Source organism: Lepus europaeus, chromosome 6 (assembly GCF_033115175.1).
Source record: "Lepus europaeus isolate LE1 chromosome 6, mLepTim1.pri, whole genome shotgun sequence".
Taxonomy (NCBI): Eukaryota; Metazoa; Chordata; class Mammalia; order Lagomorpha; family Leporidae; genus Lepus; species Lepus europaeus.
Window position 1 is genome coordinate 86,737,112 of NC_084832.1, and position 71,401 is coordinate 86,808,512.

Sequence of the window (71,401 nt, forward strand, 5' to 3'; positions counted from 1 at the left end):
CTACAGTATATTCTTAAACATCTGAGAGTAAATCGGATTTCTAGAAATATGCCAATGCCACATCAGGGTAGAAGTCTGAAAGTTTAAATGTTCATGTCAAAAACCAAAATGGTTATAATACAAGGATCATACTTTTCCTGGGTATTCCAAAAATTGTTCTATGCACTGACATCATCAGTGTGTAAGCCCACTAAATATGTACCTTGCCACTCTGTCAACAGGAAAACACTTGGAAGGAAACACGTCCATATATATATATATATATATATATATATATATACACACACACACAATAATTTAATGTATGATAAAATTGGCATCACAAATCAGAAATAAGAAAGCATTAAATACATAGTGATGGGGATACTAATTGATAATCTATTATATAATTATTATATATATTATATATATAAGCAATTTCTCAAATTTCAAGCATGTAGTTTCCTTTTATTGTAAGGGAAAAGGGGAGGAAATAAAAAAAAATCCACAATACCTGAAGGTTCACTTAATACATTTTTTTTATTTTAATATTTCTTATATTTGTACAAACATAAAATTAGGTATATACTCTTTATGGCTGTAGTTCTCATATAATAAAAGCTAAAACCTTTATAAATTAAAACAAAAATATAAAAGCAAGAAAGGCAAATTAACTACCTTAGTTAGTATTAACAAATGATGCTCTTTTGCACAAAAGAATAAATCTCAAGTATTTGGTTTCACAGCAAAAATCTGTATATTTGGATCCCATTTCTGTTCTTAAACTGCTTTCATTTTAGTGACAATGTTGAAAATGCTTGTTTACTTAAGTATCTTATTCGGGACGGACTTTCTTTCTTTCAAAGTAATCAGAAAGAGTATTAATCAAGCCTGCCAAGTGGCAGTTTTTAAATGCTAATTTTTCAAAAGTGCGGGGCAGACACTGTGGCACAGTGGGTTAAGATGCTGCTTGGATGCCTATATCCTATAACAGAGTGCTGGATTAAGGTCCCAGCACCTCTGCTTCCAATCCAGCTCCCTGCTAATGCATCCTGGGAGGCAGCAAAGGGTACTTGGGCTCCTGTCACCCTCATGGGACACCTAGATGGAGATCCAGGCTCCTAGCTTCAGCCTGGCCAAGCCCTGGCTATTGCAGGCACTGGGGGAGTGAACAAGCACCTGGAAGATCACTCTCTTTCTGTCTCTGCCTATCAAGTAGATGAAAATAAACATTTTCTTTTTTTTTAAATAAAAAGGTGAGAAGTGATATAGAATATTTTAAGTTCCCTTTGTTAAATATGCGGTAATGACCAAGTCCAGTTAATTTTAGATTTGGAACATTATTTACTAATTACTTGTTTTTATATATTTGTTAATGAACTATTGCAAGTTATTCTGTATAGAAGCCTCACAACATTTATTATCTGCCGCCACAAAGATCTTTTCCGAATGTCAGACCCTGTTTGTCACATCAAAAACCAAATCAATTATGTTATGTATACAACAGCAGCACACCACCCTTTGTTTCATCTCCACATAATTGGTATTCTTTAGCTTCAACAGTTTTATTTCTTTTCAAATCAGATTTTAATTTTGAATACTTAAGACTATTGTTGATGTGCATTTCACTTTCTTCATGTTTACTAAGAATATGTGATAAATGCTGCCAATCCTTGCATCCATTTTCATTTTTCAGTTGATTTTTTCCTTCCCCAAGGAGTTTGCAATATAGACAAAATACAGAATCTTTTGAGGTTGAATAAAGTAGCCAGGATCTGGTGGTTTTTTCACCATTTGGAAGAATTCGTGTATAATAAGTTTCTGAAAACTTCCTCCCTGTATTGTCTTTTGGAAAGTTAAAATTTCTTACTTGAGGTGGATCATTTTCAACAAGAGTGTCTCGCTGTTTAACACTCAGAGCTCTAGGCCATGTACCTGGGTCTGCAGAAAGCAAAACTGGTGTAACTGAATTTTCTGATTTTTTCTCTTCCAGTTGCTCTTGAAATTTATCAGTTTTGGTTGATATAGAAGATGAATTCACATTCTGTGTGATCAGTAATATACCTGTGCTACACTCAGCTGAAAGCGGTGGCTCTGAAGTCTTTTCCTTTTTTTCTGGTATTCCCTCTATTTTCTCCAAAAGTGTATTTGAAGATCCATATGAATTTCCTTCATTTTTTTCTCTAACAGCATTCCTTTTCCTGTTTTCTGATGCTGATAATGGTTTCATATCCTGGGGAGAAGATAGATAGATTATGGTTTTATTTTGTGGTCATTAAAAAATCAGCATGGGATGGTTGTTTGGCATAGTGGTTAAGCTGCCAGATGGGATGCCCCCATCCCTTGTTCCCAAGTTTCAACTTCCTGCTAATGAACACCCTGGAAAGCAACAAATGATGGCTCAAGTACTTGGGTCCCTGACACCCATGTGGGTGATCTAATGATTTTAAAGACATGATGTTTATTTTATTTGAAAGGCAGAGTTACTGAGAAAGATGGAGAGAGAGATATAGAGAGATAGAGAAAGAGAGATCGATCTTCCATCTGCTGGTTCATTCCCCAAATCCCCACAAAGATCAGGGCTGGACCCTGCCACCCACCCAGGGTCCCTGCCACCCACCTGGAGATTAGATTCTTGGCTTGTGATTTTAGTCTGGCCCAGCCCTGGCTGTTGTAAGCATTTGGGAAGTAAATTCAGGGATGGAAGATCTTTCTCTGTTTCTGTCACTCTGCATCTCAAGTAAATACATTTTGAAAAACAGATGCCAATCCAAACAATGGCCCTATAATCCCATTCCAAGGTATATATTCAACAGAAATTAAAATATGTTCACACAGGGGCTGGCACTATGGTTTAGTGCCACATTTGGGGTGAACCAGCACCTGCAGTGCTGGCAACCCATATGGGCGCCAGGTTGAGTCCCAGCTGCTCCACTTTTGATTGAGCTCTCTGCTATGGCCTAGGAAGGCAGTGGAGGAAGACAGTGGAAGGCCCCTGTAGGAGACCTGGTGGAGGCTCCTGGCTCCTGATCGGCTCAGTCAGAGCTGCAGTTATTTGGGGAGTGAACCTGTGGATGGAGGACCTCTCTCTCTCTCTGTCTCTACCTGTCTCTGTAACTGTTTCAAATAGACAAAATAAATCTTAAAAAAAAAATTACTCTAGTAACTTGAGCAAAGAGCAAACATTTACAACAAACTTCTTTACAACAATTGAAACATTTCAAAACTTTTGAGATGAGACAGCTCAATTACACAATGACAAAATGTAACTAAATAAGGTCCTAAGATAAATCTTGTTCATGAATATTAACAGGGTAAAGCTATTTTATACTCAATCATTTAGAGCTCATTAAAAAGAATTACCTGTTGGTATTCATTAAAACAACTTTGGCAGCAAAATCTTTGCTGCTGACCTCCAATAGTCTGGATGCTGATTCCTGTGGTTTTATCAGGCATATACACTCCACACTGCTCACAGCAGTTCATTATTAAACCATTAGCCAATCTGTACTTTTTAAAGCAATGGTTACTGCATAGTTTATGTGTTACATTATTAACGCTGACTTCATGGCGAATCTAGAAGAAAAACCAGAATTTACTAAGTGAACCAGATTAGTAAAGTAGGCAAAGAGATAACTAGTTTCTGCAACAGAGGCAAAGACTCCCCAATGGCATTTCAATAGAAAAATACTTAGGAAAAACATTAAAAAGGACATTTAATTAATCCTTTATTTTTTCCTTGGATTTCCTTTTAAAATCATTCTTTGATTTTACATCAGGAAAAATAAGAATGGAAAGAAATAAATTCAGTAGTAATATTCTTAAAAACATTTAAGAACAAGAGAAAATGAATTGGTAATTCTGTTATGAACTGCTTAAAAGAAATGGATCAGGAATTTGTAGTTCACTGCCTGGGGCTGGTGTAGTGTTAAGCTGCTGAGATACCAGCGATTTCATATGAGAGCAAATTCAATTTCTGACTGTTCCATTTCTATTCCAGTTCCTGTTAATGCACCTGGGAAGCAGAGAGAGATGGGCCAAGTGCTTGGGCCCCTGCTACCCACGTGAGAGACTCAGATGGAATTCCAGGCTTTGGCTTCAGTCTAGCCCAGCCCTGGTCATAGCGGCCATCTGGAGAGTGAATCAGTGGATGAAAGATCTCCCTCTCTAACTCTGCCTTTCAAATAAATAAACTTACTGCCACATAATATTTGTGGGAGTCTAAGGAAGTCAATATTATCCATATGCAGGATGGAGTCTGTGTATCCATAATAAAAGTGATTCTAGGCCGGCGCCATGGCTTAACAGGCTAATCCTCCACCTTGTGGCGCCAGCACACCGGGTTCTAGTCCCGGTTGGGGCACTGGATTCTATCCTGGTTGCCCCTCTTCCAGGCCAGCTCTCTGCTATGGCCCGGGAAGGCAGTGGAGGATGGCCCAAGTGCTTGGGCCCTGCACTCCATGGGAGACCAGGAGAAGCACCTGGCTCCTGGCTTCGGATCAGCGAGATGCGCTGGCCGCAGCGGCCATTACAGGGTGAACCAACAGCAAAAAGGAAGACCTTTCTCTCTGTCTCTCTCACTATCCACTCTGTCAAAAAAAAAAAAAAAAGTTAAAAAAGAAAAAAGTGATTCTAAATGTAACTAAGACAAAATTATGACTTTGATTTGCAAGGCTCTGGGGTAACCAATATCAAATTCAGATAACAAGGACTATGGAAAGTGAGGACTATCTATATTAATGGCTCTCTCTCTTCCAGCAATTGGAAAGATTGTAATACCACTTAATTAAGCAAATAGCACACATTCACTCACTCTACTTTTCCTATACATTCTCATATCAGGACCTGTTGTTTCCTTTATGTCCTGAAACCACACTTTGCTTATAAGAACCAAACATACCTTAAAACTATTTCCATATTTATGAGTACAACCAGTTTCATAGAAATAGGTATGTATTTTCCATACTACGCAAATGTTAACTATAAAATATATAAAATGTTAACTTTAAATCCATCCTCAACACATGCTAGATTCAGTCAGTTTAACTTAGAAGTTAAAATTATTCATTAGCACAAATAATAATGCAGGTACAAATCCAGACCTCTGTTAATTTACAGCAGATTGTACATCTTGACTTATTAAAAATTCCTTTTCTAAGATCCTTGTTGTCTTCAGGGGGAGACAAATAAGATGGACTACAAAATTCTTGGAAGCATTTGCTTGACTCTACTATGGGAACAGCAGCAGCCTTCTTGGGAGGTTCATCTCTGAAACATAAGGGATAAACACAGTATTTTAAAACAATTGAATTTTAAGCCAAATACATGAACAATAACTGACATTTTTCATGTTCTTCAGATTCAATTCTAGTTATCAACTATAATTTTTGGATGTAGCAAAATTCACTTTTGGCATCACTGCCAACAGTTCCCACAAAATACATGAAGAAATCAAAATATTTTGTAGCACGAGAATTCTACCATGGTTCTCAAGATCTTTTTTGAAAGTATTCAAAAACGCTGATAGTAAGATATAAGAAGGGAAAGGTTGTGGAGGTTTAATAGTAGTATCACAGTGGAGGTAATTGACTTTCATGCCTATCATCCATTTTCCTGTTATGACTGAGAACGATATCAATGAGTCAACAGCTCTTACTCTATAACTTAAATTCAATGTATTTGAAGACATCCCTCCAACAATTCTAGCCATGAATCTTTCAAGCTCTCAGTTACATTTTTAGAACATTTATTTTTACTTCTATAATCACATGCAGAAATGTTGAAAGGTACTGCTTACTTTTTATATAATATGTTTCGTATCTTTTGAGTACATTTATGAGGGAAGGATGAAAGGCAGGTGGTAGAACAAAAGAGGTGAGCTGATCCTTTTCGTTGATAAGCTGTCTGTCCCTTCTGTAAAGCATTTTTGCAGTTTGCACAAGTAATTTTAGTTGGTTTATTAAGTTGTTGTTGGGCTGACAGCTGGAAATTCTGTTTAGGAAGTAAGGCCACTGGTGATAAAGAATCCACCCCTGGCTGTTTCTGATTACGGGGAAATGAAGCTGACTGGGAGATCCAAGAATCTTAAAAATGAAACACACAAGAAAAAGTCATGAAACAAATAAAAACACATCAGACAAAATATTTTAAATTTTCATTTAAGAGTTTAAGAGCCTAGTAAGGCAGTTAGCAAGCATAGTTAAGGTCAGACAGTTTTGATGCACAATCACAGGTACATTTTAAGTGAATGATCATGCCATTATAGTAACAAGATGGCAGCCCCTGAAACTGTGCAAAGCCATGGCCATCAACTATTAAGTCAGACTCACCAGGTTCAAAATGTGTCTCCAAGTTTACTAGACAGTGCAAGTATATTAAGTTCCATATCCTGTTTTTCTCAGGTACAAACTGGGCAACTATACCTAACTTATCAGTGTTAAGAGGAATAAATGAGATAAAATATATAGTAAAGCACTGTCTGGTACACATAAAACACTAAAACAGTATTAGCCACTTTTCATCCCTAAGGAAAAAAACATTTATAGAATAAAGCAAATGATACGTAAAAATAAATAGCTATAGTAAAAGCTTAGCTATCAACAGCATGGTAGTTCATATATAATACTCATTCTCCTTACAGACCACCCCCATATTATAAAGTCAAGCATATGGAAAAGTTGAAAGAATGTCAAACATACATACATATACTTTATTTTAAAAGGCAGAGTTAGAGAGAGAAGGAGGAATGGAGTGATGGATCTGTTTCACTTCCCAAATGGTCGCTACCCCAGCCAGGTGGAACACAGGATCTCAGAATTCATTTGGGTCTCCCACATGGGTGGCAAGGGTCCAAATACTAGGGCCATCCTCCACTGGTTTTCTTAGGCCATCAGCAGAGAGTAGGATTGGAAGTGGAGTGGCCAGAACTTGAATCGGTGCCTGTATGGGATACCAGCATTACAGGCAGCAGCTTAACCAGATAAGCCACATGACAGCTCTTCAATTCACAATTTTCACGTACTTTTATTTTAAAAAAAATTATAGACAATTACTTCAAGAAAATTTAATGGCTACACTTTAATCCAAATCTTTTTTTTTTTTTTTTGGACAGGCAGAGTGGACAGTGAGAGAGAGACAGAGAGAAAGGTCTTCCTTTTGCTGTTGGTTCACCCTCCAAAGGCCGCCGCGGTAGGCGCGCTGCAGCCGGCACACCGCGCCGATCCGATGGCAGGAGCCAGGTGCTTCTCCTGGTCTCCCATGGGGTGCAGGGCCCAAGCACTTGGGCCATCCTCCACTGCACTCCCTGGCCACAGCAGAGAGCTGTACTGGAAGAGGGGCAACCGGGACAGGATCGGTGCCCCGACCGGGACTAGAACCCGGTGTGCCGGCGCCGCAAGGCAGAGGATTAGCCTGTTGAGCCACGGCGCTGGCCTAATCCAAATCTTTCTATAATTATTTCCCAGTGAGCTAAAATTTAGTGTTACAGACACTGATCTAAAAGTTGTACTACTCAGGAAAGATATGGCATACAAACCTTACAGAGACTACTGTATCATATACTCTTAGCTCAAAATGGAACAAACAGTACTATATATAGGTTAAGTGCTTGTTAAATTTTAAAGTGCATATGAGATCACAAAGGAATTTTGTTTAAATGGAGATTTTATCAAGGGTCTGAGGAAGAATCTCAGATTCTGCATTTCTAACCAAGTCTTGGGATGGTAGGACTTTGAGAAACAAGGTCAAAAGTAAATAATTGGCCGCCACCATGGCTCAAGAGGCTAATCCTCCACCTGCGGCACCGGCACACCGGGTTCTAGTCCCGGTCGGGGCAAGGGGTTCTAGTCCCAGTTGCTCCTCTTCCAGACCAGCTCTCTGCTATGGCCCAGGAGTGCAGTGGAGGATGGCCCAGGTCCTTGGGCCCTGCACCCACATTGGAGACCAGGAGAAGGCACCTGGCTCCTGGCTTTGGATCAGCGCGGCGTGCCGTCTGCAGTGCACCGGCCGCGGTGGCCATTGGGGAGTGAACCAACAGAAAAGGAAGACCTTTCTCTCTTTCTCACTGTCCACTCTGCCTATCAAAAAAAATGTAAATAATTATTTTGTCATCTCTCTTTAATAACTTTTGTCTTTAGCAAGAGCAATCGCTCCATTTCTCAATTATCCAAAGCGGAAGCTTAACCTGTTCCACCACAACGCTGGTCTCTAGGTTTTGACTTATTTTCAATTTCATATACATGAAATCATTTATGTAATCTTTCATATTTAGTCTCTTTAACTAAACACTGTCTGCAGCGTTCACCCACAATACATGTAGAGCACCCCATTTCACTGTTGTTGAGTACTTCATCGTGGCTAATTCTCAGACATTTGGATTGTTTCTAATTATTGACTGATTTCTGAACAGATCTTTGGTTTCTTTTGATTAGGATTTGTAAATACTTTTTTTTTTTTTTGGTATGAGGTAATAGAATGTACATATCCATTGGTTCATAACCCTATATAGCTGGCACTGAAAAATCAGCTGAAGCCTAAAGCCTGGAACTCAATCCAGCTCTCCAATTGGGTGACAAGAATCCAATTACTTGAACTATTACTGCTGCCTCCCCAGGGTCTGCTTTAGCAGGAAGCTGAAGTTAGGAGCCAGAGCTGGTATCGAACCAAGGTACACAGATATGGGATATGGTGGGCTTCTTAACTCCTGGGCTAAAAACATGGCCTGAAAAGGTTCTTGAATTTGTAGGTTGTTTTTTCTCCATTTTAGAAAACTATCAGTTGTGCCTCTTCTGCTCCATTTCTCTCCTATGTTTTTCTAGGACATTAATTAGATATTCTTTTCATCCACTGTCTCCAAGTCCTATACTTTGTTTTGTATCCTCCACCCTTTTGGCTTTCTATGATTCAGTCTGGATAATTTTCTGTAATATATCTTCCAGTTCATTCATGCTTTCTTTAGCTGTCCCATCTACAGTTCAAATGTACAGGTTCTTAAAATTTGTGTCAGTTAGCCCTAACAACTTGAACCTTGGTACATCAGTTTTACTCTAGGGTTTTCCTCTTGATATTGTCATGGCATGGCATGTTTCATGTCTTTGGCGGCTTTGTTTTTTTATATGAAAAACTGTAAAGGAAAAAAGTCTTGGGCTCTAGATGATGTTAACATTGATATCCAAGGTTTGGAAGTAGGCCCCTGAGTTTATTGTTTAGCTTCTCAGTCTTTTTTTATGGGATGCAGGCATCCCAAACATCTTTTTTTTTTTTTTTTTTTTAACATTTATTTTGAAAGTCAGAGCTACAGAGGGAGAGGGACAGAGATCTTCCATGGGCTGGTTCATTTCCCAGAAGGCTGCAATCAATGGCCAGGGCTGGGCCAGCAGAGGCCAAGAGCTTCATCTGGGTTTCCATCTGAGTGGCAAGATCCCAAGCACTTGGTGCATCTTCTGCTGCTTTCCCAGGCCATTAGAAGGGAGTTTGATCGGAAGTGAAACAGCAGGGATGTGAACAGGTGCCCACATGTGACACTGGCATCACAGGTAATAGTTTTACCCGAAATGCCACAATATCAATGCCCCCTGCCAAGAATCTTAACCAGTGTACCAAATATGTGCTCCTTAAGCCTTTATTATGTTTTTCCCTGTATTTGTAGCTTCATGTCTTTCAACAGGTATTTTATATACTTTGTCATTTTCTCAGCAGGAGGGAATAGAGATAACCTAGTTATTAGAAGCATGACTCCACAGAATCAGTATTATGGCCAAAAACAACTAAGATACAATAAAAATGGTCAGCACTGTGGCACAGTGGGTTGAGCATCCACCTATGGCATCAGTACCTCATATGGGGACTGGTTCGAGTCTAGGCTGCTCCACTTTCAATCCAGCTCCCTTCTGATGGCCTGGGAAAGCAGTGGAAGATACCCCAAGTGCTTGGGCCCCTGCACTCGCGTGGGAGACTGAGAAGAAGCTCCTGGCTCCTGGCTTCGGATTGGCCCACCTTTGGCCATTGCAGCCATTTGGGGGTTGAACCAGCTAAGACCTCTCTGTCACTCCCTCTCTGTACAATTTTGCCTCTCAAGTAAATATAGATTCAAGACCAATTTTTAAGTTTAGATATTCTGTAACAATTTTTAAAATTTAAAATTGATAAAAAGTATGCTATAAGCAGAAAATAATTCGTTCAGTTTATCCCAAGGGTTAATCAAAGAATTAAATGACTCAAAGGGCCATTCTAACAAAAACAATCCTGCTTTCATACATTATAATGCATCCCTTATGTGTACTTTATGCTAAACCACAATTTTACTTGATGACATTTGCTCTTATAAGGCATATATATATATATGTATATATATGTGTGTGTGTGTGTATATATATATATATAACTCACCTCCAGAAATCCTTGCCTTTTTGGGGGTACTAGACAATCTCCAATTTATATCAAAGCACTTCACTTTTGTAAGAAATAGTAAAAGCCATTTGGTCCATTTCTAAAGAACTGAAGGTCTGGGGATTTAACTATGTCAAAGCAATCTTTCTTTTTTTTTTACATTATTAAATGAATAAAAACAAATGCTGTTGAAAGTTTTAAGATTAGCACAAATGAAAGAGTCACCAGGAACAAAATCATGATTTTTTGTAAATGGGTGCATAATAGCCTCCTGTTAAAACTTTTTAAAATTTTTTATGATTATCGGTACAACAATAAATTTATTTATTTATTTATTTATTTGACAGGTAAAGTTATAGACAATGAGAGAGAGAGACAGACAGAAAGGTCTTCCTTCCATTGGTTCACCCCTCAAATGGCTGCTACAGCCGGCACTGCGCTGATCCGAAGCCAGGAGCCAGGTGCTTCCTCCTGGTCTCCCACGCGGGTGCAGGGGCCCAAGCACTTGGGCCATCCTCCATTGCCTTCCCAGGCCACAGCAGAGAGCTGGACTGGAAGAGGAGCAACTGGGACCAGAACTCGGCGCCTATATGGGATGCTGGCGCCGCAGACGGAGGATTAACCAAGTGCGCCACGGCGCTGGCCCCATGCTCTTAAATTCTATCATCTAATAATTTTGATTAAGAAGCTAAAAGCAGCCTAAACAATTATACAAGTAACTCAATGCATTTGCCCTTACAATAGACATTAAGGCTGGCTGCTGCTTCACACAAGTTACAAGAAACTATTTACTACTTTTTCATACATAAAGCCCCTGACCTTCAGGAAAGCATAGGGGAAAAAATTGTTTAATCCCTTTCCTCAAAGAAATGTGTTTTTCTCTACTAGATCTAAGATAGAAAAAATCAACAACTGACATATATGTTGCTTGAACTAAAAGGCAGAAGAAAACACATGATATATACTTAATAAAGGTCTCTAAGGGGGCTGGCACTGTGGCCTCGCGGATAAAGCTGCTGCCTGCAGTGCTAGCATCCCATATGGGCGCCAGTTCGAGTTCTGACTGCTCCACTTCTGATCCAGTTCTCTGCTATGGCCTGGGAAAACAGTAGAAGATGGCCCAAGTCCTTGGGCCCCTGAACCTGTGTGGGAGACCTGGAAGAAGCTCCTGGCTCCTGGTTTCAGATTAGCGAAGCTCTGGCCATTGCAGCCACCTGGGGAGTGAACCAGCGGATGGAAGTCCTCTCTCTGTCTCTACCTTTCTCTGTAATTCTTTCAAATAAATAAAATAAATCTTTAAAAATAAATAAATATCTCTAAGAAATATGAAGTGAAAAGATGAACTCTTTGGATAAGTACAAAGTCTGTACAAAGAAGCTAACAGGTGAAGGGTCCTCCTATGAAACACACAGAAATAACTTAATGCCTTTTCATGAGGGCAGAGCGTGAGCTTTGCTGAAGCTTCATTCTCCATGGGAGAATCTAAAACACCCACCCATGGGACAAGTGCAACTTTCTTCTATATAAGGCCAAGGTTACCCAAGACTTCATCCTTGTTCTGCTGGAAGTAGGTCTCGAGGATGGTCATCTTCTCCTGGGTCTTCATCTCTACTTCACTGCTGCAACTGCCATGGCATCCCAGCGCTGCAGCTTCGTTGGCCTTGAACTCTTTCTTCCTCTGCAGGTTTGTACTGTTCAATTTTAGCCTCTGGTTCTTTGGCTTGTGGACCCCCGACACCTTCTCTGCCACCCACTTCTTGGTGGATCCCCTGCAGCTGCTGGATCCCCTGCAACTGACTGGCCATGGCAACTGGCACTCTGGAAACCCATAGAAGTAGCCTAAACTGACTCCACAACTCCTCAGGTCACCTGACCCACCCACCCAGCAAACTGCATCTGTGCCTCCACTAAAACTCTTACAAGTGCCTTTGTTTAATCAGAGAAATAAATGACCAGGAGCATTGTCATAGTGGAGATAGACTCTTTGATGATGCTTTCTCAAGCATTTGTGTTAAAATAAAAGCTTTGGCTAACTTTCTCAAGATACTCTCAGAATAATCAGATGCTATCATGCTCTGCTGTCATGATCTCTGCCCTTGACTGGACCTCCTTATCTTGCTGGCTATTGCTTTGTCTTCAGGATCATACTGTCATCTCTTTTTCCAATTCTTCAAATTCTTCAGGATCTTGATTGTATTCATTTAAAATTTCCATTGAAAGTGATGCTCCTGTCTGCAGCTGATCAAGGCACAATTTTGGTATCAAGCATCAAGTTGGCTCATATTGAGTTGTCTACAGTATTTACTACTGTTTCTGATGTTAGTCAATTAGGGCATAAACAACATTAAATTTTTCCTTACAAATTGATGTGGGTAGTCTTTCTTGCATGGCTTTATCTTCAGGATTGCCCCATTCCATCATAGCATGAGTTGTTTTCATGATAAATCAATAAACTGCTAATTTCTTTGGGGCATTATCCCCATAAACTTCTCAGAAATCATCAATGATTTCACTGTTATTCCACCCAAGATTCACCATAAACTTCATGCTTGCTCTTGCTTCAATTTTAGCAGAATTCATATTGCTTTGATGAGGGTTTGTCTCAAACTAACCTCTTATGTTTTTTAGTGTTTCAAACTGGATCCTGTTATGACATATTAGTACAAGTTCGTTGGTGCAAAACATTGAAATTCATGTATAGTTTTCTCATAATATGCATTTTTCATAAACTTCCTAAAGACATTTTATATAAATGGGAAGCACACAGCAACTAATGTAAGCTACTCTGGGGAAGCTAAGACTTTAATTATAACACAACAAAATAGCTGCCACCATATTCTAGAAGTTTCCTAGTAAGAACTGATTAATTTTACATGTTAACAGCACATGAAAACAAAATCTAGGGTTATAATAAGACTACTTTTACTATGATATTTTCAAGTTAAAGAGAAAAAAAATAATAATAGGGGCTGGGAATGTGGCATAGTGGGCTGAGCCTCTGCCTGTGGTGCTGCATCCCCCGTGGGTGCTTGTTCCAGTCCTCACTGCTCCTCTTCCGATCCAGCTCTCCGCTGATGGCCTCAGAAAGTAGTGGAGATGGCCTGAGTGCTTGGGCCCCTGTACCCACATGGGAGACCCAGAGGAAGCTTCTGACTCCTGATTGGCCTGGCTCCGGCCATTGTGGCCATCTGGGGAGTGAAAGGTGGAAGCAAGACCTTTCTGTCTCTCCGTCTTTCTGTAGTTCTGCCTCTCAAATAAAATCTTACACACATACAGGCTTAAAAAAGGAAAAAAAAAAAAGACTATTCTTTCAACATGTTACTTAATCTTAAAAAAAGAAACCTCGAATATATCTTTGTGATCACCCTTCACATTAAGTTCTGTTCTCTTTAGAACCCTAGTTACATCTTTTGTCCACCAAAACAGACCTTTGGAGAATGCTGTAAATTCACTCATATTTCACACATTATAGAAATTAATTGCTACATATCATAAACATAATTAAAATGTTCTGCATCATTTAGTGCTTTTGATCTGTAACTTTTTTTTTTAAAGGTTTATTTATTTATTTGAAAGTTGGAGTTGCACAGAGAAAGGAGAGGCAGAGAGGGAGAGGTCTTTCTTCTGCTGGTTTACTCCCCAGATGGCCACAATAGCCCGAGCTGTGCCGATCTGAAGCCAGGAGCTTCTTCTGGGTCCCCCTCGCCGGTGCAGGGGCCCAAGGACTTGGGCCATCTTCTACTGCTTTCTCAGGCCATAGTAGAGAGCTGGATCGGAAGCAGAGCAGCTGGGTCTCAAACCGGTGCCCATATGGGATGCCGGCACTTCAGGCCAGGGCGTTAACCCGCTGCACCACAGCGCAGGATGGAAGACCTCTCTCTCTCTCTGCATCTCCTCTCTTGGTGTAACTCTGACTTTCGAATAAATAAATCTTTAAAAATAAATAAATAAATAAATAAATCCAGGGCCGGTGCTGTGGCGCAGGTTAAATCTCTGTATGTAGTGCTGGCATCCTATATGGGTGCCACTTTGAGTCTTGGCTGCTCTACTTTCAATCCCTGGTAAAGTGCCTAGGAAAGCAGCAGCAGATTGTACAGGTGCTTGGACCCCTCTAGTCACATAGAAGACCCAGAAGAAGCTCCTGACGTTGGCCTGGCCTAGCCCTGGCCATTACACCATTTGGGGAGTGACCCAGTGCATGAAGATCTCTCTATGCGTCTGACAGAACAGTACCTAACGACCGAATAGTTTTTATAGTTTATCTATCTACACTATATTTTCATATGGAAAAGCATCTATTCAGGGGGTAGGTGTTTAGCATGGCAGTTAAGATACCCAGGTCCCTTATCAGAGTACATGGGCTTGATACTCAGCTGCAGCTTCCTGCTAATGAAGACCCTGGGAGGCAGCTGTGATGGCTCAAGGAATCAGACTCCTGCAACCATCGGGAGACCGGGATTGAGTTCCTGGCTTCTGGTCTCAGATCTGGTCCAGTCCTGGCTATTGCAGGTATTTGTGGAGCAAATCAGTAGATACGAGCTCTCTAATAATTTTTTAAGATTTATTTATTTATTTGAAAGGCAGAGTTACAGAAAGGCAGAGGCAGAGGCAGGGGCAGGGGCAGGGGCAGAGAGAGAGAGAGAGAGAGTCTTCCATCTGCTGGTTTACTCCCCAAATGGCTACAACAGGTGGAGCTGAGCTGATCCGAAGCCAGGAGTTTCTTCCGGGTCACTCAAGCGGTTATAGGAGTCCAAGGACTTGGGACATTTTCCACTGCTTTCCCAGGCTGTAGCAGAGAGCTGGATCAGAAGTGGAGCAGCCAGGACTCTAAATGGTGCCCAAATGGGATTCCGGCACTGCAGGTGGCGACTTTACCCGCTATGCCACAGCACCAGCCACTCTAATAATTTTTAAAATCTGTTTATCCTTATCAACCACTAAATGCACATCAATTCATTCTGGAAGGTGAAAAATGGTTTTGAAAACTGAAGTGTAAAAGAAATATATGGCAAAGCTTCTAGTTTTAATTCCATTTAATAAAGGTTACATTGCTTGATTAGCTACATGCTATATAAATGTCTTTAAATCACACTGTATCCCATAAATAGGTACAACTGTATCACAATAAAATGTATAAATTCTTGGTGGAATATAAAAAAGTTTCAAAAATAAAGAACTCAAAAATTCATGCTTATGTAAACAACTTACATAAGCAAATATGAAAAACTTAAAATAAACAACAAGTATCTAAAACTCGGGAAATAATTACAAAACAGAGTAAAAGAAACAAACTTTTTAATCTTCATTTGAGACACAGAGAGAAACAGAGACTGAGTGCTCCTTTCCACTGGATCATTCCTCAGATGCTCACAATGACTGAAAATGAGACAGGATTGTGGCTGAAGCAGAAACTTAATCCATGTCTCCCATATGGGTGGCAGGGACACTACTACATAAATCACTATCCTTTGCCTCCCTGGGTCTATACTAGCAGGGATCCAGACTCAGGTGCTGGAGTTGGGTATGGAACCCAAGCACTCCAAGCTGGGATATAGGCATCATTTTAACTGCACCAAAGATGATTTTCAATGGACATTATTTCAAAGTATTCAACACCTTCATTGCTTTTAAGTTGGATATATTTTGCAATATAGAGATCACAAGTTTTTTTTATGTTATTTCTCAGGATGAACCCTCAATAAATAAACAATATTCAGAGTAATAAATGGATGACAGACATGAATTTGAAAAAAAATTAATTTAAAAGCTGCAGATGTATTTTTGAAAGGTCAACGATACCCAGAAATTAAGAGGATAACATCCTTAGCAAACCTTAAATACTCCTAGCCGTGAGTGGAACTTACAATATGAAAAAAGATCCCTTAAAATGTAAAGAAACTAACTTTTTAATATTAAAAATTTTTTTGCATTAACCATCTAATGCTTTCAAAATAGTAGTTTTGATTGCAAAAATTACTAGCAACTTTTCAAGATAACTGTCAAACAGAGATGTCCACGAGAAATTTTATTTACATTTGGAAAGAACAGAAACAACCTTAAAAAACAATTAAGTCAATCAGAAGCACAAAAAGATAATATTTGTCATATGCATATATGCTCAGTGCTCCCTTGAGATGGAGAATAAGTTAAGGTTTTATACTCTTACCACTTTTAGAAAAGAGAATGTACAAAGCCAAACTATTCCCATAATAATATCAAGATTTATTTGCCCTTTTCCTATTATACCCATTTTCACTAATGCTGTAAGAGCAAAACTGTTGTTAGTGGAACCAAACTGTACTAGTCAATAAAGGTCACTATCATGACACTTGCAAAAAAAATGAATTATAACCTTCCCTTATGGATGTTATTCCAATACCAACAAAAGTAGCAGCCAAGCGTTCACCAATCAAGTGTCTATATTGGGTTTCCTTCTCTCTCTCACTCTCTCCCCATTCTTTCCTTTCTCTATTTCTTTTTAATACACTGGGTTTCTTCCTTTTCTTTTTTTTAGACTTATTTATTTACTTAAAAGTCAGAGTTACACAAGGAGAGGATAGGCAGAGACAGAGGTCTTCCATTTGCTGGTTCATTCCCCAATAGGCCGCAAAAACCAGAGCTGCACCGATCAGAAGCCAGGAGCCCGGAGCTTCTTCTGGGTCTCCCATGTGGGTGCAGGGGCCCAAGGACTTGGGCCATCTTCTACTGCTTTCCCAGGCCATAGCAGAGAGCTGGATTGGAAATGGAGCAGCCGAGACTCGAACTGGCGCCAATATGGGATGCTACCACTGCAGGCAGCAGCTTTACCTTTTACGTCACAATGTCCCCCCCCCCCCATTAAAGATTTATTTATTTGAAAGGCAGAGTTACAGAGAGGAAGAGGCAGAGAAAGAAACAGAGAGGTCTTCCATCTGTTGGTTCACTCAAAGGTCAGAGCTGGGCCAATCTGAAGTCAGGAGCCAGAAGCTTCATCTGGGTCCCCAGAATGGGTGCAGGGGCCCAAGTGTCTGGGCCATCTTCTGCTTTCCTAGGCCCTAGCAGAGAGCTAGATAGGAAGTGGAGCAACCGAGACTCGAACCGACATCCATATGGAATGCCGACATTGCAGGCAGCGGCTTTACCTGCTATGCTACAGCACTGGCCACAATACACTGAATTTCAACATTCAGATTTTAACTAGGGTCTTAACAATAATCATGACCCATCAAATCACTGGCCATATGACTGACTGAACACGATCTACAGCCACCTTCTTTCCTAGAGTTTGGGTGGTTTCAAAGTTCCAACTCTCTGATGACATGCTTTATCCTTCTGGCAACTTATTCCCCATTCTGGGTCATTACTTTTTTTTTTTTTTTTTTAAGATTTATTTATTTATTTGAGAGGTAGAGTTACAGACAGTGAGAGGGAGAAAGAGAGAGAAAGGTCTTCCATCTGTTGGTTCACTCCCCAATGGCTACAACAGTCAGAGCTGCGCAGATCCAAAGCCAGGAGCCAGGAGCTTCTTCCTGGTATTCCATGTGGGTTCAGGGGCCCAAGGATTTGGGCCATCCTCTGCTGCTTTCCCAGGCCATAGCAGAAAGCTGGATCGGAAATGGAGTAGCCAGGACTAGAACCGGCGCCCATATGGTATGCAGGCGCTGCTGGCGGAAGATTAACCAACCCCCTGTGCCACAGCGCCAGCCCCTTTGTCATGACTTTCTTTTTTTACCATAAATTTAAGTATGAGCTGAGAGGCTATGAAATAACAAGGGCATTTTTTAAAAAAAAGATTTATTTATTTATTTGAAAGTCAGAGTTACACAGAGAGAGGAGAGGCAGAGAGAGAGAGAGGTCTTCCATCCATTGGTTCACTCCCCAATTGGCCGCAACGGCCGGAGCTGTGCTGATCTGAAGCCAGGAGCTTCTTCCGGTTCTCCCAAGCAGCTGCAAGGGCCCAAGGACTTGGGCCGTATTCTACTGCTTTCCCAGGACATAGAAGAAAGCTGGATTGGAAGTACAGCATCCAGGTCTTGAACCGGCACCCATTTGGGATACTTGCACTTCAGGCTAGAGTGTTAATCCATTGTGCCACAGCGCCAGCCTCACAAGGGCATTTTTAATACTCAGGAAACTCTAAGGATTTAAGTCTCCATCACAGGGCAAAAGACAATCAAATCATTTTGATTTATGACATCTGAGTATATCATAATTTTGTATAATAAACTAGAAGCCATTGGTAAAGAAACTGTTTCATGCAAAGTACTAGGGTTATCTTATGGAAAAGTAGAAAAAGCACTTACACAAATTATTGCATTGTAAGCTGCATTACTGCATAGCTGTTTTTCATGAAATACCACTTTTATTGGATAAAATGATGAACTATAGCTATTGGGACACATTTTCTTGAAAATAAACTAAAAGAACCCATCACTTTAAGAAAATTAACAGTATTTTTTTCATGAGAAAATTTGAGCTTTACAGTAAAAATTAAATTTTTGAAAACTTGCATCTACTATTGTTTCACAGTTCCCCCTTTTTTTTAAAAAAATTTTTTTTATTTGACACTGAGTTATAGACAGTGAGAGAGAGAGACAGAGAGAAAGGTCTTCCTTCTGTTGGTTTACTCCCCAAATGGCTGCTACGGCCAGCGCTGCGCCGATCCCAAGCCAGGAGCCAGGTATTTTTCCCTGGTCTCCCAAGCAGGTGCAGGGGCCCAAACACTTGGGCCATCCTCCACTGCCCTCCCAGACCACAACAGAGAGCTGGACTGGAAGAAGAGCAACCAGGACTAGAACCTGGCACCCGTATGGGATGCCAGCGCCGCAGGCAGAGGATTAGCCAAGTAAGCCAGGGCGCCGGCCCCTCTCAGTTCCGTTAAAGTATCAACATTTAAAAGGTCTACAGAACTCAGTGAAACAGTACATACAAAGGGTTTTAATAGCCTACGAAAAGTTCATTAAGCAGTTTCAGATCCCACATTTAAAAGACTTTTAAACACTGTCTAATTGGTGATGTTCAAAACAAAACTACCCATAACTATTTAAACAGGGGGCAGGTGCTGTTGCATGATGAGTGAACACGCTGCCTGCCGCCAACTGGTATATGTGCCAGTTGGAGTCTTGGCTGTTCCACTTGCAATCAACTCTCTGCTATGGCCCGGGAAAGCAGAAGATGGTCCAAAAATCCTTGGGCCCCTGCATCCACTTGGGAGACCCAGAAGAAGCTCCCGGCTCCTGGCTTCAGATCAGCGCAGCTGCAGCCACTGCTGCCATTTGGGGAGCGAACCAGCAGATTGAAGACCTCTCTCTCTCTCTCTCTCTCTCTCTCTCTCTGCCTTTCAAATGAATAAATCTTTAAAAAACAAACAAACAAACAAAAAAAATCTAAACCAAATTCATGGTAGAAAGTTGGAGGGGCTAGAGTTGTGTCTTTGCTGGCCACAACTTAAGCCACCACCTGTGACACCAGCATCTCACATGGGCACTGGTTGGAGTTCTGGCCTTTCCACTTCCAATCCAGCTCCCTGCTAATGTGCCTGGGAAAGCAGCAGGAGATGGACTAAGTACTTGGGTTCCTGTACCACCAGCATCTCACATGGGCACTGGTTGGAGTTCCGGCCTTTCCACTTCCAATCCAGCTCCCTGCTAATGTGCCTGGGAAAGCAGCAGGAGATGGACTAAGTACTTGGGTTCCTGTACCAATGTGGAAGACCCAGATGAAGCTTCTGGTTCCTGGCTTTGGCCTGGCCCAGAATGGCTATTGTGGCCATTTAGGGAGTTAACCAATGGAGGGAAGATCTCTCTATCTCTCTTTCTCTCTCTGTAACTCTGACTTTCAAATAAAATAAATTTTTTAAAAATCTCAAAAATGAAAAACAAAGTAAATTAATATTTTAACAGTAGTCACTTCTAATTACTAGAGTGACAATATTATTTTCTTATTTCTAATGAATCATATAGTATTACCATAACCAAAGGAAAAGATTAATTTGAAAGTAAAAAAAAAAATCATCATTTTATATAAGCCATAACAGTGATTAGGTTCTTAGAAGAGGGAAAGAGAGATCCTTCATCTGCTGGTTCACTCCCCAAATGCCCACAATAGCAGCCAGGGCAGGTCCAAGCTGAAGCCAGGAGCCAGAAACTTTACTTGGCTCTCCAATGTGGGTATCAGGAATCCAAGTACTTGGGCCATCATCTGCTGCCTCCCAGGTACTGTGCTACGGGATGTGGGGGTCTCAAGCAGCAGCTTAACATACTATACCACAATGCCCACTCAGTTCTATCACTTAATGCTTTAAAAAAAAAAAAAAAAAAAAGGATCACACATAAGTCATGAAAAAGCTGCAAGGAACTGCTAATCCTTAACTTGTTATACTCTAATTTTATCAGAACAAGACTACCAATAAGTTTTAAAATAAAGTTCTTGGGCCTGGCGCCTTGGCGTAGTAGGTTAATCCTCTGCCTGTGGCGCTGGCATCCCATATGTGCGCTGGTTCCAGTCCCGGCTGCTCCTCTTCCAATCCAGCTCTCTGCTATGGCCTGAGAAAGCAGAAAATGGCCCAGGTCCTTGGGCCCCTACACCCATTTGGGAGACCGGGAAGAAGCACCTGGCTCCTGGTTTTGAATCAGTGCAGCTCCAGGCATTTGGAGAATGAACCAATGGAAGGATGACCTTTCTCTCTGTCTCTTCCTCTCATTGTCTGTAACTCTACCTCTCAAATAAATAAATATATAAAATCTTTAAAAAAAGAAGCTAGGGGCTTCTTCCGGGTCTCCCAAGCGGGTGCAGGGGCCCAAGGATTTGGACCATCTTCTGCTTTTCCAGGCAGTAGCAGAGAGCTGGAGGGGAAGTGGAGCAGCTGGGACTTGAACCAGCACCCATATGGGATGCCAGCACTGCAGATGACAGCTTTACCTGCTACAAGATTCATCTTTTAACTCTACAATTTTAATATTAAGATAAACGACACTTTCAAGGGTACTGATAGCAGTTCAGAGTTTTCAATTAAAAACTTTAGATGTAAATCACGTTGGGTAAAATAAATTTCCAAAATTTCGGAGATGAAGTAGACTACACAGTTTTATTAAGAAAAATATTCTATCTTAATAGGAATATCAAGAGAAATAAAACATTTTGTATATAAATAAAATTGATGAGTACTAAAAAGAATACTTGAAAGTTTATTGTCTTGACACAGAAGAAAAATGGTATCACTTACTGCTTACCAGGGTTATGATGAGTTGCAAATCCTCCACTCTGAAATACACCTCCTGCCACATTCATTCTACCAGGATTAAAAGGTCCTACTCCAGTCTTGGTCTGTGAAGTTAAAGACGGGGTGTATGTTTGTATATTAACACCAAAACTACTTGACTGAAGTCCTTTAGCGACATCTCCCAAGTTGGTATTCTAGAGTGATGTTATATGTGTAATCATTAAGTTCACATCTCGCCCAGCATTCACAGACCTTATGCCTGTTTCTAAGGTAGTAACATTAGTAAGAGGTATTTCAGAGTTGCTTCTGTAGTGATAACACTATTACCCATTCCTGCATTTACCTTACTTCTTGAAAGTCTGGAAGTGGAGAAATTCAAATCTTTGTTTTTAGTTCCAAGAAGTCCCCATTCAATAAAATTGGAAGACCTTTTCTCCTCCCCTCCAGGTGTTTCTAGTATGTCCTCTTCATCATCAATAACAATTGTCTCACATGTATTTCCCTTTTGAGAGGCCAAATCTCTTGAGGAGGGAAGAATTAGAGAATAATTTCCTTGTGGCTTTTCATTTTTTGATGATGTAAATGTAACGGTTCTTTTGTCAGCTACTACTGAAGCAGAAACTGAAGGAGGTTGTATAGATTCAACAAATACAACATCATCATCATTATCTTCCACTGATGAGCATCTACTAATTAAAGGATTAGCTCGGTCACCAAATACATTTCCTGTGTCCAGGAGACTAGATGCCATGGCTGTATTCCCTAATAAAGCAAGAGTCTGTTCAGTCAATTTTAATCCTCCCACCAAGGATTTATCCATGCCAAAGAAAACCTGTAAGAGACAGAGAAAAGAAAACAAAGTTCTAGTACATTGTCTTTGGAACAATAAACTTTTTTTTTTTTTTTTGAAGATTTTACTAACTTATTTGAGAGGCAGAGTTACAGACAGAGGGAGAGACAGAGATAATGGACTTCCATCCACTGGTACACTTCCCAAATGGCCACCAAGGCTGGATCTGGGCTGATCCGAAGCCAGGAGCCAGAAGCTTCTTCTGGGTCTCTCACACAGGTGCAGGGGCCCAAGCACTTGGGCCATCTTGTACTGCTTTCCAGGCTATAAGCAGAGTTAGATTGGGAGAAAAGCATCCAGGACACGAACCAGCACCCATATGGGATGCCAGAGCTGCAGGAAGAGGCTTAGCCTACTACACCACAGCACTGGCCTTCCAAATAAACTTTTAAAGTCTCTCTACTGATACTCATCCTTTCTTCTCTCTTATTAATCATTTAAGGTTTACTTCTATGAAGTTTGATGGAAATATTTATTCAATTTTTGGTAGTACTAAAAAAACAAAAACAAACAAAAAAAACCACCCTGGGCCCAGAGCTGTGGCATAGCAGGTAAAGCCACCACCTGAGGTGCTGGCATCCCATATGGATGCCGGTTCAAGTCCTGGATGCTCCATTTCCAATCCAGCTCCCTGCTAAGGTGCTTAGGAAAAGCACTGGAAGATGACCCAAGAGCTTGGGCCCCTCTACCCACGGTGAAGACCCAGAAGAAGCTCATGCAGCTGTTTGGGAAGTGAACCAGCGGATGAAGATTCAGTCTCTCTCTCTCTCATTCTGTAACTCTGCCTTTCAAATAAATAAGCAATTTTTTTAAAAAATTTTCATTTTAATTGATAATAGCTATAGCCATGTAATTTATTTTAAAACTTCTTATTTATATATTTGAGAGGTAGAGTTACAGAAAGAGGGAGGGAGAGATAGCGAGAAGGGTCTTTCATCTGCTGGTTCACTCCCCAAATGGCCGCAAAGGCTGGGGCTGGGCAGATCTGAAGCCAGGAGCTTCTTCCAGGTCTCATATGTGGGTGCAGGGGCCTAAGGATTTGGACCATCTTCTACTGCCTTCCCAGGCCATAGCAGAGAACTGGATAGGAAGTGGAGCAGCCAGGACTAGAACCAGTGCCCATATGGGATGTCGGCGCTGCAGGCAGAGGCTTAGCCTACTACACCACAGTGCTGGTCCTGTAATTTATTAACATGTGCTATGCCATTAATTATTTTAACTACTTCAATAAGGCAGGAACTATTATTTTTCCATTTTATCAGTGAGAATATTAAGAATCTGAAGGAAATAAATGTGCTTGTCTCCATTGCTAGCAACCATAGTCAATTCAAATCCAAGAAATCTAACTCCAGAACATATTTTAATTACTATGCTTTATGCAATTAATGTGGAAAACAAATTTAAACTTCTATATCCCTTATTAACATGAGCCAAATCATTAAAACAATAAAATCAACATTCAACCAAAACTATTTTTTCCTTTCTTTTTTTTTTTTCTTTTTCTTTCTGTTTTTTTTTTTTTTTTTTTAACCAAAACTATTTTTAAAGATTAGGAAACAAAGAATCTAAGGACCACTTTAAAAGAAGGTCTGAAAAAGAAACATTAAAAATTGGGATCATATCCAGCTCTCTGCTATGGCCTGGGAAAGCAGTAGAAGATGGCCCAAGTGCTTGGGCCCCTGCACCCACATGGGAGTCACGGAGGAAGCTCCTGGCTCCTGGCTTCAGATCGGCACAGCTCTGGCTATTGCAGCCAATTGAGGAGTGAGCCATCGGATGGAAGACCTCTTTCTCTCTCTCTGCCTCTCCTCTCCCTGTGTAACTCTGACTTTCAAATAAATAACTCTTTAAAAAAAATTGGGATCATAGTTAATATTCATTATGCTTATCAGATTGATTTTCAAAGGAACAAGGAAATAATTCAATCTAAATAAAATGAGTAATAAAACATAAGGGAGTCATTATATTGTAGTGGATTAAACCACTGCTTGGGATACCCATGCCCACCTCCAATCCAGCTCATGTGCATGGGAAATAGATGGTAGTTCACATACTTGCTATTCTGGTACCCACCATGGCAGACCCAGATGGAATTTGTGGTTCCTGGCTTTGACCTGGCCTCACCCCCACATGCTTCAGGAATTTTAAGAGTGAACCAGTGGATGGGAGCTCTCTCTGGCTCTCTAATAATTAATTAAAAATACATAAGGGGGACAGTGCTGTGGCACAGAGGGTTAAGCTGCTATCTGCAGAGCTGGCACCCCATATGGGTGTAGGTTCAAGTGCAGACTGCTTCACTCTGTGCTAATGCACCTCGGCAAGCAGTGGAGGGTGGCCCAAGTCCTTGGGCCCTTGCACCCACAATGGAGACCAAGAGGAAGCTCCTAGCTCCTGGATCCTGACTTCAGCCTGGCCCAGCCCCGTCCATTATGACCATTTGGGGAATGGACCAGCAGATAGAAGATCTCTCTCTCTTTCTCTAACTCTGCTTTTCAAATAAATAAATAAACCTTATATATATATACACACACACACACACATATATTTGTGTGTATACATATATATATATATCATAGGGGTGTTTTCTAATAATTTCAAGAAAAGAGCTACAACTGACCCCAGAATATCCTCTTATGACCACTAATGTCCTATTTTAGTCCTCAACAGAAAGGGTATTTTAAAAAAATGCATAGCTTTACTGAGACATAATTCACAAATTATATAACTTATCCATTTAAAGTGTACAATCCAATGGTTTTTAGTATATTCAGAGTTGTGTAACCATTACAACATTCCATTTTAAAGCATTTTTATCCTCAAGAAAGAAAACGCTATAATCATTACCAATTATTCCCAATCTCTCTCTTCCCCCTTTACCACCCCACCCTCTGCCACACTCACTTACCTACTGTCTCATGTATTTGCCTACTAGAAAGAGCATTATCTTATACACTAAGTTCACTGAAGTCATGTACCTCTGAAAGATGTATTCACTTTTTTTAAATCCCAGATTATAAACAATTCCTAAAAAAAATCAGTTTCTGATTTAACCACTTTCTAAATTCCATAAACCCAAGACAACAACTTTAGATTATTTCTATAATTTTGCAAAACAAGAAAAGTTAGTGTTGAGCCAACTAACTGGCACGAGGAAAACTACTTCACCTCTTTCAGTTTTATTTATTTATTTATTTTTGACAGGCAGAGTTAGTGAGAGAGAGAGAGACAGAGACAGAGAGAAAGGTCTTCCTTCCATTGGTTCATTCCCCAAATGGCTGCTATGGCGGATGCACTGTGCTGATCCGAAGCCAGGAGCCAGGTGCTTATCCTGGTCTCCCATGTGGGTGCAGGGCCCAAGGACCTGGGCCATCCTCCACTGCCTTCCCGGGCACATCAGAGAGCTGGACTGGAAGAGGAGCAACCAGGACAGAATCCAGCGCCCCAACTGGGACTAAAACCCGAGGTGCCGGCGCCGCAGGTGGAGGATTAGCCAAGTGAGCCATGGCGCCAGCCTCAGTTTTACTTTTCTAAACTATAAACTATTAACTAAGGATACTGTACGACTCTGAAGAGTGGGCATTTTGGCCTAGTGCTTAAGCCACCAGATAGGATGCTATGTCCCACATCTTTCCACTCTGGCTCCTAACTCCAGCTTCCTGCAAATGCAGACTTTGGGAAGTGGTGACGGCTCAAGTGATTGAGTCCCTGCCACTCACACGGGAAACCTAGACTAAATTCCAGCTCCTGGCTTTGGCATCCCTCCTGGCTTTGCAATATTTGGGGAGTGAAGAACCAGGGTACGGTAGCTTGTCTTTTAATATACATATATATGGTTTTTTAAAAAAGATTTATTTATTTATTCGAAAGTCAGAGTTACACAGAGAGAGAGAGAGAGAGAGAGATCTTCCATCCACCAGTTCACTGCCCAGTTGGCTGCAACAGCTGGAGCTGTGCAGATCTGAAGCCAGGAGCCAGGAGCTTCCTCTGGGTCTCCCGCAAGGGTGCAGGGGCCCAAAGACTTAGGCCATCCTCCACTGCCTTCCTGGGCCACAGCAGAAAGCTGGACTGGAAGAGGAGCAACAGGGACTAGAACCCGGCGCCCATATGGGATGCCAGCGCCACAGGTGGAGGATTAATCAATTGAGCCACGGTGCCGACCCCTTGGGCCATCTTGTATTACTTTCCCAGGCCACAGCAGTATCGGAAGTGGAGTCCATATGGGATGCTGGCACTGCGGGTGGTGGCTTTACCAGCTACACCACAGCGCTGGCTCCATATATATGCTTTTTTTTTTTTTTTTTTTGACAGGCAGAGTGGACAGTGAGAGAGAGAGACAGAGAGGAAGGTCTTTCTTTTTGCCGTTGGTTCACCCTCCAATGGCCGCCACGGTAGTGCGCTGCGGCCAGCGCACCGCGCTGATCCGATGGCGGGAGCCAGGTGCTTCTCCTGGTCTCCCATGGGGTGCAGGGCCCAAGCACTTGGGCCATCCTCCACTGCATTCCCTAGCCACAGCAGAGAGCTGGCCTGGAAGAGGGGCAACCGGGACAGGATCGGTGCCCCGACCGGGACTAGAACCCGGTGTGCCGGCGCCGCAAGGCGGAGGATTAGCCTAGTGAGCCGCGGCGCCGGCCCATATATATGCTTTTTTAAAATAAGTACCTTCAGGAAGATCACTTAAAAAAAAAAAAAAAGACTTATTTGAAAGGCATAGTTACAGAGAGAGAGGGACAGAGACAGAGATCTTCCATCCACCGGTTCACTCTCCAAATGGCTACAACAGCCAAGGCTGAGCCAGGCTGAAACCAGGAGCCCAATAACTTCATCCACATTTCCTCCGTAGGTGGCAGGGGCCCAAGTACTCAGGCCACCCTCCACTACCTTGCCAAGTGCCTTAGCAGGAAGCTGGATCATAAAGAGAGCAGCCAGGACTCAAACTGGCACCCTGTATGGGATGCTGGCATTGCAGGTGGCAGCCTAACCTGCTGTATCAGAAGGCGGGCCCCCTCTAATAGTTTTTGAAATCTAAAACATATACGTACTTTAAAAATACACATACAACTCAGGGCTTATTAATTTTCCTTTCTAAAACTTAATTTTTCTTTTTAATTTGAGATGCAAAGAAGGAAAATAGCAAGCTCCCACCTGCTGGTTCATACACCAAATGTCCACAATAGTCCCCAGCTGTGGCTGCAGGTAGGCGCCAGGAACTTAATTACCTGAACCATTACTGTCACCTTCCTAGGGTATGCATCAGCAGAAAACTGGAATCAGAAACCAGAGGTAAGTACCAAACCTAGGCACTCTGATATGGGGTGCAGGCATCAAGTGGCAGCTTAAACATAGTCCAAATGCCCACTCCTTTAAGCTTTTATCTAGTCTTCTTGTGGTATCTTATTTATTCACACATTGTAACTATTTAATGTTTAACTGAAAATCTGCACCTAGGCCAGTACATAATTATGTTACCATTATACAAAAAGTTAGCTTGAAATCCAAGAGACAGTTAAATACAAATCATCTCCAGGGAATAAGTAACAACCTTGTAAAGTTAAAGGGACATTTAATTAGGGATGAAGAGTTAACTCTAAAACAATATAAAGGTACTTTGCCCTATTGTCTTTAACTCTCTTCTGGTAGACTACTTTCCAGTAACACCTCATAGTTGTTTTTTTCTCCTGAAGATAGTTCCGTGTTCTATGGCATCTGGACTTACACAACCCAGAACTAAAATTTTTATTAATATACTATCAGCATTCCCCTTTAAGTTCAATGCTATCATTCTGAAGGTACTAACAAACACAATAAAACAGGAGAAACAATCATCTGAACTACCACCACAAATAGCAAGACAAACACTGTAGTGCTTAGGTACAAAATTACTCTCTAGAAATCTACTGCCTGATATAGATTAAGATGGTAGACTGATCACACATAGAAGTTTCACTCCTTTCTAATCTCCCTTAAATAGTAAAGACCCTACCCACAGAGAGTAAGAAATAAAAGCAACAAAATGCTGTAAGTGGAAGATGAAGGAGTAGTTAACCAACTCAACTGACCTGAGATAGCCAAGCTCTATGGAAATGATGGAACAAGCTGAAAAATACCCTGATATGCACTGCAGAATCCTCAAGACTCAGGAACCTGTAGCATCAGATATCCTTGAAACAGATCATGTAGTTGGCTACATGATAAATGGTTGCTACTGGGTTATATATTTGCTATACTATGCTTTTTATGGTAATTTTAGTGTACTACTTCAACTTCTAGAAAAAAACATTAACAGAATGCTATGTTATGCCAGCAGTGGTCACAAGACTCATGTTTATGTTACCTCCTGATTGCACCAACAGCGTAAAATGAGTGATTGGCTTACTTCATCTAAGTTTGTTTAACTGCACTCTGCGATGTTAGCACAACAATGAGACTGCCTAATGACACATTTCTCATAGCACATCTTTGTCATTAATCAAGGACTGAATGTTTGTCTTGGGTTCACCAAGCACCAATACCACACAAATTAAATGTGTCCTCTCCTATTTCATTTCCAGAATTGGCATCTGGACCCTTATCTTCTAGGCAACAGAATCTTCCGTAGAAGAGTTCCTTCTCAGAAACTGAATTCTGGAACTAACAACCAGAAAAAGGAAAGATCTAAAGATAATGAACAAATCACCTTATAGAAAAAGAATCTGCTTTCTACTCACCAATTCCTCTTTTTAAAATTATTTTTAAAGATTTTTATTTATTTATTTGAGAGGTAGAGTTACAGACAGCGAGAGGGAGAAAGGTCTCCCTTCTGTTGGTTCACTCCCCAAATGGCCGCAACAGCTGGAACTGAGCTGATCTGAAGCCAGGAGCCAGGTGCTTCTTCCTGGTCTCCCATGCAGGTGCCCAAGGACTTGGGCCATCTTCTACTGCTTTCCCAGGCACAGCAGAGAGCTGGACTGGAAGAGGAGCAGCCAGGACTAGAACTGGTACCCATAAGGGATGCCAGCCCATAGAACCGGCGCCCATATGGGATGCCAGGGCCACAGGCAGAGGATTAACCTACTGCACCATGGCGCCGGCCCCCACCAATTCTTTTTTTTTTAAACATCTATTTATTTACTTTGAAAGTCAGAGTTACTGAGAGATCTTCCATCTGCTGGTTTACTAACCAGATGTCCCCAACAGCCAGCACTGAGCCAGATTGAAGCCAGGAGCCAGGAGCTTCATCTAGGTCTCCCACGTGGGTGGCAGGGGCCCAAACACTTGGGCCACCTTCTGCTGATTTTTCTAGGCCATTAGTAGGGAGCTGGATCAGAAGTGGAGCAGCTGGGTCACTAACTGGCACCCATATGGAATGCCAACATCACAGACAACGGCTTTACCACCTACACCACAATGCTGGCCCCTAGCCACCAATTCTTAATCTTAAGTGACTAGTCTACAACTGAGTAATATCTAAAAAAAGACTTTCATATGAAAAAGAGGGAAAAAATAAAGTTAAGATACAATGTGGGGCCAGCACTGTGGCTTAGTGGGTGAAGCTGCAGCCTGCAGTGCTGGCATCCCATATGGGTGCTGGTTAGAGTCCCAGCTGCTCCACTTCCAATCCAGCTCTCTGTTATGGACTGGAAAAGCAGTGGAAGATGGCCCAAGTCCTTGGGTCCCTGCATCCACGTGGGAAGCCTGAAAGAAGCTCCTGGCTCCTGTTATAGCCAACTGGAGAGTGTACCAGCGGATGGAAGACTTTCTCTCTCTCTCTCCTCTTTTTGTGTAACTCTGAATTTCAAGTAAAATAAAATAAATCTTAAATATATATATATATATATAATGCAAGGAAAAAGTGAAAAATCACAAAATTATCATTGGTACTCTAGATGGGTGATAGAAATGGGAAACTCAGTAAAGGGTTGAACAATAAAGCTGAGGCAGGGCAGGCATTCGGCCTAACAGCTGACAAACTCATCAAATGCCCAGCTCAGCTCCTAACTCCAGCTTCTGACTAATGTAGACCCTGCAGGGAACTGGTATGGCTCAAGTGACTGTGTTCCTGGCTTCACCCAACCCCTGGGTAAAGGGGATGTATGGCAGGGATTTGGAGAATGAACCAGTGTTCTCTCTCTACCTCTCAAATGGATAAAAAAACTGCTTTTAAAAAGTAGAAACAGGGGCTGGCTCTGTGCCATAGCTGGTGGAGTCACTGCCTGCAGTGCCAGCATGCCATGTGGGTGCCAATGTGAGTCCCAGATGCTCCATTTCTGATCCAGCTCTCTACTGTGGCCTGGAAGGGCAGTGGAGGATGGCTCAGGTCCTTGAGCACCTGTACCCACGTGGGACCCCCGGTGGCGGGGGAGGCTCCTGGCTCCTGGCTTCGGATGGCCATCGAGGCTGTCTGGGGATGGAAGACCTCTCTCTCTCTCTCTCTCTCTCTCTACTTCTGCCTCTTCGTGACTCTGTGAGGTAAGGCTAGCTAAGGGACTTTCAGATTACATAAACAAATCTTCCTCAAAAGTAAGACAAACACACACACACACAAAAAAGCCCTCTCTTCCTCAACCTTTAAATATATTACCTATCAATTTTTTTCATTGGGGGGGGGGAGGATAGTAATTATCCTCTGGGAATAAAAAGTTATATACAAAGCATTTAAAATGGAGCTAATGTGAAGTCCTGCCAGCACCCTTTCCCAGTGACTTCCTAGGAATTACTTTGACTTGGTTCTGGGGACAGAGGCCCTCAAGTCATTACTCTTCAAGATACTGGAAAAGCAAATCCCACAACCACAACACTCTCCTACTGCACTGAGTGCACTACACAGAAAGCAGAGTACAATCACTCACAACGGAGATGTTTTCGTTCTGATTTCTGCCAAGGTTTCACCAGGTTGGTCTGAAGGAGATTCGTGGTTCCAGAGCAAGAGATGAAAAACGATTTAGTTACAGCCAACCTGGATGCAGCACCGACTCCTCCACGCCAGAGGGAGGAGGCAAAAGGATAAGAGGTCAAGGAGTCTCCGAGCTCTGCTGTCCTCCCCCCACGCCAATTCTGGGGGAAAACCAAGGTTAAAAATAAAAAATAAAATAAAATAGGAACTGTCACGCAGAGACAAAGCCAAATCTTTTTCTTTCAACTACAGGATGGGGGCTGGGGGTGAGCTGAACCTGAGCAGGGAGGGGGAAGGGGAAAGGCTGCCTCGACGCTGGCCAGGGGTGTGTATTCCTTCACCCAGCATCATCCACGGCCCCCGGACACCAAAGGGAAGGAAGCCGAAGGGTCACGGCGCCGCTGGTCCCGTGTGCGCCCCAGCAGTAGCCCTGGGCTCCAGATCTGTCTCCCCAGCAGTGGGCGAAGGGCTCCAAGTCCGCCATTAGAAACTCGCCCAAGTAAGAAGTGAGGAGAAACAATGCGCCGGGGAAGAAACGAGCCGAGGGAACCCAGCAGGGCAGAGGTGGCAGCCCTTGCCCCGAAAACACTTAGGAACCTCGGCTCGGAACCACAGAGTGGGCGCGCAACCCCGCGAGCCCCACTGGCGACCGGCACCCCCACACCCACCGCCGCCGGAGAAAAAGGAAAACACCTCGGGACCGCCCGGCGACCCCCGCGCCCACGTCCGCCTCAACCCAACCCGCCCGCCCGGCCGCCCGCGACGGGATCGCGGCCTCGACGCGACGGAGAAGGCCGCCGCGGGGTACTCAGCCCGGGTCGGTGGGAGCCTCCGGTTTCCCTCACGCGTCCCCGCCGCCTCCTCAGCTGCTCCCAGCCACCCCTTTCTCTCGACGGCTCTGCACTGGGAAGACATCAAGGAGAAGCCTTACCGGGTTCCGGCTGCGGCTCCGCAAAGCGAACCTCCCCTTTCCTCTGCCGACACCCACAACTCTCCTCAGCTCAGCCCCGGTTTTAGCGCTGGCGAGGAGGAGGCGGGAGAAGCAGCAACCGAGCTAGGCGGGCGAAAGCTACGCCTCCCGCACACTCATTGGCTATCCGGGGAGGCGGGCCAAGGCGTCCTGGGCACCACCATTGGCTGGGGCGGCCTTCCTTCAGAACCACCCCCTCCCCTTAAAGAGGTGGTCCGAAAGCCTGTCCCTCAGGCCTGGGCCACACCTCCGGTCCTGCTGTCCCCACCCCCCGTCAGCCGGAGTCCCCTCCCCTCACGCACCCACCCACGAGGCGGCCGGACCGACTTTTGTGATCTGCTGCGTTGCCCACGGTTCGGCCTCTAGGGGACTGGGGGACTCCGGGACCAGGACAGAAAAGAGGGGCTGAGGTGGCGACGCCGGCACTCGCCGACTTGGGCGCTTAGGCCGCAAATGTGGCTCCCCCAGACTCCCAAATGCGGCCTCGATTCCCAAACGTTCTCCCTGTCCAGTCTCGAGCCCCCGCGAGGGGCGAGGCCAAGGGCGCGGTCTGGGCCCCGGGTTAAGCGGTCTCCTGGGTGCCCTAAGGGCCACGGGCGCACCTCCACTCTCGCCTCGCCCCCGTGGGGGAAAGAGTCCCCCACCTCCTGTCATGGCTGTAGCTGGAGAGGACGTCCTCCATTTTGTCCGAATTGCTGTGGGAACTTGGGACCCTTTCAAAACCTAACCCCGTGGGGCCGAGAAACTTGGCCCCCTGGCGGCCCGCGCTAGGTTCTGCCATTCGGCCGAGGGAACGGCCTCGCTGCGGTGGGGAGGGGGCGTGACGGTGGGGAGACCCAGACCCGCTCCCCCCGCCTCCGTCAACCAAGATGGAGGGAGCTGCGGAGCTGGGCTCCCCGCCTCTCCAGGGGCCCAGGCCTGCCCTGGGGGCGCCCCCAGCGCTGCCGTCTTCTCTCCCCACCGGGCGCTGGCCCTCTCGACCTCCCTCGGCCTCTCCAACATCTGGTCCAAAAGGGTTGATGAAGGCTCCACCGCAAGGCCCGCTCCATCGCTTCGCCCACCCTGTGCGGACCCCGCGCTCCCCCGGGAGCCGGGCCAGGGACGGACGGCGCCCGAGAGAGGTGGACCCAGGGCCACGTCCACGAGGGTCTTCCGTTTTGTGCCATGTCTACACCTACGTCTTCAGGGGACGTCGTGGTGATGTAGCTTGGCAAGATAACGCCTAAAGATAAAAGTGATGCCTCTTTGGCCCCGCCCTGGCGGTTGTTAGTGGAATTACAGCTTGTGGTGTTGGCTTGCGAAGTTGGTGAAATACCGAGAGGCCTAGAAATTCACATATAGCGACATTTTTTAAAAAACACGTTGATCCCCTTTTTGCTCCTTTCTCTGGGATATGACAAGGTCGCATGTTTATTAAATGAGAATTAGACATAAGCCATCTAAGAAATATGAGTTCATGTTTGATGAATGAGAATACTGTTTAAGACGTTGTATATTATAGAGTAGTATATTTTATGGAAATTCTCAATATTGCCGACATTTTAAAAAGTATTTAATTACTACTTGGAAATAAGTGAATACAAATTAATGGCAATATTTATTGACGGCTGTACATTATAATGAAACTTTCCATTAGCATGTGTAAGTATGAAGCCAGAGGCACAGTGAGTTTAAGAAAAACCCTGTAAAGAAAATGTAAAGTTTGTCAAACACAAAGCCAAAGCTACATGCCATTCATTTTCTGAAGCCTTATCTGGTATTCTTCAAAGATTAAGAATTCAATAACATTATTTCAGGGAGTGCCTTATTCCATTGTCTGCTTCTGTAACAAAATACACAGTTGGTAAATTATAAATTATAGAAGTTTATTTTGTGGTGGGTGCTTGATGCAGCAGTTATGAGTCTTCGTTGAACACTTATATCCCATATTGGATTAACCTGGATTTAAGTCTCTGTTCTGCTTCTTCTCTTCGCACCCTGGCAGACAGCATGTGATGGGTCAAGTATTAGGCTCCCTGCCAGCCACATGGGAGACTCAGAATGAATTCCCAGCTCCTGGCTTTGGCCTAGCTCCGCCTTAGTTGTTGCACACATTTGGGGAGTGACCCACTGGATGGAAAATCTCTCTCTCTCTCATCAAACATTTCAAATGAAAAAAACTTTTTAACCAAAAAAATTTTTAGAAGTTTATTTGGCTCATGGTTTTCTGGAGTTGGCAAGTCCAAGATCCAGGGATCACATCTGTCTTAATGCATGCCAACATGGTGGAGAGCATCAGGTCCTGTTTAAGAGAATAGAACACAAAGATAGCTCACTTTTTTTAAAAAAAACTTTTTTTAATTTCAAAGGCAGAATTACAGAGATAAAGGGAAAGGCAGAAAAAGAGAGAGATCTTTCATCTGCTGGTTCACTCCCCAAATGGCCACAACAGCCAGAGCTGGGTCAACCTGAAGCCACGAGCCAGGAGCTTCTTCCGGGTCTCCTACGCAGGTGCAGGGCCACAAGGACTTGGGCCATCTTCTGTTTTCCCAGGCCATAGCAGAGAGCTGGATCGAAAGTGGAGCAGCCAGGACTCAAACTGGTGCCTATATGAGATCATGACACTGTAGGCGGCAGCTTTACCTGCTAAGCCACAGTGCTGGCTCCACATGCGCTCCTAATATACACTACTTATAGTGGATTGAATGGTACCCTCCTCAAAAGATTATCAACCCAGAAACTGTGAAAATGATTCTTTTTTGGAAAAAGAGTATTTGCTGATATAACTAAGGATGTTGAGATGAATTCATCCAAAATTATGGTGGGCCCTAAATTCAGTGAAAGTGTCCTTATGAAAGAATATAAAAAAGAGAAAGGTGAAAATAGAAGTGGAATTTGGTGGTAATACTATTCCCAGCCAAAAAATGCCTGGGGCCTTGTCACAGAACCTCAAGGAAAAGAACTCTCAACCTGTTAATGAGGCTGCAAGTGGCTTAATCCCCAGTTAGCCACCTTCATCACAGCTTTGTGACACCCTGAAGCACAGGACCAGCAAAGCTACACCTTGACTTCTGGCCCTAAGAAACTGTGAAGCCATAGACATTTACTCCTTCACCGCTCTAGAGGCCAGAAGTCCAAAATCAATTTTTATTGGGCTGAGATCAAGGTGTTGACAGGGTCACACTCCCTTGAGAGGCTCTAATGGAGAATCTGTTCCTCACCTCTTCCAGCTTCTGGTGTCTACTACGTATCTTGGCTTGAAGCCACGTCATTCCAGTGCTTACCTCCATGGTCACGTTGTTTTAGCCTCCTCCATGTGTCAAATCTGCCTTGGCATCTGTCTTATAATATGATTTCACTTAGGGCCCAACCTGATTATCCCATACTCTCCCTAACTCAAAATCCTTTACTTAACATTCACAGACCTGTGCTGTGTAAAGGAACATTTGCAGATCCCAGAAATTAAGACCTGCTATCTTTGATGCCTGTAAGTCAGCCTACTACAGCTAGTGAGAACCATTTAGATGTATTTTACTTATCTATTTTCATTTTATTTGAAAGATAGAAAAAGAAACAGGTACTGATTTACTCTCCAAATTCCCAAAGCAGCCAGGGTGAGGCCAGGCTGAAGCAGGAGCCCAGATCTCAACTTCAGGTGTCCTATGTGGGTGGCAGGGAATCAGGTACTTGAGCCATCACCTGCTGCTGTAACTGTACCAAATACATCTCTCTTTTCCTTTTCATGCTCTGATAAACAAAAGCCAGCTTCTGAGCTTGTGACTAACCAGAGTGTCTATTCCATTTAACAGATAAATAATGCTTGTTTTGAGTTTCAGAATCTGGCCTTGGGAAAGCCAGTTTAAGTTGCAAACTAGTCCAGCCGTCAACAATACCATAGGATTGAATTTATTGTAACAGCGTATAAAGGAGGTATGGGCTTCATTCTGGTTAACGAAACACTGAAAACTCTTAACACAATACTTTACCTCTTCCGGATCTAAGCCAAATAACATTTTTTTTAGCTGCTTAGAGGTGAAGAATATTCTGTTGTGTCCTCTTCATGAAGCCCTCCTCAAGCCATCAAGGAAGTTTCTCAAGAAAATACCTTGACCTCTAAGATTGATAAAATTCCCTGTTATCAGACCTGCAGCTGCTTTCTGCACCTGTCTGTTCTTGACTTGCAATGTTCACATCTTTAGCAGCCCAATCTCCCTTTTGCACTTTTTTTAAAAAAAAGATTTATTTATTTACTTATTTGAAAGGAGAATTACTGAAAGAGGCAGAGATAGAGACTTTTCATCTGCTAGTTCACTCCCCAAATGGCCACAACAGCTGGAGCTGGACTCGATCCGAAGCAAGGAGACAGGTGCTTCTTCCAGGTCTCCCATGCAGGTTCGGGGGCCCAAGGACTTGGGTCATCTTTCACTGCTTTCCCAGGCCATAGCAGAGAGCTGGATTGGAAGTGGAGCAGCTGGGACTTGAACTGGCGCCCATATAGAATGCCAGCACTGCAGGCAGTGACTTTATCAGCTATGCCACAGTGCCAGCACCCCTTTTGCACTTCTTAAAAGCCCCAGACTGCCCTCACTGAGCAGGACCGTAGTTTTTTGAGGACGCTAGTCTGCTACCCTCCTTGTCCATCAGTTGATTGAATTTTATTGTTGCTTTAGCCTAATAACTTTGCCCTGATTCTGATTCGGCACTGTAAGACAAGGACTAGACTTTCAGTAACACTGCTTCCAGGTGTGCAAATTAGCTAGATTAGAAGCAAAAGAGCTGATACTCATAGCAGCCACTCTGGTATAGGCTGAGGGTATCCCTAAAGTGATGTTTTAACCACAATGCCAAATACCTGCTTCTCTGAAAGTCTCCGTTCTCCTTTAAATACTGTTCTTTAAATACTGTGTTGTATCTATTTTGTTAGGTAGTATAATCTTTATATACTATTACTTTTTTCTACTTTATTAAAATACTGAGTTTATTTCACATGTATATTTGTCTTCCCACCATTTCCACGTCTGACCACTGCTACTACTGTGTCCTATCATAGCATTCCATACCTACTTAAAACCAAGCAAACGGTGGAGTTCCATCTTTAAAAACTAAACAGGCATTTTGGACAACACGTTCTTGGCAATGGGACCTGGACAACATTTATCAAACATGGTAGGGAAAGTTCTCACTCTGCATTATAAAAAGGACAGCCAGATATCAACTGTTACAGAAATGAAATGACAGAAAATTTTAACAAACTGTTTAAACGGTTTTCTTAGAGAAACTTCCTCTATGGCTAAAGATCTTGAATAGCCTCCCGGTTAGTCATCCAGAAGCAATTCTTCACGTAACTGATGAATTTGGCTTCTACTCTGGAAAGAGAACCACCTTTTTCTATACTTGCTTGCATTTTAGCTTTACCATCTTCTTCAGACCTAGGTCCTTTTGGTGTTTTAAGAGTTTTTCCCTGTTTTTTGAAGGATCCTTGATCTTTTGATTTTGGTGTTGATGGTTTTGAGTCTTTCCCATTCTGGTGTGATTGCTGTGCATTTTTGGCTGGGGTATCTCACATAGATTTATTCACTGGAGTTTTTTCTTCTGTTTCCTCCTCCTCATCATCATCGTCATCTTCATCATCTTCACCAGCAGCAAGCTTTGCTTTTTTCTGTGGTACCTTGCTATCCCTTCCAGGGACAGATCATTTTGCAGATATACTTAATAGCTTCACATCTTCCTCCTCTTTGTCTTCTGACTGAATCTTCCTCCACCCCTACTAAGTGCTGTCCACTAATATGCACAGGCCCTGAACCACACTTCAACCTTAATACCGCAGGTGGTGTTATTTCAGAGCCCCCAAGGGAAACCATTGACTGTACAGACATTTTCAATGTTGCCAGTGTTACTTTAATTGGACTGCCTTCGTAATTCATTGCCTCTGCTTCAACAATGCGCAGTTCATCCTTTGCACCAGCTCCTAAACTGGCTGTCCTTAAAGATAACTGGCGCTCATTGTCCACTTAAAAGTGATACTCTTTGTCAGCCTTTAGTTCAAAACCGAAAACATAGTTCTAGGGCCTCACGCGTTCGTGTCCATGTCCATCGAATCTTCCATGAGGCAAAGGGATGAACTTAGGAGGGAGAGAAGCAGAGATTAGATGCCCTCTGCTGCAAAGAACAGCCAAGCAGGATGGAATCACACCAGGACATACTATTACTTAATATCCCAATGCATTATTTATGTCCTGATACGCATTTTTTTTTTTTTTGACAGGCAGAGTGGACAGTGAGAGAAGGAGAGAAAGGTCTTCCTGTTGCCGTTGGTTCACCTGAAGCCAGGAGCCAGGTGCTTCTCCTGGCCTCCCATGCGGGTGCAGGGCCCAAGCACTTGGGCCATCCTCCACTGCCTTCCCGGGCCATAGCAGAGAGCTGGCCTGGAAGAGGGGCAACCGGGACAGAATCTGGCGCCCTGACCGGTGTGCCGGCACCACTAGGCAGAGGATTAGCCTATTGAGCCACGGCGCCAGCCTGATATGCATTTTTAAAATTAATCTGAGTCTCTAGCATGTTTTTTAAAAGATTTATTTATTTATTTGAAAATAAATTTATTTGAAAGTCAGAGTTACACAGAGAGAAGGAGAGTCAGAGAGACAGAGATAGGTGTTCCATCCGTTGGTTCACTCCCCAGATGGCTACAATGGACGGAGCTGCACTGATCCAAAACCAGGAGCCAGGAGCTTCTTCTGGGTCTCCCATGTGGGTGCAGGGGCCCAAGGACTTGGGCCATCTTCTACTACTTTCCCAGGCCACAGCAGAGATCTGGATGGGAAGTGGAGCAGCCGGGTCTCAAACCTGTGCCCATACGGGATGCCGGTGCTTCAGGCCAGGGCGTTAACCAGCTACACCACAGGGCTGGCTCCCCCCCCCCATATACTTTTGATACTATATGTAAGTGTATAAAGGTGCTTCAAAAAGTTAATGGAAAAAATAGAAGTAAAATTATGAGTTTTAATTTGATCCAAAACCAATTTTGGAATTCATGCATAGTTTTTTCATAATAGGCATTTTCCATATATCATGAAGAAAAGTTTTTGCACCAAATAAATTTACTTTAAATTCCATTTTTCCATGATCATTTTGAAGTTTCCTCATATATTAAATGCTCACCATCTGTCTTTTTGTCAATGTTACTTCAGTGATTATTGTTGTCCAAGATAATTTTCACAGATTTACGAGTAAGGGCTCAGTTATAATCTCTAACCTTGGTATGTAGTTGCTAATTTCTGTACTTCCTTTAGATTTGAAAATTGAGTAGACTAGGCTCATATTTCTCCTGGATTATTTTAAATGTATTAATTTTATTCTGGCATAAAGTATTATTGTCAAGAATATCTAGGGGCTGGCACTGCGGCATAGCCAGTAAACCTGCCTCCTCCTTTAGTGCTGTCATCCCATATGGGTGCTGGTTTGAGTCCTGGCTGCTCCAGGAGAGTGAACCAGCAGGTGGGAAATTCTCTCTCTCTCTCTCTCTCTCTCAGTTTAATCCTGTCTTTCAAGTAAATTAAAAAAAAAAAAAAGTGCTTAAGAGCAGCCAGCATTGTGGTTAAGCCACTGCTGCAAAAACAGCATTCCATATGAGTGCTGGTTCAAGTTTTTTGTCAGACCTGAATGGAGTTCCAGGCTCCTGGTTTTGGTGTAGACCAGCCCCACCCAGTGTGGCCATTTGAGGAATTAGCCAGCAGATGGAAGATCTCTCTGTCTCCCTTTGTCTCCGTGACTGCCTTCCAAATAAATAAGTAATATATATATTTTAAAAATCTATAAATAAATTTCATGTTTAGTCTTGGGTCTCATCCCCAAGATATTCAATGATGTATGTGCAAATATTCTAAAATTAAAAATAAAACAACTCCAAATATACTTTTGGCCCCAAACACTTCAGATAGAGGATGTCCATAGGACAACGCAGGTTAAAGTCTTGGCCTGCAGCACCAGTATTCCATATGGATTCTGGTTAGAGTCCCAGCTGCTCCATTTCTGATCCAGCTCTCTGCTATGGCCTGGGAAAACAGTAGTGGATGTTCCAAACCCTTGGGCCCTTGCACCTGCATGGGAGACCTGGAAGAAGCTTCTGGCTCCTGGCTTTGGATTGGAACATCTCTGGCCTTTGTGGCCATTTAGGGAGTGAACCAGTAATGGAAGACTTTTCTCTCTCTCTCTGCCTCTCTCTAACTCTGCCTTTAAAATAAATGATAAAATAAATCTTAAAAGAAAAAAATGTCCAACCAGTATTGCCTCTAATTTTATAGCTCCACAGTGCCATCTTGTGTTATTAGGAGTTAAAATGATACGCCACCTACTTTCTGAGATTTGACCATATCTCTGTTGGCCTCCTTCTTTAACTTGGACTCTCTTTTTCCTTTGTGTTCTTTGTTCTAGAACTGCTTAAATTTTCATTCCTGGGAATAGATCCAATGAATGTCTACTGGTTACTTTGGGAATTTTAACTCTCTGAGGCTGTTCTCTCTGGCTCCTCCTACACAGATGGTGATACCATTTCTCTCTGTAGCTCTTGGTGGTTTGTTGCTACTGGCTTGTGTTTTGGATTTTGTAGGATTACAAGGGATTTTTGTTACTATCCTAGCTGTCTTCTGTAAATTTTGGTTATTTTAAAAAAATATTTATTTCATTTATTTGAAATTCAGTTACAGAGAGAGAGAGAGGGAGAGACAGAGAGAGAGAGAAATCTCCCATCCACTGATTCACTCCCCAAATGGCTACAACAGCCAGAACAGGGCCAGCAGCTTCTTTCTGGTCTCCCACGTGGGCCATCTTCTGCTGCTTTCCTTAGGCGCAATTAGCAGGGAGCTGGATTAGAAGTGCACAGCTGGGACTCAAACCATCGCCCATATGAGATGCTGGTGTTGCAGGTTGCAGCTTTACCTGTTGAGCTACAAACGCTGGCTCTGAATTTTGTTTCATAACTGAAAAATGTTAACTTATTTCCCAATCAGTAAAGACATATTGTTTGTTTTTATTTTTCTGTTCAGAACTTGAATAGTCATTAATTAAGTTCTTGGCATGGAATATACTTGTCATCTTCTCTAGGGATGCCAACAGATCACAGGGTACCAGAATTTTCAATCTTGGTAGGACTGTTTTGAAGTAACTAAATTAGAAATCCATTCACAGGGATACACCCAAAACTGTCAAAACTGGTAAAAGGACATGATAAGATTGTTAAAGTAATATATCTACTTCTTTGGATTTAGATATCATTGCTTTTTTTTTTTTTTTTTTTGACAGGCAGAGTGGACAGTGAGAGAGAGACAGAGAGAAAGGTCTTCCTTTTGCCGTTGGTTCACCCTCCAATGGCTGCTGCGGCTGGCACGCTGCACTGATCCGAAGCCAGGTGCTTCTCCTGGTCTCCCTTGTGGGTGCAGGGCCCAAGCACTTGGGCCGTCCTCCACTGCACTCCCGGGCCACAGCAGAGAGCTGGACTGGAAGAGAAGCGACCGGGACAGAATCTGGCGCCCCGACCTGGACTAGAACCTGGTGTGCCTGCGCTGCAGGCGGAGGATTAGCCTATTGAGCCGTGGCACCGGCCTAGATATCTACTTTTGAGACTCTTTTAAAGGAATAGAAGTATCAGTATCAAGGGCTGGCACCATGCAAGGGGCTAAGCTGCCACCTGCAGTGCTGGTTTGACCCAAACTGGAGTGCTGGTTCAGGTTAAAAATCTGGCTGCTCCAATTCCAATCCAGCTCCCTGCTAAAACACCTGGAACACAATGAAAGATGGCCCGAGTACTTGGACCCCCTCCAGACCCAGATGAAGTTTCAGGCTCTTGTCTTTAGCCTAGTCCAGCCCCATATATTGCAGCCCGTTTAGGGAGTGAACCAGCAGATGGAAGATCTCTTTTTCTCTCTGTGTCTCCCCCTCTCTATAATTCTGCCTTTCAAATAAACAAATAAATAAATATTTCTTAAAAAGAAGCATCAGCATCAAGAAACATACCCAAAGATATTAAAGCTACATCATTTGTAGTGCTTTTGTAAAACAATTGAGAAAAACCTGTATGTCCATAATTGGGGAAATACTTATAGGACATTTACCTCTGGGTAAATGAGACTTAAATTAAATTAAGGCTCCTGCACTGTGGTGTAGTGGGTAAAGCCGCTGCCTGAAGTGCTGGCATCCCATATGCGTGCCGGTTCGAGTCCTAGCTGCTCCACTCCAAATCCAGCTCTTTGTTATGGCCTGGGAAAGCGGTAGAGATGGCCCAAGTCCTTGGGACCCTGCACCCATGTGGGAGACTCAGAGGAAGCTCCTGGCTCCTGGCTTCAGATCGGTGCAGCTCTAGCCATTGCTGCCATTTTGGGAGTGAATCAGCATAGAAGACCTCTCTCTCTCTCTCTGCCTCTCCTCTCTCTGTGTAACTCTGACTTTCAAATAAATAAATAGGACAGCTAGGAAAATGGTGGTGATGGCGCGCATCTCACGGCCTGAGCGGCCGGATCTTGTCTTTGAGGAAGAAGACCTCCCCTAGAGGAGGAGATCATGTGGAACCAGTTCTCCATCAAATGCTGGCTGTGCTACATCGAGTTCAAACAGGGCTCCCCGAAGCCCAGGCTGAACCATTGTATGAGCGGCCGCTCAAGCTGCTGCCCTGCAGCTACAAGCTCTGGTACCGCTACCTGAAGGTGCGGGCGGGCGCAGGTGAAGCATCACTGTGTGATCGACCCCGCCTACGAAGACGTCAACAACTGCCACGAGCGGGCCTTTGTGTTCATGCACAAGGTGGGCTTGGCGTGGCTGGCGGGGGTGGGAGCCCCGTGGCCTCTGTCCACGAGCGGGCCTTTGTGTTCATGCACAAGGTGGGCTTGGCATGGCTGGCGGGGGTGGGAGCCCCGTGGCCTCTGTGCCCCACGGTTGGACTGGACTCTGCCCTGGAGCTGGGGGCTCTGGGTCCTGCGCTGTGTGGAGGCCCAGAGGCAGCTTGGCCGCAGGACACCTGGTGTCTGTCACGGCTCACAGCTGGCTGCCTCCGCCCACGCGTGCAGATGCCCCGTCTGTGGCTGGAGTACTGCCAGTTCCTGATGGACCAGGGCCTCCTCACACACACCCGCCGCACCTTCCGGGCCCTGCCCTTCACACAGCACTCTCGGATCTGGCCCCTGTACCTGCGCTTCCTGCGCTCACACTCCCTGCCGGAAATAAATCTATCTTTAAAATTAAATTAAGGCACCAGCACTGTGATGTAGCAGGTAAAGCCACCGCCTGCAGTGCCGGCATCCCATATGGGCGCCAGTTCGAGCCCCGGCTGCTCCACTTCTTATCCAGCTCTCTGCTATGGTCTGGGAAAGCAGTAGAAGATGGACCAAGTCCTTGGGGCCCTGCACCCACGTGGGAGACCTGGAAGAAGCTCCTGGCTCTTGACTTCGGATTGGCACAGCTCCGGCCATTGCTGCCATTTGGCGAGTGCACTAGCAGATGGAAGACCACTCTCTCTCTCTCTCTGCCTCTTTTTCTTTCTCTGTGTAACTCTGACTTTCAGATAATAAGTAAATCTTTAGAAAAAATTAAATTAAGTTACAAATGTGTCAATTATCCTGGACGAATATCTGTAATCTATTGTGTCTAGAGAATGATCTGAAACTTGGAAATTAGGCAAAAAAAAATGTACTATATATGAGCTTACTATTCTGCTACAGCATTAGCCAGAGTGTCTTCTAGTTCTCTCAGGATGGTAACTTGGCTTAATTTACTGTGTATAAGGGATTAGACCCCAAGCATTTTACAACTCTGTAAAGTCAGAGATTAGCTTGTAGGCAATTATTAAAGAAAGTATTATGGACTGATTTATGTCCCCCTCATTGGGTGTTGAAGTTCTAATACCCAATGCTCATATAAGGAGATAGGTTCTATAAGGAGGTAGTGAGGTAAGAAAGGTAGTGAGATAAGAAAGGTTCTATCTAATCTGACAGAACTTGTGCCCTTGAGACCTCCAAGAGCTCTCTCACTCTCTCTCTCTCTATCCTCTCTACTTTCTCTCTTTCTTCAAGTGCACCCAGAGAAGAAGCCATGTAAGGAACAGCAAGATGAGGAAAAGTCATCTGCTGAGATATTAACCCTGAAGTTACCTTTATCTTGGACTTCAAGCCTTCAGAACTATGAATAAATGAATTCCTGTGAAAGCTATCCAGTCTGTGGTACTGTGTTATGCAGCCTGAGCAGACTACTACAGTATGATCATTTCCCCGTACTTAATAAAGAATAAAGGGGTAGCTGTTGGGAACAGCAGGCTGAAGCCCTCCTTGGGATGCCCACGTTCCATGGTGGAGTGCCTGGGATTGAGTCCCACTTCCACTTCTGATCCAGCTCCCAGCTCACGCACACCCTGGAAGCCAGCTGATGGTGACTCGAGTATTAATGTTCCTGCCACTGACCTGGGAGACTCAGATGTGGAGTTCCAGGCTCCTGGCTTTGGCCTGACCCATCCCTGCCTGTTGTGGGCAGTTGGGGAGTGATTCAGTGGATAGAAAATCTCTCCGCTTTCTCTCTCTCTCTCACTCTCTCTCTCTCTGTTACCCTGCTTTACAAATAAATAAAACTTCAAAACCATTGCAGTAATACATATTTAACATGAAAACTTTCATTTTCATAATTTTTTAAGATTTATTTTATTTATTTTACTTGAAAGTCACAGTTATACACAGAGAGAAGGAGAGGCAGAGAGAGAGAGAGAGAGAGAGAGAGAGAGAGAGTGAGAGGTCTTCCATCCACTGGTTCACTCCTCTACTGCTTTCCCAGGCCGCGGTAGAGAGTTGGATCGGAAGTAGAGCAGCCGGGCCTCGAACCAGCGCCCACATGGGATGCCGGCTCTGCGGGTGGTGGCTTTACCTGCTCCGCCACAGCACCGGCCCCCATTTTCATAATTTTTCCGTGTCTAGTTCAGTAGCATTAATTACATTCACATTGTTGTGCAACTGTCAACACATCCAATACAGAAATCCTATAACTATTAAGAAATAACTTTCTGGCATGAGTGTTTAGCCCAGTGGTTAACGTGCTGATTGAGATACCCAAGTCCCATATCTGAGTACCAGAGTTAGATTCCCAGTTCCCCATCAGTGCGGATCTTGAGAGGCAGAGGTGATGGCTCAAGTAGCTGTGTCCCTGTCACTCAATGTGGGAAACTCAGATTGAGTCCCTTGCTTCTGGCTCTGGTTCAGGCTCAGCTCTGGCTATTTGGAAAGTGAACCAGGGAATAGGAGCCCTCTCACTCTTCCTGTCTGTATTTATATCTCTGTCTCTTTGCCTTTCCAATAAATAATACCAATACTGATCTAAGAGCAACAATAAAGAAATAGCTTTCATAACCCCTGACAACTTCTATTTCAATCTACTCTTTCTTAATGTAAATTTATTTATTTGGGAGGCAGAGAGAGAAACATAATAGCTATGGGGCCAAAGCTGGGAGCTGAAAACTCAGTCTGTATCTACCTTATGGGTGGCATAAATCTAATCACTGTTACTGTCACCACTGCTGTTCAGGTTCTACATTAGCTGGAAGCCAGAGTCAGGAACAAGACTGAGGAATCAAACCCAGGCACCATTGTGGGCCATAGACATCTTAAACACTAGGCTACATGTTTGCCCCTCTATTCCAATTTCCACTTCAGAATTTGCCTATTCTAGTTTATGTAAGTGAACTCATGGAAAAAGTGGACTCAGTAATAAAGGAAGAAAGGATGAAAGGAAGTAAGAAAGAAAGAGGAAAAGAAAGAGGGTAACTTGAACATGTGTGAAAATATGAAGCTCTCTGGGGTGAGGCAAACATTTGGTGTAGCAGTTAAGGTCCCACTTGGAATACCACTATCCCACATCAGAGGTCCTGCATTCGAATCCTGGCTCCACTCCTGATTCCAGCTTCTTGCTAATGTACCCGCTGGGAGGCAGCAAGTGATGGCTCAAGTAGTTGGACCCCTGCTGTCATGGAGTGGTTTGGTTCAGGTCCTTGTCTCCAGCACAAGAAGGAATTTCAGGAGACTTAGGTGAAGGTCAGCAGAGATGCAAGATTTATTTGCACACACAGTGGAGTACCACTCAAGAAGGTGTACAGGTGTTTTAGAGACAGCTGCACTCAACGGGGTTGGGGTTCATCCCTGAATATGATCTGAAAATGTAGGAAGAGATGTCTGGGGAAGAGTTTACTTAAATATTCTAAGGGGGCAGAGTTTGGCCTGGGGTTTGAGTACCACTCATTTCCTTGACCTTTTTGGAAAATTTCAGAAGTGTCATGGCATCAGCTGCCAGATGGGAGTAGGAGTGTCAGGTATAGTAATTTTATCATAATAACCTTTTTCTTTTTTTCTTTTTCGACAGGCAGAGTTAGACAGTGAGAGAGAGAGAGAGAGAAAGAGAGAGAGAGAGAGAAAGAGAGAGAGAGAGAGAGAGAGAGAGAGAGAGAGAAAGGCCTTCCTTCTGTTGGTTCACTCCCCAAATGGCCGCTACGTCCGGTGTGCTGTGCCGATCTGAACCCAGGAGCCAGGTGCTTCCTCCTGGTCTCCCATGCGGGTGCAGGGCCCAAGCACTTGGGCCATCGTCCGCTGCCCTCCTGGGCCACAACAGAGAGCTGGACTGGAAGAGGAGCAACCAGGACAGAATCCAGTGCCCCAACCAGGACTAGAACCCGGGGTGCTAGTGCCGCAGGCAGAGGATTAGCCAAGTGAGCCGCGGCATCGGCCATAATAACCTTTTTTCAAAAAAGATTTATGTATTGGAAAGATGGAGTGAGAGAAGGAGGGACAAAGACATTTCCCATCCTCTGGTTCACACCCCAAATGGCCACAACGAACAGGGTTGTGCCAGGCTGAAGCCAGGAGCCAGGAACTCCGTCTGGGTTTCCCACATGAGTCCAGCAACCCAAATATTTGGGTCATCACCTGCTGCCTCTTAGGCGCATTAGCAGAGAGCTGCATCAGAGGTGGAGCAGCCAGGACTCAAATTGGAACTACATGGGCTGCCAGTGTCACAGTCAGCAGCTGAACCTGCTGCACCACAACACTGGCCCCTATAATGACCTTACAGCTAGCTAAAGGTCATCAGAGGGTTGCAGCCAGCAGCCATGTTGGTTATCTTTAGATGGCACTGGTTCTGTGGGATTTGGGCAGTGCAGGCGGGGCTGCAGCAGAGGTAGGGTTGCAGGGGTGGTCTTGGTAACCTCAGCTCCTCCTTGCTGGCTACATCCCTTCCTACATCATCGCCACCCTCATGGGAGACCCAGACTGAGTTCCCAGCTCCCTTGGTCTTAGATTGGCCCAGTTCTAGCTGTTTTAGGCACTTGGGGGCCTTGTTTCTGCTTCTCAAATGAAATAGATAAAATTTTTAAGAAGATAAAAGTTTTCTGGGAGGAAGGAGATATAGAGTGGACAATGAGTAGTAAATGCAACTAAAGAGAGGGACAGTATTCTAATGTTCTATAGCACAGCAGAGTAACTGCAACAGTCAATTATGCATTTCAAAATAACTAGAGAAGGGGCTGGCGCCGTGGGTCAATCCTCTGCCTGTGGCGCCATATGGGCGCCGGGTTCTAGTCTCGGTTGCTCCTCTTCCAGTCCAGCTCTCTGCTGTAGCCCGGGAGGGCAGTGGAGGATGGCCCAAGTGCTTGGGTCCTGCACCTGCATGGGAGACCAGGAGGAAGCACCTGGCTCCTGGCTTCAGATCAGCGTAGCTCCGGCTGTGGTGGCCATCTGGGGTGTAAACCAACAGAGGGAAGACCTTTCTCTCTGTCTCTCTCTCTCACTGTCTAACTCTATCTGTCAAAAAAAAAAAAAAAAAAGAGTTTGAAGGTTCCTGACACACAGAAATCATGCTTTTTGAGAAGAGAAAAATGATAATTATCCTGACTTGATCATTGCACATTATATACATGTCTCAAATTATAATACTATATCCCCAAAATAAATACAAATGTTACATGTCAATCACAAAATAAAATTTTTTTAAAGATTTATTATATGTATTTTGAAAGGCAGTGTGACAGAGAGGAAGAGACCGAGAAAGAAAGAGATCTTCCATCCACTGTTTCATTCCCCGAAATGGCTGCAATAACTAAGGCTGGCCCAGACCAAAGCCAGGAGCCTGGGACTCCATTTGGGGTGTCCTACCTGGGCAGCAGGGTCCCAAGTACTTAGATCATTCTGCACTGCTTTCCCAGGTGCATTAGCAGGGAGCTAAATTGCAAGTGGAACAGCATGGACTCAAACCAACTCTAATTTGGGATGTGGCCCCAAAACAAAAATATTTTTTTAAAATTGACCTAATAGAAGTTGAAAGTAGAACAGTGATAAGGAGAGGGTATGGGGAAGTGATGTATGGGGATTGATTAGTCCATACGTTAAAAAGAAGGAATAAATCTGGCGTTTATCATGATTTATCACAATAGGGTGAACATAGTCAACGATAATGTATTGTGTATTTCAAAACACCCAGAGAACCAGATTTTGAATGTTGTCACCACAAAGAAATAATGTGTATAAGGTTATCCTTTGATCATTTTACAGTGTATACATGTATCAAAATATCGCATTGCAGCCCATAAATAATCTTATATGTACAATATCTACATGCTACATGAATCGGCAATTTTGAAAAATATGAAGTTCTGAGTACACTAAATAGGCTAATCACAAAAGGAGGTAAAGTTTAATACATGATCAAATATAAAAACCTGTATTATAGTTTTGGCTCAAAATCCCATTTTAAATTATTTTAAAGCATTTAAAGCACAGCAGCTTAAAATAATTATAAATTTATGCTAATGAATATACAATATATAAAGACATTTTACCTTTTTTTAAAGATTCATTTTATTTATTTGAAAGAGTTACAGAGAGTGAGGGAAGAACAGAATGACAAAGACAGATCTTCCATCTACTGGTTCATTTCCCAGATGGCCACGATGGCAAAGGCTGACCCAGGCCAAAGCCAGGAGCCAGGAGCTTCATTCAGGTCTCCAATGTGGATGGCAGGTGGCCAAGTACTTGGGCCATCCTCCACTGCTTTCCCAGGCCATTAGCAGGGAGTTGGATCCAAAGTGGAGCAGCCAGGACTTGAATTGGTGCCCTTATGGGATGCCAGCATCACAGGAGGCAGCTTTGCCTGCTATGCCACAATGCCACAATGGTGGCCCCAGACGTTATTTCCATCCCTATGAGGCATTGGTAAGGATGTGAAGAAATTAAAACTCATATATCGATGATAGGAATGCAAAATGGGGCGGTAGCTGTGGAACACTATGGTCAGTCTTTAACAAAATTAAAAATAGAGCCGGTGACACGGCTCAATAGGCTAATCCTCCGCTATGCGGCGCCGGTCGGGGCGCCAGATCCTGTCCCGGTTGCCCCTCTTCCAGGCCAGCTCTCTGCTGTGGCCAGGGAGTGCAGTGGAGGATGGCCCAAGTGCTTGGGCCCTGCACCCCATGGGAGACCAGGAGAAGCACCTGGCTCCTGCCATCGGATCAGCGCGGTGCGCAGGCCGCAGTGCGCCAACTGCGGCGGCCATTGGAGGGTGAACCAACGGCAAAAGGAAGACCTTTCTCTCTGTCTCTCTCTCTCTCACTGTCCACTCTGCCTGTCAAAAAAATAAAAAAATAAATAAAATAAAAAATAAAAGTGGAACGCTTGTAATCCATAAAGAGAAATGGAGCCTTATCTTTCCAGGCATAATCATTTCTACTCCACTGTGGAAAAATATTTAGTGTATTTTTAGATAACTCAGTCTCTTCTGATTGAAAATCTTGTCTCAGTTTTTTTCAATTGTGGTAAAATGCAGATAACATAAAATTGATCATTGTAGCCACTTTGATGCATGCAGTTCAGAGGTTGCCCCTCTTCCAGGCCAGCTCTCTGCTGTGGCCAGGGAGTGCAGTGGAGGATGGCCCAAGTGCTTGGGCCCTGCACCCCAAGGGAGACCAGGATAAGCACCTGGCTCCTGCCTTCGGATCAGCGCGGTGCACCGGCTGCAGCGCGCCGGCCGCGGCGGCCATTGGAGGGTGAACCAACGGCAAAAGGAAGACCTTTCTCTCTGTTTCTCTCTCACTATCCACTCAGCCTGTCAAAAAAAAAATTAAAAATAAATACTCCCCAAAGAATATACTCCCCAAAATTTGAAAGCAGAGACACAAAGAGGTATTTTTACACTCATGTCTCTTGCAACATTGCTATTCACAACTGCTAAAATGTGAAAACAACCCAAGTGTCAATTAACAGATAAATCAATAAATAAAATGTGGCATATGCACATGGAATATGTGGATAATTGTTGGACCTTAAAAAGGAAATTTTTACCTATGGTACAACATGGATGAAACCTGAAGACATTACAGTACATTAAATATGCTAATAGCAAAAGGACAACAAAAGATGATTTAATTATTTTAAAGAGGTCTTTTTTTTAAAAATGTATTTATTTATTTATTTGAAAGGCAGAGTTACAGAGAGGCAGAGGCAGAGGCAGAGAGAGAGAGAGATCGGTCTTCTATCCTCTGGTTCACTCTCCAAATGCTTGCAATGGCCGGAGCTGATCTGATCTGAAGCTTCTTCCAAGTCTTCTACATGGTACAGGGGCACAAGCACTTGGGCCATCCTCTGCTGCTTTCCCAGGCACATCAGCAGGGAGCTGGATCGGAAGTGGATCAGTCAGAATTCGAACCGGCATTCCATATGGGTGCCAGTGTTGCAGGCAGAGGCTTACCTTGCCACGCCACAGCTCTGGCCCCAATAAATAAATCTTTAAAAATAAATTTAAAGGTTGGAAAAAATATTTTTCATGCCAATACTAAAAAAGAGCAGGGAAGGTTATACTAGTATCAGGGGGAAAAAGGCTTTAAGTCTAAAACATTACAAAAGACAAAATGAACAAATATATATTTGTTATTATATATTATATATATTTGTTAATATATTATATATAATATAATAATATTATATATTATAATGTTATATATAATATAATATTACAAATTATAATATGTAGCATAATATTGTAATATAATATATGATTATATATTATATATAATATAATATATATGAAATATATGATATATAAAATATAGATTTGATGTATTTACAATGATCAATTCACTAAAAATCATAACAGCTATAAATATATATGCATTACCTTGACAGAATTAAATAGCCTACAATAACTGAAAATCTTCATACTCCATTTTTTTTTTAAGATTTGTTTTTGTTTATTTGAAGGACAGAGTTAGAGAGAGAGGTAGAGACAGAGATAGAGAGGGCTTCCATCTGCTGGCTCGCTCCCCAAGAGGCCAAACCGGCCCCCATACTCTACTTTCAATGATGACTAGGCACAAGCAGAAAGAAAATCATTAAGGAAACAAGAGTAGAGCAACTGCATAACTGACTGGGCCTGACATACATACAGGGCACTCTGCCCAAGGACAGCACAATACACATTTTTCTCATATACATGGAAATTTTTCAAGAGTAGACAATCAGTCCACCAAACAAATCTCAATAAATTAATAAAGATCAAAATCATAATTGTAAAAGCTACAAATATACAAAGTTAAATAACAAACTCTTTTAAAATTTTATTTTTTATTTATTTGAAATGTAGAGAGACAGAGATAGATCTTCCATCCCTGGTTTACTCTCCAAATGTTTGCAGCAGCCAGGTTGGGCCGGGCTGAAGCCAGGAGCCTGGAATTCAATCCAGGTCTTCACAAGGGTGACAGGGACCCACATACTTGCTCCTAGGATATCCATTAACAGGGACTTGAAATCGATAGTGGAGCCAGTACTCAAACCCAGGCACTCTGATATGTGATATAGGCACTGTGCCAAATGCCCGCCCCAAATACCACACTCTTTTTTTTTTTTTTCTCAAAGAAATTCCAGGTATTTTTTTTTTTTTTTAAAGATTTATTTATGTATTTGAAAGTCAGAGTTACACACAGAGAGAAGGAGAGGGAGAGAGAGAGGTCTTCCACCCACTGAATCACTCCTCAGATGGCTGCAAAGCCAGGAGCTGGGACTCTGAAACCAGGAGCCAGGTGCTTCTCTTGGTCTCCCATGCGCGTGCAGGGACCCAAAGACTTGGGCCATCCTCCACTGCCTTCCCAGGCCATAGCACAGAGTTGGATCAGAAGAGGAGCAGCTGGGACTCAAACCGATGCCCACATGGGATGCTGGCACTGCAGACGGCAGCCCTACCCGCTGTGTCACAGCACCGGCCCATAACATACTCTTAAACAATCTTCGGTAAGGAAGAAAACACAACGAATATCAGCAAGTATACTGAGACGAGCAAAGTGAATACTGAACAATCCAAAACTGAAAGGGAACAGTGAAATCAGTGCCAAGAAGGAAATTTATTTCTGTAAAGACTTAAAGAGGAATAAAATCTATAATCTGTATAATTTTTATGTCAGCTCAAAATACAAATATTTTTTAAAACATAAAGATCTCAAATCAATATCTTTTCTTTTTTTTTCTTTCTTTTTTTTTTTTTACAGGCAGAGTGGATAGTGAGAGAGAGAGACAGAGAGAAAGGTCTTCCTTTTTGCCGTTGGTTCACCCTCCAATGGCCGCTGCGGCCGGCTCATCTCGCTGATCCGAAGGCAGGAGCCAGGTGTTTATCCTGGTCTCCCATGGGGTGCAGGGCCCAAGCACTTGGGCCATCCTCCACTGCACTCCCGGGCCACAGCAGAGAGCTGGCCTGGAAGAGGGACAACCGGGACAGGATCCGGCGCCCCGACAAGGACTAGAACCCGGTGTGCCGGCGCTGCAAGGCGGAGGATTAGCCTGTTAAGCCACGGTGCCGGCCTCAAATCAATATCTTAACTTTGTATGCTAAGAACTAAGGGAAGAACAACTAAAACCAAAACTAGCAGAAGGAAGAGAATAATAAATAAATACTGGGGCAGAGGTAAACAAAATAGAATAGAAAACAACACAGAAAATCAATGAAACCAAGAGTTGGTTGTTTGAAAAAAATCAATAAAACTGACCAACATTTAGTATGACTGGCTTTTGAAAAAGACTAAAATCAGGAACAAAAAAGAGGACTTGTAACCAATTTTATTGAAATAAAATTATAGGAGAATATTATAATCAATTCTATATGTACAAAATGGATAACTTCCATGAAATAGATAAATTACTAGAAACATACAATGTACCAAGAATGAATCATAATGAAATAGAAAATCTATTGCTAGCAAGGAGATTGAATCAGTCTTCAAAAATCTCCAAGAGAGAAAAGTTTCGGACCAGATAGTTTCACTGGTGAATTCTAGCAAACACAGAAGCATTAACAAACAGGTTAGTATTGTGGTATAGCTAGTTAAGCCACTGCCTGTGATGCTGGCATGTCGTGTTGCAGTGCTCATTCCAGTCCTGGCTATTCTCCTTCTGATCCAGCTCCCTGCTAAGGTGCCTGGGAAGTCAGCAGATTCTACCCCAAGTACTTGGGCCCCTGCCACTCATGTGGGAGACTAGGATGGAGATTCTGGCTCCTGCATCTGGCCTGGCCCAGCCCCAGCTGTTACAGCCATCTGGGGAGAGAACCAGTAGACAGAAGGGTTCTCTCTCTCTCTCTCTCTCTCTTACTCTCTGTCTCTTTATTTCCCTCCTTACATTCTTCCCTCCCTCCCTGTCATTGTTTCTGAAATGAAATTTTTTGAAAAAGAATAACTAACAAACACCAATTCCTCACACTTTTAAAACATTTAAAAGCACGGAATACTTCTGAAATCATTCTGTGAGGCCAGCATTATTAGTCTGGTATCAGATAAAGATAATATAAGAAAATGAAACTATGCATTTTGATATAGAAGTAATCAACAGGGGAGGGCATTTGGCCCAGCAGTTACAACTCTGTTTAAGATGCCTACCTTCCCTATTGGAGTGCCTGGTTCTTGCTCTGCTCTTGACTCCACTTTTCCACTGCTGCAGATCCTGGGAGGCAGCGGTTATGATTCAAGTAGTTGGGTTCCTGCTATCTACATGCAAAACCTGAATTGAGTTTCTGGTTTTGTTTTTTGTCCCCCTTGGGACTGTTGCAGGCACTTGGAGAATAAAACAGGTTATAGGAGTTCTCTCTTTTTCTTTCTCTGTATATCTGTCTCTCTGCCTCTCAAATAAATTTTTTTAAGATTTATTTATTTATTTGAAGGTCAGAGTTAGAGAAGAGAGGCAGAGAGAAAGAGAGAGAGAGAGAGAGAGAGGGAGGGAGAGAGAGAGATCTTCCATCCACTAGTTCACTCCCCAGTTGGCCGCAATGGCTGGAGCTGCACTGATGCAAAGCCAGGAGCCAGGAGCTGCTTCTGGGTCTCCCATGCAGGTGCAGGGCCCAAGAACTTGGGCCATCTTCCACTGCTTTCCCAGGCCATAGCAGAGAGCTGGATTGGAAGTGTAGCAGCTGGGTCTCGAACCAGTGCCCATATGGGATGCTGGTGCTTCAGGCCAGGGCATTAACCTGCTGAGCCACAGCGCCACCCCCTCAAATACATATATATTTTTTTAAGCTTTTTTTTTTTTTTATTTGACAGAGTCATAGACAGTGAGAGAGAGAGAGAGAGACACAGAGAAAGGTCTTCATTCCATTGGTTCACTCCCCAAATGGCCGCTATGCTCGGCGCTACACCGATCCGAAGCCAGGAGCCAGGTGCTTCTTCCTGGTGTCCCTTACCGGTGCAGGGGCCCAAGCACCTGGGCCATCCTCCACTGCCCTCCTAGGCCACAGCAGAGAACTGGACTAGAAGAGGTGCAACTGGGACTAGAACCCGGCACCCATATGGGATGACGGCGCCGCAGGCAGAGGATTAACCAAGTGAGCCACCGTGCCGGCCCCCCCCCCCTCAAATACTTTTTTAAAATCCCCAATAGGGTTGGCTCACTATGGCTCAGCATGTTAAGCCACTACTCATGATACCACCATCCCATTTTGGAGCACCAGTTGGAGCCCTGGCTGCCCCATTTCTAATCCAGCATCCTGCTAATGTGCCTGGGCTGGGCCATTTAGTTTCTCTCTCTCTATTTCTCTCTCTCTCTCTCTCTTGGCCTTTCAAATGAATGAATGAATGAATGAACAAATACATCTTTAAAAAGAAATTAATGAGGGGGCTGGCGCTATTGCGTAGTGAGTAAAGCTATTGTCTGCATTGCTGGAGTCCTATATGGGCGCCGATTTGAGTCCCAGTTACTCCACTTCCTGTCCAGTTCCCTGCTATGGCCTGAGAAGGCAGAAGAAGATGGCCCAAGTCCTTGGGCCCCTGCACCCATGTGAGAAACCCAGAGGAAGCTCCTGGCTCCTGGCTTTAGGTTGGTGTAGTTTCTGCTGTTGGCGGCCATTTGGGGAGTGATCCAGTGGATGGAAGACCTCTCGCTCTCTCTGCTTCTGCCTGTCTGTAACTCTGCCTTTAAAATAAATAAATAATAGTTTTAAAAAAGAAATTAATTAAAAATTTAAATCCTCAACAAAGTACCACAAAATAGGATTCAATAGCATATTAAAAGTACTGTACATCATGACCAAGTAGGATTTATTCTTGAAATTCATGAATGCTTCAGGGCTGGCATGGTGGCATACTTGGTTAAGCTGCTGCCTGCAGCACCAGCAGCCCACATGGGCACTGGTTCTAGTCCAGACTTCTCCATTTCCTTTTTTTTTTTTTTAAAGATTTATTAATTTTACTCGAAAGTTATAGCTAGACACAGAGAGAAGGAGAGAGAGAGGTTTTCCATTCGCTGGTTCACACCTCATATGGGCACAACAGCCGAAGCTACGCCAATCTGAAGCCGTGCCAATCCGAAGCCAGGAGCCAGGAGCTTATTCCAGGTTTCCCATGCAGGCGCAGGGGCCCAAGGACTTGGGCCATCCTCCACTGCTTCTCCAAGCCATAGCAGAGAGCTGGATAGGAAGTGGAGCAGCTGGGACTTGAACCGGTTCCTATATGGGATGCTGGCACTGGAAGCTGCAGCTCTACCTGCTATGCCACAACACTGGCCCCACTGCTCTACTTCCAATCCAATTCTCTGCTAATTGGCCTGGGAAAGTCCTTGGGGTCCTTGCACCCAAGTGGAAGACCTGCAAGTAGCTCCTGGCTCCTGGCTTTGGCCTGGCACAACCCTGGCCATCAGAGGGTGAACCAGCAGATGGAAGACTTCTCCCTCTCTCTCTCTCTGTCTCTCACTCTCCCTGTAACTCTACGTTTCAAATAAATAAAAATAAATCTTGGGGGGCCAGTGTTGTGGCATAGCAGGTAAAGCCGCCACCTGAAGTGCCGGCATCCCATATGGACACTGGTTCGAGTCCCAGCTTGCTTCACTTGCAATCCAGCTCTCTGCTATGACCTGGGAAAGCAGTAGAAGATGGCCCAAATCCATGGGCCCCAGCACCCGCATGGGAGACCCAAAGGCAGCTCCTGGCTCCTGGTTTTGCATCGGCTCAGCTCTGGCCATTGAGGCCAAATGGGGAGTGAACCATCAGATGGAAGACCTCTCTCTCTCTCTCTCTCTCTCTCTGCCTCTCCTCTCTCCGTGTAACTCTGACTTTCAAATAAATATATAAATCTTAAAAACAAACAAATAGATAAATATTTTAAAAAATTAGATATCTTAAAAATGCTTCAACTGATGAAAATCAATGATTATGATATACAACATAAACCCATGTGATCATCTGAATTGATGAAGAAAAAACATCCTAGAAAATTCACTGTCCTTTCATATTAAAAACTCAGTATAAAAGGAATACAAGGAAACTACCACAACATACCACAAGCCATGTTTGAAAAACTCAAGCTGACATATTCAATGGTGAAATCTCTAACACTTTTCTCTCAAATTAGAAGCAAGGCTGGCCGGCACCGTGGCTTAACAGGCTAATCCTCCGCCTTGCGGCGCCGGCACACCGGGTTCTAGTCCCGGTTGGGGTGCCGGATTCTATCCCTGTTGCCCCTGTTCCAAGCCAGCTCTCTGCTGTGGCCGGGGAAGGCAGTGGAGGATGGCCCAAGTCCTTGGGCCCTGCATCCGCATGGGAGACCTGGGAGACCGGGAGAGGCGCCTGGCTCCTGGCTTCGGATCAGCGAGATGCGCCGGCTGCAGCGGCCATTGGAGGGTGAACCAACGGCAACAAAGGAAGACCTTTCTGTCTCTCTCTCACTATCCACTCTGCCTGTCAAAAAAAAAAAAAAAAAAAAAAAAAAAAGAAGCAAGGCTAAGGGGCTAGTGCTGTGGCACAGCAGGTTAAAGCCCTGGCCTGAAGTGCCCTCATCCCATATCGGCCCTGGTTCTGGTCCTGGCTGCTCCTCTTCCGATCCAGTTCTCTGCTATGGTCTGGGAAAGCAGTGGAAAGATCTGGAGGAAGCTCCTGACTCCTGATTGATCAGCTCAGCTCCAACCGTTGTGGCCATCAGGGGAGTGAACCAGCGGATGGAAGACCTCTCTCTTTCTCTACCTCTCTCTGTAACTCTTTCAAATAAATAAAATAAATCTTTTAAAAAAGAAGACGAAGACGAAGACGAAGATGAAGAAGAAGAAGAAGAAGAAGAAGAAGAAGAAGAAGCAAGGCTAATAGGCAAGTTAGCAAATTATCAGGATACAAAAAAGCCTCCACTCCCAATCAGTTACAATTCTATCAACTGACACTGAGTATTCTGAAAAGGAATAATACAGGATGTTTGCTTTCACCACTTTTATGTAACATTGTAATGGAAGTCCTAGCCAGAGCAATTCGGCAAGAAAAAGAAAATGGAAAGGGGTACAGGTACAGTTATCTTTTTGCAAAGACCTCATGGTCTCATATGTAGGTAACCTGAAAGATTCCACAAACATTATCTAAGAACTAATAAATTTAGTAAAGTTTCAGGATACAAAATCAATATGATTAAGTCAGTTACATTTCTATGCACTGGTACTGAACATTCTGATAATTATGAAAACTATTTCATTTATTATTGCAGGAAAAATAATAAAATACTTAGGAATAATTTAACAAGGGCTGGCATTGTGGCATAGCATGTGTCAGAATTGCATTCCTTTTGCACATTGTTGGCAGTCCCAATGGGTCCCTCTGAATGATCAGCCTCAAGCTGCAGTTGCCCAAAGGAAAGTTTCCTTTACTTATGACTAGGAAGACAGTGGGAAGGAATCTTCCCTGAAAAAACTACCTTTCTGTGCAGCAGGGCTTTCATAGCAAAGGTCAGGAGAGTGTTCACACCTTCCTGCTCCAGCCACACACGGCTTCACTGCTGTGATCTGAAACTCTGAGACCGATTTCTTGCAACTTGCCTTGGTTGACTGGTGGTCTGACACCTGTGAGCACCATTTTACAAGATAAGCCTCCCTGGAACATCCTCTGAAAAACAAGCTCAGAGGAGTAAATTGTGCCAGATTCCCTGCCCCTGTTTCTGTGCCCCCTCTTACCTACATCACACATTCTTGACTACAAGATGCATAATATCCACCAAATGGATGCTTGTTTATCCATTTACTTTTTTTTTTTTTTTACAGGCAGAGTGGACAGTGAGAGAGAGAGACAGAGAGAAAGGTCTTCCTTTGCCTTTGGTTCACCCTCCAATGGCTGCTGTGGCTGGCGCACCGCACTGATCTGATGGCAGGAGCCAGGTGCTTCTCCTGGTCTCTCATGCGGGTGCAGGGCCCAAGGACTTGGGCCATCCTCCACTGCACTCCTGGGCCACAGCAGAGAGCTGGCCTGGAAGAGGGGCAACTGGGACAGAATCTGGCACCCCAACCAGGACTAGAACCCGGTGTGCCGGCGCCACAAGGCGGAGGATTAGCCTAGTGAGCCACGGCACCGGCCCCATTCACTTGTTGATCAACATTTGGCTTATTTCTCTCTTTTCAGCATTGTGAATAGTGCTGCTTTGAACATACATCCTTTTGAGTCCTTGCTTTCAATTCTTTTAGCTGTATATCTAGGTGTGGAATTGCTGGGTCTTATGGTAACTTCTTTTCTTTTTCAAAAAGCATCATGGCGTAGTTGGTAAAGCCTCTGCCTGAGATGCCAACATCCCATGTAGGTGCTGGTTCAGCCCTGCTAATGGCCTGGTAAAAGCAGCAGAAGATGGAACAAGTGAAGCCCCAGGCTCTTGACTTTGGCCTGGCCCAACCCTGGCCATATGGCCATCTGGGTAGTGAACCAGTGGATGGAAGATCTCTCTCTCTCTCTCTCTCTCTCTGAGTGTGTGTGTGTGTGTGTGTGTGGTTCCTGCTCTCTGTAGCTGTGACTTTCAAATAAATAAATAAATAAATAAATACTTTTAAAAATAAAAAGATTAATTTACTTATTTATTTATTTGAAAGGCAGAGAGAGAGAGAGAGAGAGAAAGAGAGAGAGAGAGATTTTTTTCCTATCCACTCTTTCACTCTCCAGATGGCTGCAACAGCCTTGGCCTGGCTGAAGCCAGGAGCCAGTTACTCCATCCTGGTCTCCCACATGGATAGCAGGGGCCCAAGTATTTGGGCCATCTTGTGCTGCCTGTATGCAGCCAGGACCTGAATGACAGCATTGCAAGTGGCAACCTAACCTACTCTAGCACAATGCCAGCCTCAATGTATCAATCAGATCTATGGTTTGCAAACAATTTCTTCTATCCTGGGGATTTCTTTTTCACTCTCCCTGGAAGTCTTTTTCATGCCTGGTTCTTCTGGTTAGAAATTTTACTGCTGTGTTGAACAGAGTGGCAAAAATGAGCACCCTTGTCTTACTTCTAAAATTAGAGGAATCCAAGTTCCTTTTGTATTGAGAGCATGAGGCCTGTGGAATGGGGTTGAGCAAGTCTGTGCAGCACCCAGGAGCTATCTCAGACACAGAACAGGTAATACCCAGACTTCGGGGCTTGGTGCCTTAGCAGACACCAGACTGACAAGTGTTTTGAAAAGCCGATGTGACAGAATATTTGATAGGGCTCAGAATATCTCAAACATATGGTCAAAATTAACAAGAGAAGTTTAGAGCACACGCACGCATGCACACACACAGACTAATGGCTATGGAAGCATTACAGAGAAATTGGTGAGCTCTGCCGAGAGGAGTGCTGTAGTTTAGATGGGTTTGTAATTCAAAGATTCGTGTACTGGAGGCTTGGTCTCCAGAATGGTGGGACAAGGCGGTGGAAACTTTAAGAGGTGGGGCCGTGGGGCTGGCATTGTGGCTTAGCAAGTTAAGCCTCCGCCTGCCAGTTTGAGTCCTGGCTGTTCCGCTTCTGGTCCAACCCTCTGCTAATGTGCCTGGGAAAGCTGTGGAAGACGGCCCAAGTGCTTAGGCCCCTGCACCCATGTGGGAGACCTGGAGGAAGCTCCTGGCACCTGTTGTGACCATTTGGGGAGTGAACCAGTAGATGAAAGATCTCTCTCTCTCTCTCTCCCTCCTCTTCTCTTTCTGTAGCTCTGCCTTTTAAATAAATAAAAAATATTCTTTTAAAGAGGTAGGGCCTACTAAGAAGTAATTAGGTTATGGATGTACCACCCTTATGCTGTGGGTCTGTGTATCTTAATTTTCATTCCAGGTTCTTGCTTCACACAGAGATAAGAATTCTAAGCAGAGGCGTCTTAGCATGCACAAGTAGGAACAAAAGTTATTTAACAGTGAGCAAGAAAACATACACTCACATGGAGAAAAATCCATATGAATGGGCCAGAGGGTTGCCCAAAGAGAGAGAGAGAGGAAAAAGCCTGAATAGCACCCCTCACACCATGCTGGGGACAAAAGAGGGCCCCTTCCCCTGGTTCTCAGCTTCCTTTATGAAGTATGGGGTGGTGCCTTCACATGCATGAAGCCATCTGGGAGTGTTCTGGCCCCTCAACATGGAATTTAATATCCATGGTGTCTCCACCCTGTTGGTCCCAGATGACACTCAAGGGCATCCTAAGAATGTGGGAGGTTTTGACTGATAGGTATAGAGATAACATTGTGTTGTAGGGCTTGAAAGATTTCCAGCTTACTTAGACCTAAATAGCTGCTTGCCTATTCATACACATCACTTGGAAGGGAGTAAGGCAGATATCTTTGGACTGGATTAGTTCCTGTAAGTTGTTGTTATAAGAGAACCTGGTAGCTCTCCTGAATTGCTCTATCGCACACATCACTTCCACTGTCACACACACACACACACACACTCCTGCCATTGTGATGTCATCTGCCAAGAGAATCTCTCCAGAACTGAGCAGAAGCCAGCAACCTTGCTCTTGAACTTCATGAACTAAGCTCAAAAAACTCTTTTCTTTTTTTTTAAGGTTTTATTTATTTATTTGAGAGGTAGAGTTACAGGGAGGGCGTGGTGGAGAGAGAACTTCCATCTGTTGGTTCACTCCCCAAATTGCCACAATGGCTGGAGCTGGGCCAATCCGAAACCAGGAGACAGGAGCTTCTTCTGGATCTCCCACATGGGTGCAGGGGCCCAAGCACTTGGGCCATCTTCTACTGCTTTCCCAGGCCATCATCTGGGAGCTGGATTGGAAGAGAAGCAGCCCGGACACAAACTGTTGTCCATATGGGATAACGGCGCCGGAGGTGGAGGCTTAGCTTTTGGGCCATAGCGTCAGTCCCTAAACCTCTTTTCTTTTCTTTTTTTTTTTTTTTTTCTCTTTTTGACAGGCAGAGTGGACAGTGAGAGAGAGAGAGAGAGAGAGAGACAGAAAGGTCTTCCTTTGTCGTTGGTTCACCCTCCAATGGCTGCGCTGATCCGAAGGCAGGAGCCAGGTGCTTATCTTTGTCTCCCATGGGGTGCAGGGCCCAAGCACTTGGGCCATCCTCCACTGCACTCCCGGGCCATAGCAGAGAGCTGGCCTGGAAGAGGGGCAACTGGGACAGAATCCGGCGCCCCGAATGAGACTAGAACCCAGTGTGCCGGCGCCGCTAGGTGGAGGATTAGCCTGTTGAGCCACAGCGCCAGCCACCTCTTTTCTTTATAGATGACCTAACTTCAGTTATTTTCTTATAATAACAGAACATGAACAAAGACAGAGAGCCTGCAGAACTTGAGCAGAGCTTATTATACATGCAGTGCCTGTGCAAGAAGTACTTCGGGCGTCTAAAAGGAAGAGGAAGAAAGCTAATGTTAGACAAAGAGGACTGTGTGAACTCGGCTCCAAGGATGAAACGGCAGGGACTTGGTGTGACTGAAGCTCAGGGTGTCTGTAGGGAGGAGGAACTGAGGCTAGAAAAGCAGGTTGGGCCACATTTGAAGATTTAAGATAAACACACACCTGAAAACACTGCCTGAGGAAAACATACCGCAATCACATATGAAGAGCTAAATATTTTTAGAACATCAAACAGGAATAGATGTGATTCAAAATGAAATAACCCCTCGTTGCCCTGCATGCCTGTGAGCACTGATGTCCCTCTCACTCATAAGCTCATAGAATTCACAACTGAATATTACTTCATGTTCACAAACCTAATCTGCACAACTGGACTATGATCACAAGGGTCCCGTCACTTTTTTAAAAAAATATTTATTTATTTATTTGAAAGGCAGAGTTACAGAAAGGCAGAGGCAGAAACCGAGAGAGATCTTCCATCCGCTGGTTCACTCCCCAAATGGCTGCAATGGCCATAACTGTGGCATTCTGAAGCCAGGAGCCAGGAGCTTCTTCTGGGTCTCTCATGTGAGTGCAGGGGCCCAACTCCTTGGGCCATCTTCTACTGCCTTCCCAGGCCATAGAAGAGAGCTGGATTGGAAGTAGAGCAGCCAGGTCTTGAACCGGCACCCATATGGGACTCCAGGCATCAACTTTACCTGCTACACCACAGTGCTGGCCCCAGTCCCATCATTTTTTTTTTTAAAGATTTTATTCAAAAGGCAGAGTTACAGAGAGGCAGAGGCGGGGGGGGGGGGGGGCATGTCTTCTATCCACTGATTTACTCCCCAAATGGCCACAATGGCCGGAGCTGTGCTGATCTGAAGCCAGGAGCCAGGAGATTCTTCCAGGTCTTCCACATGGGTGCAGGGGCCCAAGGACTTGGGCCATCTTCTACTGCTTTCCCAGGATATAGCAGAGAGCTGGATTGGAAGTGGAGCTGCCAGGACTCGAACCAGCACCCATACGGGATGCTGGCACTGTGGGCAGCGGCTTTACCCGCTATGCTACAGTGCTAGCCTCTCCCACCACTTTTTTATAGGAGATGATATTCGTGTAAGAGTAAAAAGCAGCTGACACTTGAGTTTCAATTCAGCGTAGTTCTTTGCAAAAAGGTGATTGCTAAAGTGCTTCCAAGCCCAGGAATTCTGTTGCCAACAAAACTGATTCCAGAGAACTGAAGGACTGTTCATGAATAAACATTTATACATTCACAGTAGTATCAACTGTCAGCAGTATCTAGCTCCAAAACATCCTATTTTTTAATTGTACTTTCCTGAGAACTTTTCAGCCTTGAATAAACTGTAGCTTTTTTTTTTTTAAGATCACTGATGTTTTGACAGCTAAGGGCTTCCTGATACTGGAGGGACCACCCTTCCCCAAGTCAGCCCATTCCTAAAGACAATAAGGAATATTGCAAATATGTCTTTCATGTGCAGATCCCATATCCTAGCCACCTTTCTTTCAGCTCTCAAATTTCTGGTCACTGTTCCTCTACTTACCCCATGGCCAATTACCAGACCTCTTCTGTCCCAGAGTCCTCGGGTAGTCCTGCTTACCCTGCCTCTCTTGCTCTTTCCCACGGAAACCATATCAAAGGCTCTTGCCTATGTTTTCCCCTCCCTTTCACTTCCTCCTGATTGAATCTGCTGTTTCCCTGTGTGGCTTCTATGTGGTGTGATGAGTCCCCTCCCTATGGGAACAATGAGTAACAAGCTATCTTTTCAATGCTGGCCTCACTAAAACCCATGGGTTGGCCAGCGCCATGGCTCACTAGGCTAATCCTCCGCCTGCGGCATTGGCACTCCAGGTTCTAGACTCGGTTGGGGTGCCGGGTACTGGTCCCGGTTGCTCCTCTTCCAGTTCAGCTGTCTGCTGTGGCCCTGGAAGGCAGTGGAGGATGGCCCAAGTGCTTGGGCCCTTGCACCCGCATGGGAGACCAGGAAGAAGCACCTGGCTCCTGGCTTTGGATCAGCGCAGCGCCGGCCGTGGCGGCCATTTGGGGAGTGAACCAATGGAAGGAAGACCTTTCTCTCTCTCTCTTTCTCTCTCACTGTCTAACTCTGCCTGGCCAAAACAAACAAACAAACAAACAAACAAAACAAACAAAAAAACCAAGGGCTAGGGCTGGTGTTGTGGCCTAGCAGGTAAAGCTGCCACCTGCAATGCCAGCATCTCATATGGGTGCCAGTTTGGGTCCTGGCTGCTCCACTTCCTATCCGGCACCTCTGCTAAGAGCTTGGGAAAAGCAGCTGAAGATGGCTCAAGTGTTTGGGCCCTGCCACTCACATAGGAGACCAGGATGAAGCTCCTGGCTTTGACCTGGTTCAGCATTGGCCGTTGCAGTCATCTGGGGAGTAAACCAATGGATGGAAGATTTCTCTCTCTCCCTCTCCCTCTCTCTCTCTCTCTCTCTCTCTCTCTCTCTATTTCTCCCGCTCTCTTTAACTCCGACTTTCAAATAAATTTTAACACTACCCCCCCAAAAAAAGCCCCCCTACATGTTAAAATACTGCCATACTTTTTCCATGGCCACTGCACCATTTTTGACAACAGTGCAAAAAAGTTTCCAATTTCTCTATATCCTTGCTAACATTTGTCTTCTGCTTTTTGTTTTGTTGTATTAAAAGTTTTTTCGTTTTTGAGAGGTAGAAAGACAGACCAGGAGAGAGACCTCCCATTCACTAGTTCATTCCTCAAATGCCCACAATGGCTGGGGCTGTGCCAAGGCTGAAACCAGGAGCTGTGGACTCAACCCAGGATCTCCAACATGGTCAGGAACCCATTCCCAGATAATCTGATAAGGGTGACAGGCTTCTTACACAAGATAACTACTAGTCAAACACCTGCCCATTTAAATATTTTTTATAATGACAACACTAATGTGTGAGAGATGATAGCTCTTGTGGTTTTAAAAAATATTTATTTATTTATTGAAAGGCAGAGCTACAGAGAGAGAGGGAGAGAAAGAGAGATCTTCCATCCAATGGTTCATCCCACAAATAGCAGTAACAACTGGCGCTGGGCCAGGCTAAGCCAGGAACCAGGAGCTTCTTCTGGGTCTCCCACGTGTGTGCAGGGGCCCAAGGACTTGGCCAGCTTCTACTGCTTTCCGAGTTGCATTAGTCGGGAACTGGATTGGAAGTGGAGCAGCTGGAACTCAAACCCGCTCCCACATGGGGTGCTGGTGCTGCAGCTACACCACGGCACTGGCCCCTAGCTCCTGTGGTGTTTTTTTTTTTTTTTTTAATTTTAAATTTTTTTTTTAAAATTTTTGACAGGCAGAGTGGACAGTGAGAGAGAGAGAGAGAGAGAGAGAGACAGAGAGAAAGGTCTTCCTTTACCGTTGGTTCACCCTCCAATGGCTGCTGTGGCCAGCGCACTGCGCTGATCCGAAGCCAGGAGCCAGGTGCTTCTCCTGGTCTCTCATGCGGGTGCAGGGCCCAAGCACTTGGGCCATCCTCCACTTCACTCCCAGGCGACAGCAGAGAGCTGTACTGGAAGAGGAGCAACTGGGACAGAATCTGGCGCCCCAACCAGGACTAGAACCCAGTGTACTGGTGCCACAAGGCGGAGGATTAGCCTATTGAGCTGTGGCGCTGGCCTCATGTGGTTTTGATGTGTATTTCCATAACGATTATAGTGAACATCTCTTTATGTGCTCTTTGGTCATTTGCTTGCCTATCTTGAAATGTTCATTCCATTTTTTTTTTCTTAAAATGTATTTATTTTGGCCGGCACCGTGGCTCACTAGGCTAATCCTCCGCCTAGCGGCGCCGGCACACCAGGTTTTAGTCCCGGTCGGGGCACCGATCTTGTCCCGGTTGCCCCTCTTCCAGGCCAGCTCTCTGCTGTGGCCCTGGAGTGCAGTAGAGGATGGCCCAAGCCCTTGGGCCCTGCACCCCATGGGAGACCAGGATAAACACCTGGCTCCTGCCATCGGATCAGCGCGGTGCGCCGGCCGCAGCGCGCTACCGCAGCGGCCATTGGAGGGCAAAGGAAGACCTATCTCTCTGTCTCTCTCTCACTATCCACTCTGCCTGTCAAAAATAAAAATAAAAAAATGTATTTATTTTATTTTAAAGAAAGAGTTAAGGGGGTCAGGGGGAGGGAAAGAGAGATCTTCCATCTGCTGGTTCACTCACCAAATCCCTGCAATTGGTCGGGGCTGACCAAGAGACTAGAACTGCAGTTAGATCCCCCACCACCACTGGGCCACCATCCACTGTTTCTCAGGTGTGCTAGCAGGGACCTGCATTGGAAGTGAAGCAGCCAGGATTCATGGAAGGCTGGCGTCAGGGGTGGCAGCTTAACTGCCGAGTTAGAACGCCAGCCTCTACCAAATTTTCTTTCGTTGCCTGTGCTTTTGGAGTCGTATCTGAGACATCATTACCAAGTCCAATAGGATGAAGTTTTCCCCTGTGTTTTCTCCTAAGCATTTTATAATTTGAGCTCTTAAATTCAGTTTTTGATCCATTTTGATCTATTTTTTTAAAAGATTTATTTATTTATCTGAGAGGTAGAGTTACAGACTGTGAAAAGAGACAGAGCGAAAGGTCTTCCTTCCATTGGTTCATTCCCCAAATGGCCAGAGTAGCAGTGATCTGAAACTAGGAGCCAGGTGCTTCTTCCCAGTCTCCCAAGTGGGTGCAAGGGCCCAAAGACCTGGGACATCTTTTAGTGCTTCCTCAGGCCATAGCAGAGAGCTGGATTGGAAGAGGAGCAGCTGGGACTTGAACAGGCACCCATATGGGATGCCAGTGCTGCAGGCAGAGGTTTAACCTACTATGCCACAGCACCAGCCACAATTTAAATTTTGTATAAGGTATAGGGTAACATAAAGGTCCAACTTTGTTCTTCTCCCTTTGGATACCCATGTTTCCCCAGCACCATTTGTTGCAAAGACTGTCTTTGGGGCCAGTGCTGTGGCATAGTAGGTAAAGCTGCTACCCTAATGGATGCCAGTTGAAGCCTTGACTGCTCAACTTAGATCCAGATCCCAGATAATGCACCTGGAAAGGCAGTAGAAGATAACCCAGGTCTTTGGGTCACTGCACCCATGTGGGAGACCCAGATGAAGTTCATGGTTCCAGGCTTCTGCCTGGCCCAGCACTGTGGCCATTTTGGGAGTGAATCAGTAAATCAAAGATCTATCTCTCCCTTTCTCTGTAACACTTTCAAATAAATAAAACAAATCCATATATATATATATTTAGATTTATTTATTTATTTATTTGAAAATCAGAGTTACACAGAGAGAGGAGAGGCAGAGAGAGAGAGAGAGAGAGAGAGAGAGAGAGAGAGAGAGAGGTCTTCTATCCAATGGTTCACACCCCAATTGACGGCAATGGCTGGAGCTGAGCCAATCTGAAGACAGGAGCCAGGAGCATCCTCAGGGTCTCCCACGAAGGCACAGGGGCCCAAGGACTTGGGCCATCTTCTGCTGCTTTCCCAGGCCATAGCAGAGAGCTGGATCAGAAGTAGAGCATCCAGGACTAGAACCAGCGCCCATATGGGATGCTGGTGCCTCAGGCCAGGGCATCAACCTGCTACACCACAGCGCCGGCCCAGACAGTCCTTTTCTTATTGAAGGCAGCAGTTATGGCTCAAGTAATTGGGTTCCTATCACCTGTGTGGGAAACCTGGGTTGAGTTCCCAGCACAGCTTTGGCTTCAGTTCAGCCCTGGCCATTGTGAGCATTTGGGGAATGAGCCAGTGGATGGGAATGTTGTCTTTCTCTCTCTCTCTCCTTCTAGGGTAAATAAATAAAAACTAAAAAAAAAAAAAGAGTGTTATATTTGATTTCCAAATATTTGTAAAGTTCTCTATTTTTCTTCTGTTATTGATTTCTAGTTTCATGTGATATAGTCTAAAAAGATACTGTGCATGATTTCAACGTTTTGAATTTATTGAGACTTGTTTTGTAGTTTAAAAGATGATCGATCCTGGGCAATATTCCATATGCACTTGATAAAAAAAGTGCTTCTGCTATTGTTGGGTAGAGTGCTTTATATATGTCTGTTGGAACTAGTTGATTTATAATGTTTACAAGTATTCTTGTTTCTTATTAATTCCCTGTATAGTTGTTCTATCAGTTATTGAAAGTGCTACCTTGAAGTCTCCAACCCTTATCGTAGAATTTGTCTTTTTCTCCATTCAGTTCAGCCACTTTTCACTTCATACAGTTTGGGGGTTTGTCAAAAGGTATAACAAGACTCCAAACAGCTCATGAAAAATGTATACTATGAGAAAACTATGTACAGGTTTCAAAATATTTTGTACCACAATAAACTTTTTTTTTTTTTTAAGATTTATTTATTTGACCGGTGCTGCAGCTCACTAGGCTAATCCTCCGCCTTGCGGCGCCGGCACACCGGGTTCTAGTCCCGGTCGGGGCACCGATCCTGTCCCGGTTGCCCCTCTTCCAGGCCAGCTCTCCGCTGTGGCCCTGGAGTGCAGTAGAGGATGGCCCAAGCCCTTGGGCCCTGCACCCCATGGGAGACCAGGAGAAGCACCTGGCTCCTGCCATCGGATCGGCGCGGTGCGCCGGCCACAGCGCACCTACCGCGGCGGCCATTGGAGGGTGAACCAACGGCAAAAGGAAGGCCTTTCTCTCTGTCTCTCTCTCACTGTCCACTCTGCCTGTCAAAACAAGACAAGTGTCTGCTAATACTAACTGATAGAATCAAAAAGGGAGAGAAGGATCCAACAAGGGAAGCGGGATACACAGCAGACTCATAAAATGGCAGATGTCCTAAACAACACTCTGGCCTCAGAATCAGCCCTTAAGGCATTCGGATCTGGCTGAAGAGCCCATGAGAGTATTGTAGGCATGGAAAGCCAAGATACCATGGGAAAAAAAAAAGACCTAAATGAAAGATCTCTGTGAGTGAGATCCCAGTGGAAAGAACGGGGCCATCAAAGAAGGAGGTACCTTTCTCTGAAGGGAGGAGAGAACTTCCACTTTGACTATGACCCTATCGAAATAAGATCAAAGTCAACAAACTCTAAAGGCTTCCATAGTCCTGGCAACTCATGACTAGAGCCTAGGGAGATTACTGACGCCATGAACAGGAGTGTCAAATTGTTAAGTCAGCAACAGGAGTCACTGTGTACTTGCACCCCATGTGGGATCTGTCCTTAATGTGTTGTCTAATGTGAAGTGATGCTATAACTAGTACAGTATTTTTACACTTTGTGTTTCTGTGTGGGTACAAACTGATGAGGTCTTTACTAATTATATACTGAATCGATCTTCTGTATATAAAGATAATTGGAAATGAAAAAAAAAAAACCTGGTGTTAAATTGGAAATGGCATAGAAAATTAATTAATTTTAAAAAAATATTATGTAGGATCTCTGTCTTTAATGTGCTGTACAATGTTATTTAATGCTATAACTAGTACTCCAACGGTAGTTTTTTCACTTTGTGTTGCTATATGGGGCAAACTGTTGAAATCTTTACCTAATATATACTAAACTGATCTTCTGTATATAAAGAGAATTGAAAATGAATCTTGATGTGAATGGAAGGGGAGAGGGAGCGGGAAAGGGGAGGGTTGTGGGTGGGAGGGAAATTATGGGAGGGGGGAAGCCATTGTAACCCATAAACTGTACTTTGGAAATTTATATTCATTAAATAAAAGTTTAATAAATGAAAAAAAAAGTAAAAAAAATAAAAAAAAAGATTTATTTATTTGATAGGTAGAGTTACAGAGAGGCAGAAGCAGAGAGAGCGAAGTCTTCCATCTGCTGGTTCACTCCCCAGATGGCTGTAATGGCCAGAGTTCCGCCAATCTGAAGCCAGGAGCCAGCAGCTTCTTGCACCCAGGTTTCCCTCACGGGGGCAAGGGCCTAAGGACTTGGGCCATCTTCTACTGCTTTCTAGTAGAGATTACTTAGCAAAGAGCTGGATCAGAAGTGGAGCATCTGCATCTTGAACTGGCACCCATATGGGAGTCCGGCACGACAGGCAGCAGCTTTACCTGTTTTGCCAAAGTGCTGGCTCCCATAATAAGCTTTTATTAACTAGTTATATAACCTATCTGAAAAGGATCTAATTTGAGGCACTGAGAAGGCTAAGACATCAAGTTTTTCCCCCATCTACTTAGAAGGCAGAGATTGAGGCAGAGAGATCTTTCATCTACTTGATCATTCCCCAAATGCCCCCAAGAGTCAGGGCTGGGCCAGGCTGAAGTCAGGAGCAGGAACTCTAACCAAATCTCCCACATGAGTGAGAGGGGCTCTTGAGCTATCATTCACTGCCTCTCAGGATGCATTAGCAGGAAGCTGGCTCAGAAGTAGAGCAGCTAGGACTTGACTTACCACTCTGATAAGACATATGGGTGTCACTTGGCAGCTCAATTTGCTGTGTCATAATGCCCACCTCAACATCAATATGAAAAGAGCCCCTATTTGAGCAACATAACTTCTGCTATAACTGAGGCAAGAACAAACATCAAACTGATGGTGATGCTTACATGTAAGAATGATGAAATCATGGATATTTTGTGAAAAGTTTATTGGGGCGCTGTCCCAAAGAATCAGCGGTTTAGGTTATTTGTTTGAAGAAGGAATGATGTGGAGTTGGTAATGTGGCACAGTGGGCTAAGCTACTGCTTACCACTCTGGCATCCCATATTGGAGTCCTGGTTTGAGTCCCTGGCTCTATTTCTGAGCTGGCTCCCTGATAATGCACCTGAGAAAGCAGTAGTGGATAGTTCAAGTGATTGAGCCCCTGGCACGCATGTAGGAAAATCAGATGGGCTCCTGGATTCAATCTGGCCCTACTTCAGCTAATGCGGCCATTTGGGGACTGAACCAGTGGACAGAAGATCTCTTTCTCTCTGTGTCTGTTCCTCTCTCTGTGTCATTCTGCCTTTAAAATGAGTACATTTTATTTATTTATTTTATTTTATTTTATTTTTTTGACAGGCAGAGTTAGACAATGAGAGAGAGAGAGAGAGAGAGAGAGAGAGAGAAAGAGACAGAGAGAGAGTTATAGATGGTGAGAGAGACAGAGAGAAAGGTCTTC

General features: G+C 44.1%; 2 protein-coding genes and 1 pseudogene across 7 annotated transcripts; 1 reads left to right on the forward strand and 2 right to left on the reverse strand.

Moving 5' to 3' along the window:
- Window positions 1-581: 581 nt before the first annotated feature.
- On the reverse strand, window positions 582-32,322 carry ZMYM5 (zinc finger MYM-type containing 5). Of its 6 annotated transcripts, XM_062194499.1 has the most exons (8): window positions 31,241-31,330; window positions 27,558-27,676; window positions 21,909-22,397; window positions 21,576-21,669; window positions 5,777-6,062; window positions 5,082-5,247; window positions 3,343-3,555; window positions 582-2,212 (listed from the first exon to the last, which is right to left on the reverse strand). In XM_062194499.1, exons 2-8 carry the CDS (start codon window positions 27,567-27,569, stop codon window positions 1,472-1,474), a joined length of 2,001 nt encoding a protein of 666 aa, XP_062050483.1. In that variant the 5' UTR covers window positions 27,570-27,676; window positions 31,241-31,330; the 3' UTR covers window positions 582-1,471. The 6 variants fall into 6 exon arrangements, with proteins under 6 accessions (XP_062050483.1, XP_062050486.1, XP_062050485.1 ...); XM_062194502.1 differs by lacking the exons at window positions 27,558-27,676; window positions 31,241-31,330 and adding an exon at window positions 32,216-32,322; XM_062194501.1 differs by lacking the exon at window positions 27,558-27,676 and having other exon boundaries at window positions 31,241-31,328.
- Window positions 27,661-32,620, forward strand: LOC133762138 (basic salivary proline-rich protein 3-like). Its single transcript, XM_062195190.1, has 3 exons — window positions 27,661-27,695; window positions 31,274-31,461; window positions 31,878-32,620. Exons 1-3 carry the CDS (start codon window positions 27,661-27,663, stop codon window positions 32,618-32,620), a joined length of 966 nt encoding a protein of 321 aa, XP_062051174.1.
- Window positions 32,621-37,523: 4,903 nt separating this feature from the next.
- On the reverse strand, window positions 37,524-38,339 carry LOC133762402 (nucleophosmin-like; annotated as a pseudogene).
- Window positions 38,340-71,401: the final 33,062 nt, after the last annotated feature.

What these genes read in the sequence shown, in the direction of transcription:
- LOC133762138 (XM_062195190.1), top strand. Translation starts at nt 27,661, where the DNA reads ATGCATCAGCAGAAAACTGGAATCAGAAACCAGAG. An exon ending in ACTGGAATCAGAAACCAGAG is followed by an intron (nt 27,696 to 31,273) that starts GTAAGTACCAAA and finishes ATTTCTGCCAAG; the next exon opens with GTTTCACCAGGTTGGTCTGA. An exon ending in AATTCTGGGGGAAAACCAAG is followed by an intron (nt 31,462 to 31,877) that starts GTTAAAAATAAA and finishes GAAAACACTTAG; the next exon opens with GAACCTCGGCTCGGAACCAC.
- ZMYM5 (XM_062194499.1), bottom strand. An exon ending in TCTGCTGTAAATTAACAGAG is followed by an intron (nt 3,556 to 5,081) that starts GTCTGGATTTGT and finishes TTTTTCTTCTAG; the next exon opens with ATTCGCCATGAAGTCAGCGT. An exon ending in GTTTTAATGAATACCAACAG is followed by an intron (nt 2,213 to 3,342) that starts GTAATTCTTTTT and finishes TCTTCTCCCCAG; the next exon opens with GATATGAAACCATTATCAGC.